The sequence below is a fragment of the Medicago sativa genome, chromosome 6 (genome assembly GCF_051527215.1).
Source record: "Medicago sativa cultivar Bolivia chromosome 6, Bolivia_mono, whole genome shotgun sequence".
Classification (NCBI taxonomy): domain Eukaryota; kingdom Viridiplantae; phylum Streptophyta; class Magnoliopsida; order Fabales; family Fabaceae; genus Medicago; species Medicago sativa.
Window position 1 is genome coordinate 71750533 of NC_140754.1, and position 72089 is coordinate 71822621.

At 35.0% G+C, this 72089-nt stretch overlaps 2 protein-coding genes and 4 long non-coding RNA genes across 8 annotated transcripts; 5 read left to right on the forward strand and 1 right to left on the reverse strand.

The window, feature by feature from the left end:
• The first annotated feature begins 2772 nt into the window (after positions 1 to 2772).
• On the forward strand, positions 2773 to 5619 carry LOC146916664 (uncharacterized). Its single transcript, XR_015015206.1, has 2 exons — positions 2773 to 2907; positions 5312 to 5619. It is a non-coding gene; the product is annotated as an uncharacterized LOC146916664 (long non-coding RNA).
• Positions 5620 to 6588: 969 nt separating this feature from the next.
• Positions 6589 to 7554, forward strand: LOC146916665 (uncharacterized). Its single transcript, XR_015015198.1, has 2 exons — positions 6589 to 6963; positions 7059 to 7554. It is a non-coding gene; the product is annotated as an uncharacterized LOC146916665 (long non-coding RNA).
• Positions 7555 to 8241: 687 nt separating this feature from the next.
• On the forward strand, positions 8242 to 15231 carry LOC146916666 (uncharacterized). 3 transcript variants are annotated; one of them, XR_015015201.1, is made up of 3 exons: positions 8248 to 9327; positions 9405 to 14766; positions 14869 to 15231. It is a non-coding gene; the product is annotated as an uncharacterized LOC146916666 (long non-coding RNA). The 3 variants fall into 3 exon arrangements; XR_015015200.1 differs by having other exon boundaries at positions 8324 to 14099; positions 14181 to 14766; XR_015015199.1 differs by having other exon boundaries at positions 8242 to 14766.
• Positions 15232 to 26337: 11106 nt separating this feature from the next.
• Positions 26338 to 27357, forward strand: LOC146916667 (uncharacterized). The gene has a single exon (XM_085721693.1). It carries the CDS (start codon positions 26338 to 26340, stop codon positions 27355 to 27357), a length of 1020 nt encoding a protein of 339 aa, XP_085577819.1.
• A 4639-nt stretch (positions 27358 to 31996) lies between these two features.
• On the forward strand, positions 31997 to 33597 carry LOC146916668 (uncharacterized). The gene is made up of 2 exons (XR_015015207.1): positions 31997 to 32240; positions 32789 to 33597. It is a non-coding gene; the product is annotated as an uncharacterized LOC146916668 (long non-coding RNA).
• Positions 33598 to 45166: 11569 nt separating this feature from the next.
• Positions 45167 to 47937, reverse strand: LOC146916669 (protein PSK SIMULATOR 1). The gene has a single exon (XM_085718657.1). It carries the CDS (start codon positions 47292 to 47294, stop codon positions 45738 to 45740), a length of 1557 nt encoding a protein of 518 aa, XP_085574783.1. The 5' UTR covers positions 47295 to 47937; the 3' UTR covers positions 45167 to 45737.
• Positions 47938 to 72089: the final 24152 nt, after the last annotated feature.

Here is a 72089-nt window from a genome sequence, read left to right on the forward strand (position 1 = left end):
GAAGTTTGAAGAAGAACATGCCGAGTATTTGAGGATTGTGTTGGGAGTCTTGAAAGAGAAGAAGTTGTTTGCTAAGTTGTCGAAGTGTGAGTTCTGGTTGCGGGAAGTGAGTTTCCTTGGTCATGTGATTTCTAAAGGTGGTATTGTTGTGGATCCGTCGAAGGTTGATGCAGTATTGCAGTGGGAATCACCTAAGTCTGTTTTTTAAGTTAGAAGCTTTCTTGGTTTGGCAGGTTATTATCAGAGGTTCATTGAAGGATTCTCTAAGTTGGCGTTGCCATTAACGCAGTTGACTCGGAAAGGGCAAGCTTATGTTTGAGATGCTAAGTGTGAGAAGAGTTTCCAAGAGTTGAAGAAGAGGTTGACTTCGGCTCCAGTGTTGATTTTGCCAAATCCAAAGGAATCGTTTGTTGTGTATTGTGATGCTTCTAAGATGGGTCTTGGTGGTGTGCTTATGCAGAATCGTCAGGTTGTGGCTTATGCTTCGAGGCAGTTGAAAGTGCATGAGAAGAATTATCCGACTCACGATTTGGAATTAGCGGCTGTTGTGTATGTGTTGAAGATTTGGAGCATTATCTGTATGGTTCTAAGTTTGAGGTGTTCAGTGACCACAAGAGTTTGAAGTACTTGTTTAACCAGAAAGAGCTGAATATGAGGCAGAGGAGATGGTTGGAGTATCTTAAGGATTTCGATTTCCAGTTGAGTTATCATCCTAGAAAGGCGAATGTTGTTGCTGATGCTTTGAGTGGGAAGTCGTTGCATATGTCAGTTTTGATGGTTAAAGAGTTGGAGTTGATTGAGCAGTTTCGAGATTTGAGTTTAGTTAGTGAGTTGACGCCGGATGGTGTGCGGTTAGGGATGTTGAAGTTGACGAGTAATATTTTGGAAGAGATCAAGAATGGTCAGAAGGAAGATTTGGAACTTGTTGATCGTGTGGTGTTGGTTAATCAAGGCAAAGGTGGAGACTTTAGATTGGATGAGAACGGTGTTTTGATGTTTCGTGATCGTGTTTGTGTACCAAGTGTTCTTGAGCTTAAGAGACAGATTTTGGAAGAAGGTCACATAAGTAGTTTAAGTATTCATCCAAGAGCGACTAAGATGTATTAGGATTTGAAGAGGTTGTTTTGGTGGCCTGAAATGAAGAAAGAGATTGCAGAATTTGTGTATGCTTGTTTGGTTTGTCAAAAGTCTAAGATTGAACATCAGAAACCGTCAGGTTTGATGCAACCGTTGTTTGTGCCAGAGTGGAAGTGGGATAGTATCTCTATGGATTTTGTTGGAGCTTTGCCGAAGACTGTTAAGGGTTTTGATTCAATTTGGGTGATTGTTGACTGGTATGTCTGTGGCGAAGTTGGCTGAGATCTACATTGAGCAGATTGTTAGATTGCATGGTATTCCTTCTAGTATTGTGTCAGATCGGGATCCGAGGTTCACTTCTAAGTTTTGGGAGAGTTTGCAAGCAGCGTTGGGAACTAAGTTGAGGTTGAGTTTTGCTTATCATCCCCAGACTGATGGTCAGACGGAGAGGACTATTCAGAGCTTAGAGGATTTGTTGAGAGCTTGTGTTTTGGAGCAAGGTGTCAGTTGGGTCGAATGTTTACCGTTGATTGAGTTTACTTACAACAACAGTTTTCATTCTAGTATCGGAATGGCACCATTTGAGGCTTTGTATGGTCGGAGGTGTAGGACGCCTTTGTGTTGGTTTGAGTCAGGTGAAAGTGCTTTGTTAGGACTAGAAGTTGTGCAAGAGACGACCGAGAAGGTTAAGATGATTCAAGAGAAGATGAGAGCGTCTCAGAGTAGGCAGAAGAGTTATCATGACAAGAGGAGGAAGGACATTGAATTTCAGGTTGGTGATCATGTGTTTTTGAGAGTGAATCATGTAACCGGTGTTGGTCGTGCTTTGAAGTGTCGGAAGTTGACTCCTCGTTTTGTTGGACCATTTGAGATTATTGAGTTACCATTTTTGAGAGTGAATCCTGTAGCGTATCGGATTGCGTTACCACCATCTTTGTCGAATCTTCATGATGTGTTTCATGTGTCTCAGTTGCGGAAGTATGTGTATGATGATTCTCATGTGATTCAAGTGGATGATTTGGAAGTAAGAGATAATTTGACCGTCGAGACTTGGCCAGTTAGGATTGAGGATCGCGAGGTGAAGCGTTTGCGTGGCAAAGAGGTTGTTTTGGTTAAAGTGATTTGCGTTGGACCAATTGGAGAGAGTGCCACTTGGGAATCGGAGAGTAGGATGAGGGTTGCGTATCCAGAGTTGTTTCCTTCAGGTAATTTTCGGGGGCAAAAATTCTTTTTAGTGGGGGAGAGTTGTAACAACCCGATTTTCGTTAGATTTATTTTATTATTTATTATGTATGTTACGTGTGCTCATATGTGATTATTTTCCTCTATGTGTATTTTTGGTTGGGAATTGTAGAATTCGGTGTTAGAAGGGTATTTTAGTCATTTTGGACTTAGGGGTATTTTGGTCATTTTGTGAGCAAGGGTAATTTAGTAAATTTGTTGAGGGTTAATTTCAGTGCTTAGTGAGAGTTGTTATTTTACTAAGTGCTAAGGAGTTGTAGTAATTTATTTTATTTACCGGTAGGTGACCGTTAGTATTACTTTTTACCGATAAGTGAGTAGTAACATTTTGGGGTTGGAATAGAAATGGGTTAGGCCCATTAAGGTGTTGTGGGTTAAGCCCAATTAAATAGGACCTATATATACTCTTGTTAGTAGAGAAAATAGGGTTTTTCACCAACATTTTACAATAGAGAAAGATTGAGATAGAGAGAAGATAAGGGTTGAAGAAGAAGAACAAGAGAAAGGGGTTGTAGGCTAGAGCCAAAAGAGGAATTTATTATCTAGGAGCTAAATTGAAGCTTGGGTTAGAGATTCTTGGAGCTAGAGGTAAGAGGGTTAGGTTTCACTCATAATTTCAAAACTTTTCTCTTTTACCCATTTTTATAAAATTGATGAATTGATTTTAATTGGTGTAAATTCATGCATGATTGTTGTTGTTATGTTTGAGAACATGATTTGTATGATAATTGTGTTGTTGTTGTTGTTGTTGAATTTGTATGTCAAAATGGGTATATATGAATATGATTTGTTTTTGTGTGAAATTGATGAAGAATGAAGTTGTGGTTGTTAAATTGTGGTTGATTTCATGATTAGATATTGTTGTTGTTGTTGTTAGATGTGTTGTTGATGAATTGATGCATTGGGTATCATGAATTGAGAATTATGATGAGAGTTGTTGTTGTTGTTCAAACTTGTGAAGTTGTGTTAAGTTGTTCATGTGAAGGACCAAAATGAAATTTTGATATATGAAGTTGTTGGCTGAGTTTTTGATGTTGATGGATGAATTGAACTTGGTAGAATTTCTGTTTTCATGTTGTGATTTTGTTAGTCGAATCGTTCGGGAGAAAACGGGGTTTTCGTGTGAAAATTCGAGTGTTAACCGTTTTGAAAAATGAGAGTGATGTGAGGTTTTGGAAAATGATTTTGGGATGGTTGAAACTTGAATTTTTCTGTACATTATGATAGAGCTAAGTGTTAGGAGAATGTAGGCGAAAACGGCATCGAAAACGGATTAACGGTTTGATTTTTATGCACGAAAACGTGAAGGTTAAAAATCTGGCGCTGTCTGTCAAACTAAGAACGTGCCATGATGCGGGGCCAACGTGCCACGATGGTGACCAGAAATTTCAGTGTTTTTGACTCTGGAAAAATCGTGCCACGATAGGAGACCCACGTGCCACGATCATGTCTGACAAGAAACCTTAAAAATGCATTTTTCTTCAATCCAATTGCTTCCAAACTTGTTCCAAAGTGTAGGGGCTTTATCCTAACCATCTAGGGGTGTTTTATGAAGGAAATAACTTTGTTTAAAGGGGTCTATTGAGTTCTTATGTTGCTTGGCATTGAAATGAATTAATTAACAGACGAACTTGGTGAATCCTATAATTTCGTTGTGTTTGGCCGATGAAATGCTTTTGTAACCTCTACTACACGTACATGTGACTTATGAGAATACATGGCATAGGCAATTAGGCTTGTTTACTTGGTTTTGACTTAAATGCTCAATTATTTTCAATGTTGTGATTTTTGGAGACGAACTTGGTAGAAAATGATTTTTGAGAGCCAATTGCTTATGAACCCTTTATGAATAGATTAATATGATTATGAGATGAGGTATGAATGATTGTTGAGTGATGAATATGATGTTTGTGATCATATGTTGTATTTGTTCCTTTATTTGGATTGTAAGGTATTATGTGGAAATGTGGCAACTATATGTTGATTTATGTGGAGATGATTGATGATGTATATATATGACAACTATATGTTGATTGAATTGTGGATGTTGTTGGTGATTGTATATATGTCAAGTGGTGGTGAATTGTTATCGATGCATAATTGAATGGTGATGAACATGTTTATGTTATGTTGTTTGTTGAACATGTTAAATGTTGATTGTTGGTGGCGAATTCATACATGCTAATATTGATGGTGATCTTGTTGGTGAATGCATGTATGCAAAATGATGGTGATGGTGAGGTGATTATTGTTTGTGTGAACATATGCATTGAGTCGAGTCATATGTTCATGCATTCATGATTGATGGTGGCGGATTTTATATCCAATTGAGGTGATTACGATGTTTTTGTTGCATCGAAGGTGACGACCTTGAGGTGATCTGGTACCGCATGCATCTAGAAGAGTCTAGAACATTGCATGCATTTGAATAATTGATGAGTTGTGTCATAATTGAATATGTGACTTGGTGAATTTGTGCATTGGTGGATTTTGATGAATGTTGTGATTGTGTGGATTAGTGTATATGTACATTTGTGAATTTTTGTTGACGATTGTGAATAATCGAACTATGCTCTAATTGCATGTTTTACTTGCTTGTGCTTATACACTTGGTGAATCTATTTGATGATAATTACTTTGATAATGATGATTGCTAGCTTATAACTTGAAATGATGGATTGTACTTGTTGAATTAAGCATGCTAGATTAGTAATGAGGTGAGTAATATTTTCATTTGATGGATGTTGATAAATGATGAACTCTTGTCGATGACTTGATTAAAGATTAAATATGTCTGTTGTGCTATGATGATAACGTGATAGCTTGAAGCGCAAGTGATGGGGGATAATCATGTGATGTTAGTATTCTAGGAGGGATAGTTATGTATATGTGATATGTATGAATCCTTGAATGCTATGTTTTCATATGGATTATGATGATGTAATGCTAACCCTCAATGGTTTACCACCTACCTTTCCGTATGGACGGGTAGATGGAGTGCAGGGTGCTTAGATTGTGTGCTTGATGTTGCCAAGGAGCGGAGTTCCTCCTTTTTATATGCAAGTGTCTAGATTAGGGCTCTGATCTAGGGTAGTACTTGCATGTTGGATCTTATTTTGATTATGTAGTTGGAGTTGAGATATTGTTTGTATCTGAGATCATTGAGATGTATATATTGTCATGAGATGTGGAGATGTTACTCATATGGTTTTATATATGTTCCGTTGCTATGTTTATGAGACTTGACAATTTATACATGTATGTTGCTTTTGTTTGATGACGTAGCATCTATTTCTAGAATATATTTGTATATTCGCGCGTTTTACCGCTTATTAGAAATAGGATGTTACATAGTGTAGGGTCCTCTTGTCTACTTTCGACTTTGTAGTGTCGTTCATTCGGAGGCAACCAAATAAGGTTGCACATAGCATAGCTACAACATCCTTATCTCATCCTAGCCCCCATATCTTTTATATCGTACCACATGATGTGTACTCTATAATTATTAATGAAATGTATAATTCTGTTTTGCTCAAAATTATATATATATTAAGGGTGTTAGCATCTTAGCTACACCCTTTATAGTTAAAAAAAAAGCTTCTAAAAAGTGTGAGGTTGGGGATAAAACACGCTGAAAATACTCATGTTGGTTTGGCAGGTCAGTCGTCAATACTTAAAGTTTTTTAGGATGTTACATATTGCTTATTCAATTATGATAATATTTAATTATAGTAGATTTTTGATATGAGTTTATATTAATATTCTTTTTTAAAGATATGAAATTTATATAAATTTCATTTATCATATTTTATTATTATTTACCAACACACATGTTGGCTCAGTTGGTAAGGAACGGGCCACTTCCTTGCAGAAGGTTGTGTGTTCGATTCCCTCTGCCGATGTGAGGGCAGTGTTGGTGGGTGATCTGTAAGTACCTCTATAAGTGCCCTTTGGGCCCGGAGGCTTGCCCTGACCCTGGTGGTGACAGGAGCCGAACCCACCCTGCCGATGTGAGGGCAGTGTTGGTGGGTGATCTGTAAGTACCTCTATAAGTGCCCTTTGGGCCCGGAGGCTTGCCCTGACCCTGGTGGTGACAGGAGCCGAACCCACCTAAACTGATGAACACCCTTTGGGCCCGGAGGCTTGCCCTGACCCTGGTGGTGACAGGAGCCGAACCCACCTAAACTTTTTGTAACCAAAAAATATATTTTATTATTATTTATAAATAAGTCGAATTAGTTTTTGGTAGCAACATTATTTCAAATTTATTTATGTGGATAATTATACCTTTTCTAATTGCGGATAGTCATCTTCATAAATTTATAAATTTAAAAGTTTAATGTCAAATGCATGAAAGATAATATATAGAGTGAGCTGAAGGGTCACACACAACATATTGATCGGAGACATTTAAAATTAATTATTCTTTTTTAAATTGCTTTTTGTTACTTCTAATAGGAAATAACTATTAAATTGTAATTAAAAAAACATTCGAGTTTTAACTATAAAAAGATCAAAATAAATCCCTTTAGTACATTCAAAGGATGAAAAATATGGTTCAATTTTTTATGTTTGTTTATTCTTTGATTATCTTTCTTTCTCTATTTTTTGGAGAAGCGGCGTTCGAGACGACTGAACCAATGCGTATGCATTTTTCACACCATTTTTAAAGTTTTCTAAAAAAATTTACACCCTATTCATCATATTTTAGTAATTTTTTTCTTTATCTGACAATGTAGTTACAACCTATTTAATTCTCTGTGTTTCTGACGCTGATTGTCCAAAGGTGGTTAAACCTAATTATACAATGTGTGCTGGTGGTATTTGTTGGCAATCTGTTCAAGGTTCAAATGAAGGGCCATAATTGCACAATTGAAACCAGGGGACATCACAATATTTCAACTTTTATTCTTTATTTAAAAATATAAATTATGTTTATCTAGCTAGTAAATTTAATTGAATGTGTATACACTGCACTCCTTTTTCCTTCATCAAGTTTTATCCAATTGGGTTTTCTTGTTCAGGTTTTAACGAGGCAGTTTTCTATTGTATTTTTTTCCTTGGGTTTTGGCATAGCCCCCCATTTTTTTTTAAATAATATGTTTCTTTCAGGTCTTGCAGATGATTGCAAGGAGTTAGGGTCCCAACTTAGCTGGAATTTCCTCACGTCTTATCTTATGATGCCTATGTACGTTCATGATATCTAAAAAAATTAAATGCATTTTTCCATAATAATTTATGCACAGTGCAGAAAAGAATTACTGATTTTACATCTATTTTATTAAAAACAAGTGTAAAGTATAAATGCAGTGGAAATTTTGTAAATATATTAAAACATGTGTGGCCATTAACACCTGATTTTAGTAAAATATAAGTGTAAAAAAAAAAAAAAACCATGCAGTGATAAACTTGTAATTATACTTCTATACCCGATTTCTAGAAGAAAAAAAAAGGTGTGAAATAAGTAGCGGTAGCAAAGGTGTAAATATTATTTCATACTTGATTTTAACAAATATGGTGTTATATCTAAATTTTATATTTTAATCACTACTCAAATCCATGACCTCGCATTCTCAAAGCCAGATTTCGCATTCTCCTACCCTCTCATCAGCAATTTAATCCCTCTCAACATAGTCCAATAGGTATCGATCTCAAACGTCTTTCATCCTTAATTTAGATTCTTCCTCAAACTGTCACAAACTCTCGATTCAATTCTTCACCCTGTTCAGATTCTCTCTCGCCTCTATAACCCTCTATTTAGTCATCATCGTTTAGTTTCACATTCACGCTCAATTCGTCGAACCGTATATATACTCTTCATCGCTAATTCACGGACTCAAGCTCTCAGACACAGAAAAATCAACACACACACAAACATATATATATATATATATATATATATATATATATATATATATATATATATATATATATATATATATATTATGGGTGATAGCATCTTAGCAACACCCTCTATAGTTAAAAAAAATAGTTCTAGAAAGTGAGATTGGAGATAAAACACGCTGAAAATACTCATGTTGGTTTGGTAGGTCGGTCGTCAATACTTAAAGTTGTTTAGGATGTTACATATTACTTATTCAATTATGAAAATATTTAATTATCGTAGATGTTTAATATGATTTTATATTAATATTTTTTTAAAGAGATGTAATTTATATAAATTTCATTTATCATTTTTTTATTATTTATACATAAGTCGAATTAGTTTCTGGTAACAACATTATTTCAAAAAATATTGTTTGTTTATGTAGAAATAACAAGGTTGAGGAAAAAAGTTTTCTCTCCTAGGGCTAGGGTTTCACTCTCTTCCCCACTGAGCCGCCGTCCGCTACACTTGTTCTTATCCACTGCATGTCTCCGATCCTATCTCTTGTGAGAACTTTGTGCTCATCTGGTTATCCATATAGCTTAGATGTTTCCAGTCCTCCGTATATATACAGACCCTTATGGGTAGATTCCTCACATATCCAAAAAACCTTATCGATTTCCATCTGAAATTTCCTCATATCCAGTCTTCCATAGTCTTAGCATTTTGACCTCCTTTCAAACTTCACCATGTCTACCTCTGACCTTAACCTTGAAGGCCTCACTCTGTCCGATGAAGGATTGACTCTCAATCTGGATGTCGTTACTGCTGAAACACAAATTCTGGACCACTTCCTGATTGGACGTGTGCTCACTGACAAACAGGTGCGCTTCAATTATTTTAAGGAACGCATGGCCTATATATGGCGTCCAGTGAAGAAGGTTACCATAGCACTGGCTGACACATACCGCTTCTTGTTCCAATTCAATCACTGTCTGGATGCTACGAAGGTTATTAAAGAAGCTAAGGATCGTGGCTTTATGATAACTACAACATGGTGGTTGAACATATTGCACCCAGTGTCGTCCCAGCTAGCGTGAACTTGTACTATATGGACATTTGGGTCCAGGTGCATCAACTACCATTTGGGATGAATTAACCTAGAGTGGGAAACGGAATCGGTAAGTATCTTGGACACTTAATTGAATTTCATGCTCGCAATACTATTCACAGTTCTTATATAAGACTGAAGGTTCAGATTGATGTTATTGCACCCCTGAAACACGAGTGGCAGATACGGGTAAATGATGGTTCTTATGCAACAATTTGTTTTAAGTGTGAGAAGTTGGGGACTTTTTGCTATTTGTGTGGCTGCCTAGGACATACTGATAAGATGTGCTCACGCCGGTTTGATATGGAGGAGGATGATGGGTCACGTGGTTGGGGAGAATGGCTGCGACCGGTAATAAGATGCATGGGTTCAGCTTCAACCAATATATGGCTTCAGGATCCTATTCCTTCACGGGTTCAGCAAGACCAGCAAGTTCCAGCAGCAGGTTTCAATGGCTTGCATATGGGAACTCTGAACTCGACATCGTCCGGTAAGACTTATCTAGAGGGACGTATTAGTGTTGTCCATAATGAGATTAATGATATCAAGTCTCGCCTCACGGCTGTCTAGCTTAGTAAGCTCAAAAAAATTTGGCATCTCTTTGACTGATATTGCCTCTCCAAGTGGGACAAAAGCTTCATCACTTCTTCCACCAATGAATGGAAATAATGTGCAGCAACCTAACCAAGTTGTCCTTGCTTTGCTTGCTGTGTCAGATGAGAATACTGGTGGTAATAATTATTTTGCAGCTGCTGAATTTGATTCCGAGGCACAGGGTGCAGAGCTGAAGAATTGGAAATGTGCACAAACTGTTGAAGACAAAAGAGCCGAAGACAATCCAGAGTCAGTTTTAGAGTCTAATGTAGATGGGGATAAGGGAATGAGTCTCTTAGGTGCTGATGTTTGTACCGGGGGGATGTTGTAATGAATTTAAACAATCCTTGGTATGCTGAAAATGATGTAATAGCAGGACTTAAAGATTAGGTGTGCCGCAGAAAATGAGTCTGTTAAGTTGGAACTGTCGAGGTTTAGGTAGCCTGAGTGCAGTTCCTGATCTGAAGTATCTGGTCCGACACTACAATCCGGAATTCCTCTTCCTAAGTGAGACTTTGGTCCATAATAATAAAATATAGGTTTTGCGTTACGTTCTTGGTTATGATTCTTCTTTTTCTGTTAATAATATTGGACATAGTGGTAGTCTTGCTTTATTCTGGCGTGCATCTTTTAATTGTCAAATTATTAATTATTCAACTAATCATATTACGGTAGAGATACAAGACGCAAATCATGGTAATTGGAGGCTTATAGGTGTGCCGCGTGCGATTTTTTGCAACATTTATCTTCTCAATTTGTAGGACTGTGGTGTATTTTTGGGGATTTTAATGATATTTTGGATGACGGGGAAAAGCATGGTTGAGCAAAACGTCCTAATTGGTTGATTAATGGTTTCAGACAAGTCGTTATTGATTCAGGACTCTCGGATGTTCATTTTGAGGGATATCCTTACACTTGGTTTAAGAGCTTAGGTACACCCCATGCGGTAGAGGAAAGATTAGACTGTGCTTTGGCAAATTAGGCTTGGTTCTAATTATTTCTGGAAGCATCATTAGAAAATTTAGTAGCTCCAGCTTCGGATCACTATCCTATTCTGTTGAACCGTACTCCTGTTGTGCGCCCTCATTTAACAAAGCGCAACTTCCGGTTTGAAAATGCATGGAAACTAGAACCAAGATTTGATTATATGGTAAATGAGTGTTGGCAAACCACTTCAGAAGATGATATCCTCCCTCGTCAACAACGTTGTGCTGAGGAGATGGTGGTGTGGAGTAGAAATCATTGTAATAAGTTGAAAATTGAAACTGAGGAATGTCGTCATGAATTGAATCTTGCACGCAGTAGTCGCACTGGTGATGAGAAAAAACAGTTAGCACTGTTACACAAGCGCATGCACAGGTTGCTGGCTCAGGATGATGCTTATTGGAGACAATGAGCAAAGGCACACTGGTATAAGGATGGTGACCGAAATACAAAGTTTTTTCACGCGGTGGAGTCAACTCGGAGGATGGTAAATTGTATCACATCTCTTGAAGATGATTTCGGCAATAAACATACAGATGATCAAAGTATGCGCTCCATTGCAAAATCTTATTTAATAATTTATTCCAAAAACAACACAACAGTTTGGCCCCTGTCATAGATGTTATTCACACATCAATGTCTCACGAGGATAATATTTCCCTCACTAAGCCTTTCACAAAGGACGAATTTAAAACTGCAATGTTCTCTATGCATCCTGACAAGTGTCCAAGGGCAGATGGTTTTAACCCTGGTTTCTATCAGCATTTTTGGGAATTGTGTGGCAATAATATTTTTTTCTGAATGTTGTCGTTGGTTGGATACGGATCAGTTTCCCGATGACCTATATATGACAAACATCACTCTTATTCCTAAAGGAAATATTCAGACAACAATGAAGGATTGGTGTCCAATTTCTCTGTGTAATGTTTTGTACAAGTTGATTTCAAAGGACCTTGCAAAAAAACTAAAGTTCATTTTGTCACAATGCATCTCTGATACTCAGTCAGCTTTTGTCCCATGTCGAACAATTCTTGATAACGCAACGGTTGTAATCCAGGTTATACACTGTAAGAAAACTAGAAAGAGTAGAAATGATGGATGTGTGGAGTTGAAGTTAGATATCAGCAAAGCATATGATAGAATGGATTGGGACTATCTTAAAGGTGTAATGGTTAAGATGGTTTTCTCTGAGAAATGGATACAATGGATGTCTTTATGCATAGAATCTGTCGATTACTCTATCTTGGTTAATAATGAGAAGACTAGTCCGGTTATCCCAGATAGGGGGCCTTGTCAAGGTGATCCTCTATCCCCTTACCTGTTTATTATTGGTGCAGAAGGTCTATCAGCTCTTATTCGAGATGCGGAGGAGCGCCAAATTATTACAGGTACCTCTATTTGTCGCGGTGCACCTTTTGTTTCTCATCTTCTATTTGCAGATGATTGTTTTCTGTTTTTTAAAGCTGAAGAAAGTCAGGCTCATGCTATGAAAAATATTCTAACGGTTTATGAGGTAGTGTCGGGACAAGCTATTAATCTCCCAAAGTCAGAGATTTACTGTAGTCGTAATGTTTCATCTGAATTGAAAGGTACAATAGCTGACACAATGGGTGTCTAGTCTGTGTTGGGTACAGGTAAATATTTGGGGTTACCATCAATGATCGATAGAGATAAAAATTCAATGTTTGGCTACATTAAGGACCGCGTATGGAATCGCATCAATTCATGGATTAGTAAATGCCTTTCTAAGGCAGGTCAAGAACTGATGATTAAGTTGGTTTTACAGGCAATACCAACGTATCTTATGAGTTTATTTCAACTTCTAACCACACTTAGTACTAATATAGAAAGAATGATGAATGCTTTTTGGTGGGGTCATGGAGGGGAGAATAATTGTGGTATTCATTGGTTGTCTTGGGAGAAGTTGTCTATGCACAAAACTCATGGAGGGATTGGTTTTAAAGACCTATCGGCGTTCAATCTTGCTATGCTCGAAAAAAGGGATGGAAACTACAAACTGATGCATCGTCATTGGTCTCTCGCATATTCAAAGCACGATACTTCCCTTCCAGTACTTATCTTAATGCATGTGTGGGTCACAACCCCAACAATGTTAGCCGTAGTATTCTTTGGGCTCAGTTTATCGTCAGAGGTGGTGCGTGTTGGTTCGTGGGCACATGTGAATCTATTCCAATTCTTAACGAACCATGGCTGCAAGGTGGTAAGTGTATTGATGGTAATTTGCCTGAAAACTATTTTTTACATAACTACACAGTGCGTAGTTTAATGGACACGGGAAACAAACAATGGAATACAGATCTAATTCTTCGTATTTTCAATGTGGATCAGGCTAAAGATATTCCCCAAACTCCATTGGTTCCTCAAGTCCCGGAGGACCGCTTAGTTTGGAAAGGAGAGAAAAATGGTCTCTATTCGGTGAAGAGTGCTTACAGGTTGTGCATGGAGGAATTAGTAGATGTTTCTTATTTGCTGTGTCTGGGCTATTGGGATGGTATCTGGAAACTAAAGGTTCGCCCAAAAATTTAGAATTTTATATGGCGCACTTGTCGTGGTTGTCTACCAACAAGAGTTCGGTTACAAGATAAGGAAGTGCATTGTCCTGTTAATTGTATCAGCTGTAACGACTCCGTAGAGGATGCATTACATGTTTTATTTCAATGCCCTTTTGCAGTTCAAGTATGGCGATTGGATGATCTCTGGAATGAAATTTCTGCCTTTATACAATCACATAGTAATGTAGAAGACATTATATTTCCCCTGTTTCACAATCTGCATATTTCCCTTCAACAACGTGTTGCTACCATTTTATGGAGTATTTGGAAACACCGCAACCTCAAATTATGGCAAAATGAACAACAATTAAGTGTTCATGTGGTTGAGAGAGCAAAGAACATAATGGAGGGATGGTTAGCAGCGCATACTCCCCCCACTGATACAAAACCACATCATGGTCTGGCTATAGGTAACCCCACGTGTCACTAATCAGTTGAATCGATCAAATGGCAGAAGCCCGCACCGGGACGACTGAAATGCAACATTGACGCCTCTTTTTCTTCTCGATGAAATCGCACAGGTATTGGAATCTGTTTACGGGATGAAGAGGGTACCTACGTGCTTGCCAAAACTGTGAATCTCCCTACAAAGTATCCGATTGATGTTGGCGAAGCACTTGGATTACTACATGCTATACAATGGTTGTCAGACATGCAGTTCGATAACGTTGATTTTGTGGTGGACTGAAAGGTAACAATTGATGCTTTTAATTCTCCTCGCTATAATGTTACAGAGTTAGATCACGTCATTACAGCATGTCACAAACTTTAGGGTGGAGTTTACTCGGCGACAAGCAAATGTGGCTGCTCATACTTGCTGAGGAAGCCATTGTATCGGCTAGTCTCATAGTTTATTTTGTTATACCAGAATGTATCAACTCTGTTATTATTAATGAAATGTTATAAGCATCTTTCTTTAAAAAAAAAATTATTTTAAATTTATGTGAATAATTATACATTTTTTAATTGGGGATAATCATCTTCATAAATTTATAAATTTAAAAGCTATTGGGGATAATCATCTTCATAAATTTATAAATTTAAAAGCTTAATGTGAAATGCATGAAAGATAATATATTGAGTGAGCTGAAGGGTCACACACAACATATTAATCGAGTACATTTAAAATTAATTACTCCATTTTAAATTGTTTTTTGCTACCTCCAAGAGCAAATAACTATTGAACTGGATTAAAAATGTGTACAAGCTTTAACTATAAAATGATCAAAATAAATATCTTTAGTACACTTAAAGGATGAAAAATATGGATCAGTTTCTTCTGTTTATTTATTTTTTGATTATCTTTCTTTCTCTATTTCTTGGAGAAGCGGCATTCGAGAGGATTGAAACCACAATGTGTATGCATTTATCACACCATTTTTAAATTTTTCTATTTTTTTTTTGTACACCCTATTTTATCATATTTAAGTAACATATTTTTTCTTTATTTGACAATGTAGTAACAACCTATGCTGTTCCTTGCGTTTCTAACAGTGATTGTCCAAAGGCGGTTGAACCTTATTATACAAAGTGTGTTGATGGTCATTGTTGGTTATATATTCGTAATCTGCATTAATTGCACAACTGAAACTAGGGGACATCATAATATTTCAACTTTTATTCTTTGTTTAAAAATATAAATTATGTTTATCTAGCAGTTAAATTTAATTTTATGTGCATATGCTGCACTCTTTTATTTCTTTGATGTCTTACAGATGATTGTAAAGAGTTGGGGTCCCAATTTATCTGGGATTTCCTCATGTCTTATGATGCCTATGCACGTTCATGATATCTAAAATAATTAAATGCATTTTCCATAATAATTTTTGTTCCTTTGTCTATTATTCACTAGTGCATAAATAACAAAAGAATTACTGATTTTAAAACTATTTTATTAAAAAGAAGTGTAAAGTATAAATGCATGGCAATTTTGTAAATATATTAAAACAAGTGTGACCATTAACACCTGATTTTAGTGAAAAATAAGTGTTAAATATTAAAAAAAAAATGTGGTGGCAAACTTAATTGTAATTATAGTTCTATACCCGATTTCTAGAAAGAAAAAAAAGTGTGGAATAAGTAGCGATAGCAAGGTTGTAAATATTATTTCATACTTGATTTTATGAAAAATGGTGTTCTATCTTAATTTGTATATTTTAAAGGCTACTCAAACCCATGATGTATGTCCTCGTGAGCTTAGCTCAGTTGGTATGGACAATGCATAATATATGCAAGGTACGGGGTTTGAACCCCGTCCACCACAAAAAAAAAAACCCATGATGTATGTTGAGATGTTGAGACGATGGTTTTATGTTGTTTACTTTATGAATCCGCTGCGTTTGTTTTATGATTATGAAAATGAATTATGCATGATTTTGAGTTATTGGTGAAGTAGCACCTTGAATATATATGATTAATTGTTTTAATCGTATTGAATAATGTATGTGAGGTTCAAGGGTGTTATAATGCTAAAGCTGGATGATTTCGCTGATTCTACAGATGACTGTTTCTTCGCTCTGTTGAATGTGTCTGAGCCATCCTCTTTATTCTTCCTGCTCCTTTTAATAGATTTGGTTAGGAGTTCTTGAATGTCTTCATCTTGTTTTGATGAAAATTCTATAGAGTTGTCCTTAGCTGCTTTCTCTAGGACTTTCACTTTGTTTTCGAGTTGATCTAATTGATTCCTCAAAGTCAATTTTTTTTTCCATTACAAGACCATTCAGCTTTTGAAGAGTATTGTTCCTTACCCTGAGTTGTTTATATTGACTTTCCATAGCAATTGTGTTAGTCTCCAGTGAATCAGCTCTCTCCTTCAAGCTTAGATACTATTGAGTTTTGTTAAAGCATTTTAAGCAGAGTTCTTTGATAGTATCAGTTAATTCCTCTTTTGTAAAGAAGAGAAATTCCTTTATGTGCTTTCTTCATTTGATTCGTCAATTTGCACTTTTAAATGCTCCTCACAGGAAAGTTCAAGCTTACTATAGGTAACACGTCCATTATGACTCTTGTCGAACGTTCTGTTTGAAGGACTACTTTTGTTTGAGAGGTTTCTTCTTCTTATTTGGTGTTGAAGACTTTGAATCAACTGAGCCATCTCTTCTTTTCATGAATCATTGTCAGAATCTTTTTGAAAGAGTCTTTCTAGTGACTCAGTGATCTGAAGATGTTTGACACAGTTGTCCTTGGCTTTCCTATTCTGTTGTCTTTCTTCATAATCTGAGCAGAAGGATTTAAAGACGGTATTCGCAGTAGATTTGTCAATGGTCTTCATGTGTTCAAAAGAGGGCAGAGCTTTTACAAAAATTTCACGCACTCTATGCTTCTTTCTATAGAGCTGCTTTTGATTCTCGGTTAAAACCTTTTTGTCGAGAGCTGTACCTTTTATATTGATTTCAAAGTCAATACCATTTTCAACAATGTTCCACATCTCAACATCAATACTCATGATATGGTTGAACATTTCGTTTTTCCATAAAGAGAATTGAGCAGCATTGCCATTGAATATAGAACCTTTCTTAGGATAGCTATTTTTCTTAGCTTCAATCTCAATGTTATCTTCAACAATATCCCATAGATCATCATCCATACTCATACTTTCTTAGAATAATTGTCTCTTTCATCTTTAAAGGTGTTGTAATCATAATAGGCGGTTGCATGATGATTTCTTACTAAAGTGTTGGGTATGTTTTCAGAGGACATGTTTTTCTCATTGGATCTTTTTCTGTGGCACGATTGAATTGTGTAAGCTTTTTGTGGCTTCTTTTTCATTGGTTAAAAACAACCTGATTAGAATCTGAGATACACAAATTCTGATGCAGAGTCTGAGTGCAGCTGATAAGTAAAAAACACAAAGATAAAGAGATAGAAATAGAGAAAGTAGACACACAACAATTTTATACTGGTTCCTCCTACAATCAAGGAGTAGTCTAGTCCCCTTCCACTTCCAAGGGATTTCACTATAATCACAACTGGTTACAAATTACTCAAAGAAATTTCCAAGAGACTTGCCTATGCTTAAGCACAAATGCAAGAGACTTCTATTTGCTGAAGCACAACCGCAAGAGACTTCTATTTGCTCAAGCACAACTGCAAGAGACTTCTATACTCTAAGAATCTCTACCTAAAGACTTCTGCTCTAGGACTCTATCTAACGACTTCCCTTGCTTAAGCACACTGCCTAAGACTTCCCTTTGAATCCTCACTGATTAAGACTCCTATGTTTCAAGGTTTCACCAACAGACTTATATGCTCAAGTACGCAGGCGAGAGACTTTTAAAGTGTTTGCCCCAACTGCAAACAAGTTAACTTTCTCTTACACTTTTTCTATCCAGTAAGTGTAAACTGAACAAATGAACATACTCCCTAGGATTTCAAAGATTTGACTTGAAATAAATCCTAAGTGTTTTTGCGCTATTAAATTTGACAGAGTAATGGCACAGTTGAATAACATAGTCTTGTTACTTTTTCTTCAGGTCTTTAGCATCTTTTATAGGAAGTGATTTGAGAGACGTTGAGAAGCTTCAATCACGAACATTGGCGCATTTCCACACATGGATAATTAATGGTCGAATTAGGCAAGTGTACCCAATCGTTTACTAAGTAATAGAGTGATAAGTAGAGTATTGTATCCACAGGGATTGTCGTTACGTCCAAACAATTTGCGTTACTTATTTTGAGTTGAAGATATAAAATAAAAGAGTTAGGGGTTAGAAATTGCGATTTTTATATGTTTGTAACATAGCAAGTAACTATTTTGCTGGAATTAAATAACATTCATGTCGCGTTTAGTCATCTTAAGTAGACTATACAAGTAATAAGTCTATTGGGACGTTCTAACCAAGTCGGTTGTCAAGATGCACCTGCTGATCGCACGGTGACCCTTATGTGTGGGGTATATACTATCTCAATTGATCTAGGTCTATCGCTTTGATGGCTAGCTAGACCTGCTGTTCGCACGGTGATGCTTACGTGTGGCGTCTTATATAGACTTAAATTAGCGTTCCTATATTTTCGAAGGAAATAAAGGCCAATGTTCCTGAAGGTCTTTCCAACTATGAATCTTAGGACACTCATAACATACTCTCCTTCTCCCCTTGGTAGTTCTACAAACAGGTAGCCGTATCAGCTTCTACCTTAGCAAGAGGTCGAGGAGAATAGTCTTAATAGGATCGATTCACTCCCTTTAGTACTTGTTTCCCTAATTAATAACTAGTTACATCTTAGGTTCAACAGATTTTACTTAGTATTAGTAATGTTATCTCTTAAGTACTTACTACTAGGGTCAACACGCTTTCAGTATCTTTCGTCAAGTTATTAACAACTTACATCCTAGAGAGGTTGATATAATTATCAAGATATAAGCATCAATATTAGGTCTTGTCACAACCTAAGTACCAATTATAGGGTTGCACTTCGCCAGAATAAACTAATCCTAGAAAAGATAGTAATTATGAATACAAAAAGGTAAAAACATATCCTAGAAAAGATAGGAGAAGAGAGAACTCCTCCTTGCCTCCTAAAATCACCTTCCTCTTGAACTTCTCCACTTCTGAACGAGAAATTATGAATGAGGAAGATGGTGTTTTTATGGAAAGTTTCTACCTGATTGGGTTAATTACATGGGCTTCTAGGGACGAAAAAGTCAGAAAATATGTCTCTTTCCGCAAGCAACCAGGAACAGGGTGCCTAAGGCCATGCACTAGGCGCATGTTCCTGGAAGCTCCAGGCGCCTGACACCACCTAGGGTGCGCCTAGCGCATGTGTGTTAGCTATTGGGCGCCCATCGCCCCCTCTGGTGCGCCTGGGTGCTTCAATGCATTTTCGGTGCTGAAATGCCTGTTTCTTCGCCTTTTGAGCTGTTTTCTTTAATGTAGGATGTCTTGGAAATTGGGAACACAATTCCTCCATCTGTAAAGTCTCCTGAGGCATCTTGAATCTTCATTCTTCATCTTCCCAAGGACCACATAAATCTTCAGATGTCTTGCTTTGTCTGTTTTGCTTGATTTCTTCGTGAATTAGATCAAGAACACCCTAAAATTCCTATGTTTCAGGAAGAATAGAATTACATACTCATATATAGAAAACAATACAAATGTCCCAAAATCATAAACAATTGATCTAATACTCCTCTGTTTTGATGGTAAAACCTACTAAAAATGACTGAAAAACATGCTAAGAATAACGTAAGATGACATGTCATCAATAATCCCGTTGGAAAGTACTTTGAATCTCATTTCTGAAAGGGGAATTATTCGCTGCTTTCCTTGTTCTTAATGTCCTTTACACGTAGACGGAAGAAGAGAATATAGTTGCTCTACCAGATGCCGTGATTGAGACAGCTCACAGAATAAGACAAAAGCATACATGGATTTTCGGTCCCTCATAAACATAGCCTAGTTAGATTTTGTCTTTGATGTCGTTCACAAAATTTGTGGATGTCCTCCCCAACTTCTATGAGTCTTCCATTTACTATGATGTTGACTTCTTTTTTTTTGAAGAAGCTAAACTAGCCCACCTAAATTAACACCAGAGGGAATCGAACCTGAAACCTCGAGGAGGAGCACACTCCCAGATCCCAAGCCAATACCACTAGGCCAACCCAAGTGGATTTACTAGGATGTTGACTTATGGTTGACCTTCTAATAGATCTTCCACCATATCTTCTAAGCTTCCCAATCCCTTTCTGATGCTCTTCATATGTTCCTTCTTCATGATAACGAGTTCATGTACACTTGAACATATGTTAGTATTCCAATTGTTCTTCAATACTTTGTCATCATAAAAACCCAAGAGAACTTCTATGAACCATTCTTGTTCTAGCAGCTAACCTTTAGGCAAGTTTGACGTTTACGGCTCCTACCGTTTACAGCCTAACCATTACCTCCCTTCTTTAGGGAGTGGCTTCAACTTAGGGATTTTTGTAGGGACTTTAAGTCTTCATTTTCTTTTACGCTCCATCATCGCCTATACGTTTAAGAATCATGTCGGCATATAATGTTTGATTTTTGTTTGTCTTCGCGGTGAAGACATATGCAGATTGTCGTTGTCTCACCGTGATGAGAAAACGACTTTTGCCACCAGAATAAGTAATTTGAATTATTTAGTCGAAAATATCAACAAACCCCGACAACGACGCCAAAAACTTGATGCGCGGATTAGGCAAGTGTACCAAATCGTTTACCAAGTAATAAAGTGATAAGTAGAGTATTGTATTTTCAGGGATTTTTGTTTCTTCCAAACAATTTGTGTTACTTATTTTTAGTTTGACGATAAAATAAAAGAGTATAAGGTTAGAGGTTTGCAGAAAAGTAAGCAGTGATTAGGATTTTTCGAATTCCACCTATTTATATTGTTGGATATTAAATAACAGTAATGCCTTGTTCATTTATCTTAGGTAGAATATACAAGTGATGAGGCCGTTGGGACGTTACTAACCTAATCGGTCGTCAAGTTGCACCTACTGGTCACACGGTGATCCTTACGTGTGGGTTCTATACTTCTCAGTTGACTAGGTCTATCCCTCCAATGTTTGGTTACACCTGCTGATCAAACGGTGATCCTTACGTGTTGGGTTTTACCACCTAAAAGGTAATTGAAAGCATAGACTTTATATTAGCTTTCCAAGATTTTCCAAGGCAATGAAGGTCAAGGTTCATGTAGGTCTACACATCTATGAATCTTAGGATACTCATAGCACACTCTATCTCTCACACTTAGAAGTTCTACAAACATGCAGCCCTATTAGCGTCTACCTTACCAAGGGTTTTAAAGAGTGGTTCCACTAGGCTACAACTTATTTCCTTCAAGCAAAGACTCGTTTCCTTAATTACTAACTAGTTACCTTCTAGGTTCAACAGATTTTACTCAATATTAGTAATGTCACCTCCTAAGTACTTACTACTAGGGTTAACTCGCTTTCGATATCTTTCGCAAGTTATAACTAATTACTTCCTAGACAGATATATATTAATATCAATATTAATTCTTGTCACAACCTAAGTATCTAATCTAGGGTTGCGCTACTACATAAATAAACTAAATTCCTAATAAAACTTAATAGAGAACAAAAGATAAATAAAATATAAACGACATTAAATTAAATTAAATAAATATCCAACAAAAATAAATAGAGGTTCATCTTAGAACTCTAACCTAAAAAGAATTAGTTACACATGATAACTAAAAACAAATTACTAAAGATAAAAACATACCCTAGAAAGTCAAGGAGAAGATAGAAACTCCTCTGAAGCTCTAGAACTACCTTCCTCTTGAACTGCCACTAATCTGAACGAGAAATTCTGAATGAGGAAGGACGGTATTTATAGTGAGAGTTTCTAATTGGGTTTAGGCTAAAAACGCGAGCTTTACCCACTAAAAGCAGGAAAAGATGCTTGATCCCCGTCCATTTTGGATGCTCTAGGCGCATGCACCATGCTCTAGGCGCATGGGTGTGTAGCCAAACCCATGATATAGGCTTATGGCCATGCACTATGCACATGGAAAGTTTTTTCCATGCTCTAGGTGCATGTCATGTGCTCTAGGCGCATGGTGCAGCTACCCGGGACTAGTTTCTCCGATTTTCCATCGTTTTAGGTCTTCCTCTTCAAATAACTTGCCTCGGAACTCGGGAACAAAATTCCTCCCACTATAAAGTCTCGTGAGATCTCTTGAATCTTCATTCTTGGTCTTCCCAAAGTCTTCACAAATCTTCAGATGTTCTTGATTTGTAGATTTGCATGATTTCTTCGTGAATTACTTCAATTCAAAAAACCCCTAAAATTGCTATGTTTCGGGAAAACTAGAATTATAGACTCAGATATATAAAACATTACAAAAGTCCCGAAATCATAGGCAGTAGTTATAATACTCCTCCTTTTTTCTTCTAAAACCTAATGAAAATGACTGAAAAACATGCTAAGAATAACGTAAGATGACCTGTCATCAGAAGACTATGGTAAAAGATCTGAAGAAAGGTCAACTAGAAGTCAACATTTTGGATCTGAATACCTCATCATGATGAGGTATTCTAGAAGTCAACAGTTTGGGGTATTTTGACTCAGACTTTGGAGATCATCAGACTCAGAATACCCCATCATACTTGGAAGACCCCCAAACTTCAGAAGATCCTCCGGGACCCAGTCTCCACATACTTGAAAGTTGCCACATACCATAACTGCCTCATTCTGCTGCTGATTATGATTTGTTGTTGTTGACAAAAGCATGTCTCATAAGTTATGACTAAACCATATCGAAATCAGGTTTCACGTTAAATTTTAGTTAAACTAATAATTTAGAAATAGGAATCTCATAGGCAACTTTTAAAATCTCATATGCAACATTTATGAAAAAACCATTAATCTCATTTTTTGCATAACTTATTCGCCAAGAACTAGCACTCATGCACATCTATAAAGAATATGAGATGAGTGAGAACTCTAATGGCGGCTAACCTTAGCTAGAACTTTTCCGCTCAATTAAACTAAGCAAATTTCGTACCCTTGGCACTAACATGTGGTTGTCTATTTATAGTACAAGGCCGACCATTACAAGTTGTAACCTTTGTTCATTTCCCCTATGAGGTGTTTTTATCTTACTATTTTATTCCTCTTACTGCAATGGTTGGTGTTAGCTCATAGAACTTATCCCTTAAGCAAGAACAAGCAAGGACCATCCTTTCTAGTATATTTGGGTGGTCGACTTGTTCTCCTAAAGTAGGTAATGTCATTTATTCTAGTCTACTTTCTTTCCTTCTTCAAGGCTCCTACATGTATCATTTCTTCTATAGGATCTTTATCCACTTGTTTTTTTTCTGAGGAATGGGGGGGATACTAGGAAAATTTCTTGGATTGATTGTGATACTATTTGTTTTGATAAGAAGGTTGGAGGTTTGAGGTTTAGGAAAATGAGGGAGTTTAATATTTCTCTTTTAGGGAAGTGGTTTTGGAGGATGTTGGTGGATAAAGGGTGGTTGTGGAATAAGGTTTTAAGGGAGAAATATGGTGAGGAGGCAGGGCGCTTGAAGGAGGGAGGTAGAGATGGTTATTGTTGATGTAAGGAGTTAGTGAAGATCTGTAATGGTACCGGATTTTGGGATGGATGTTGGGCTGAAGATAATTTATGGAGGGTGGTGGATGATGACGTTGATGCTTACTTTTGGTTTGATCCTTGGTTGAGGGGTTTTCTTCTCAAGGAATGGTTTAAGAGGTTGTTTGAGTTGTCAATGAATCAGGGGGCGTCAGTGGCTTATATCTTTTCTTTGGGTGGGATGAGAGAGGATAGACGTGGAATGGGAGGTGTCGATTGCTTGTGTTGGAGGAGGAGTTCATAGGGGAGTGTGGGGCTTTAGACTCTGGTGAACATGAAGCTCATTACAGAAGTTGTGGACTCTGGTGTATCTTTCAGCATCCGAAGAAGCAATCATGCCTTTATAGACAATTTTCCTATTATCTCCACTCTGGAGAACGAGGAAGTAATTAAGAACTTCATCCCGATCATGAAGGAAGATGGCCACAACACTCCTGAAGCCGTTCTAGAAGCTCCAACAAATCTCTACAGAGACCCAAGGAAGAGAAAAGCTCCAACCATTGTTGTCAAAATCCCGACTTAAATCCTAAAATCCAGGATTTTGCAACTTTCTTCACCTTCAACGACTTAAATCCATAGTAAAATCCTAAAATAAGCAAAATCCATGGATTTTGATTGCGATTTTACGATTTCTTATAAACTAAGTCATTTATGACTATATACCATTTATAACATATATTAATTATTATTATTTTTTTGGTAAAATCCATCGATTTTGATTGCGATTTTACAATTTCCTATATCGATTCTACAAAAGTCCTTGAGTAAAATCCTTCGATTTTGATTGCGATTTTACGAGTCCCGATTTTGCTATTCCCTTTCGACCTGAAGTAAAGTCCCGATTTTGACAACCTTGACTCCAACACTAATAGTTCAACAACCGGTGACGAAACCAACCAAGAAGAAAAGACTCAAAACCATAGATGAAGAGATTGAAGAAATGGTGGAGTATGTCACTCTGGAGCCCCCTCAGAAAAGAAGAAAGTTTCTATGGTAGCAACCACTTCTGAGGCATCTGACCATAAGCCAACCAAGAAAAGGAAAATAAAAAAGGTTCAGGCTCCGGCTGTTAATGCGGAAGAAAAGGAGGATGAAGAGGAAGAAGTGCCCCTGAGAGGAAGAGCATGAATCTTTCAGACTTCTCAGAAGATTCCTAAAGAATCTAATGCTCCAGATTCTGTATTGGTAAAGGAAGCATCTCAGCTTCTGGATGCAAGTCCGAAGAACAAGATATCTGAAGGAACTTCAGAGGCTGCAAATCTGTCAAGAAAAGTTGTTAAAGTTTAAAATGTTGCCACTGAGAGACCATGGACGTCAAAGTCTGGTGGAACAGAAGTTGGATATAGCTCTCCACACTTGCAAAAACAAGCCACAACCATACAAGCCATAAAACATCCTAGAGAAGCCATAAAACAAGCATAAACACGTTGTCTTGGCTTTTACAAAATGCTACTCTTTCCATTCCATTCAAGTATTACCTTTATCAATGTTTTGAAAGAAGCATTGATATATTGTTTTATTTTCCGTTCTTGCTTGACAAATAAAAATGTTCAACATTAATATTTTTTTCTTCTTATATGCCACAAAACAGAAAAATAAAATCAAAACATAATATAAAACGAATGAGTACCTTTCAATCTATATTCTCAGTGAAAAAAAAAAAAGAAAGACACATACAAAAAGTAAAGAATAATTAGACGAAAAAATAATATAAACATAAGAAAAATTATACTAAGAGGGGAATAGTCAAAGAATTTAATCTTTTTATTGGAAAAAATCAAAGGAAAATATTATAAAGGAAGAAAAAACCCTAATAAATAAAATGGTTGAAAAGTGTTGGGAAAAAAAGAAACTCTTGTGTGAACCAGGACCAAGAAATTTGGTTTGGTCACACATAGAGTTTTTGCCTTCTCTCTCTCTTCGCAAATAAACAAATACTTTCCATTTTCTCTCTCTTCTCTCTTCTCTCTCTTTTTTCTTTGGTTGTGACCAAAGAAAATTTCTTGATCCTGGACCACCTAAGAATTTCTCTGGGAAAAAAGAAGGCAAGATAAAAGAATAATAATTTTTTTATGGAAGAAATAATAATAAATATTACAGCATGAATAAAACACGTAAAAAAGTGTGAGAATAAGTAAGTGGTAGAGCTATTTGTAACCAGGAGTGGTTTAATGCTTGCTATATGGTCAGTTGTTCTACACTTACAAAGCTCAGATCTGATCACTTTCCAATTCTTTTAGAATTCAAAGATCATGATATTCAGTTTGTATCTTAGTTTAAATTTTTTAAAATGTGGGTGGCCCATGCTGATTGTATCAATTTTGTTAGAAATAACTGCAATACTCCTATTATAGGTTGTCCCACGTATGTTCTTGCTGAAAAACCTAAGCATTTGAATGTAGCCATGAAACAATGGAACTAGGATACATTTTATTGAAGAATAACATGGAAAGTATAGAAACACAGATGATCAAAGATAAGGAAGAGGAACACACTACACAACAGTTACTTGCAGCGCAAGCTAACTGAACCCTAGACTAGTTTTCACAGCTGTAACAAACTGCAAGTTAGTTAGAGCTTAGGGTACAATCATATGTGTGATATACATGCTAGCTTAGTATGGTACTCATATAGTGGAACTATAAATAACTGTAATCATTGTCTTCACAATTCATTCAATAATATTCTCCATTTTCTCCAATATTTCTTTCTTCTTCTCTCTTTTCTGTTACAGTTTTTACTTTCTCAATATGGTATCACGAGCCTCTTGATTCAAGAGAGCTTTCTCTTCCGCTTCGTTCTTCCTCTTCTTCTTCTTCGTTTTTCTCCTCTGTTTTTCTGCTTTCATGGCACCTCGCAACAATAATGGTGCAAGTCCTTCATATGAGGTTGCTCTTGATCAAACTAGCCCGTATTTTGTTCACCCTAGTGATGGCCCATCCTCTGTAACGGTTACGCCATTGTTGAATGGTTCGAACTACCATTCTTGGGCTCGTTCGATGCGTAGAGCTCTTGGGGGGAAAATGAAGTATGAGTTTGTTGATGGCACCATTCCTCCAGTTACAGATCCGTTTGATCCTTCTTTTCGAGCATGGAATCGGTGCAACATGTTGATTCACTCATGGATCTTGAATTCAGTAGATCCTTCAATTTCTCAATCTATTGTTTTCATGGAAAACGCCATGGACGTGTGGAATGATCTCAAGGAACGTTTTGCTCAAGGTGATTTGGTACGAATTTCTGAACTCATGCAAGAAATCTATTCTTTACAACAAGATTCCAAATCAGTTACTACATTTTACTCTGAATTGAAAGTGTTATGGGAAGAACTAGAGATATACTTGCCTATGCCTAGTTGTAGTTGCAGAGTTCAGTGTTCTTGTGAAGCTATGCGCACTGCTAGGAAAAATCACATTTTGTTGTATGCTATGCGCTTTCTTACTGGTCTCAATGACAATTTCAACATGGTTAAGTCTCAGATCCTTCTCATGGATCCTCTTCCTCCAATGAATAGGATATTTTCCATGGTGTTGCAGCATGAAAGGCAGGGTAATTTTGTACAAGTTGTTGAAGATTCTTTACCCTCTATCAATGCTGTGAATTCTGGTAAACCTAAGCATGGTAATTCAGGAAATGTGTACAAGAATACCAATCAAGGTTCTACTTTCAACAAGAATAGGGTTTGTACTTTCTGTGGTAGAAGCAATCATACCATAGAAACATGCTACAAGAAGCATGGATACCCTCCTCATCTTCAAAGGAATTTTAATAATACTTCGTATGCTAATCATGCTGCATCCTCAGAGACTGAAGGTTCCACTCCTGATGAGACTGGGAGAGTTGCTTCTACATCTATTACACCTTAGCAGTATGAGAGGTTAATGAGTTTACTTCAGGTTTCATCTTCTAAACAAGATTCAGTGCCTGCACAAGCTTCTGCGAATCAGGTTTTTTCTATGCCATCTGGTCATACATCAAATGGTAAGCACAGTACTAGTTCCATTTTTTCTTTAACTTGTCATAGTTTTGCTCTAAACTCCTGGATCATTGATTCAGGAGCTAGTGATCATATCTGTGGAAATGTTCAATGGTTTCATTCTTACAATGAAATCACTCCCATGCATATAAAACTGCCTACTGGCCACTATGCAATAGCTAAACATGCTGGAACCATTAAGTTTAGTTCAGATTTTTCCATTAAACATGTGCTATATGTTCCTGAATTTCAGTTTAATTTGTTGTCTGTGTCAAAGATATCTGATTCACTAAATTGCATTGTTATTTTTGATGGTTCCACATGTGTTATTCAGGAAAAGAATACTCAGAAGATGATTGGTTCTGGTGAAAGGAGGGATGAATTATACTACTTGACTCTACCAGATAAGGTTGCTTGCAGTTCAAGTACCATTGATAAACCTTTTCACTACTTTACCTGATAGTGCCCTGTGGCATTTCAGACTAGGTCACCTTTCTTTTTCTAGAATGAATGCTTTACATTCTAAATTTCCTTTTGTAAATGTTGATAGCAAAGCTACTTGTGATGTATGCCACTTTGCTAAGCATAGAAAACTCCCCTTTATTCCCAGTTGTAATAAAGCTAAACAGCCTTTTGAGCTAATACATTTTGATATTTGGGGTCCCATTTCTGTTAAATCCATACATGGTCACTCATATTTTCTTACTGCAGTAGATGATTTTAGTAGATATACCTGGTTAACTTTGATGAAAACAAAAGCTGAAACTAGACAACATGTTATTGATTTTATTACTCTCATTGAAAATCAGTTTTCCTGTCAAGTTAAAATCATAAGAAGTGATAATGGCCCTGAATTTCTCATGCCAAAATTTTACTCCTCTAAAGGCATTTTACATCAAAGAAGTTGTGTGGAGACTCCTCAGCAAAATGCTAGAGTGGAGAGAAAGCATCAACACATTTTAAACATAGTGAGGGCTTTACTTTTTCAATCAAATCTTCCAAAACATTTTTGGTCTTATGCTGCTATTCATGCTGTTTTCATCATGAATAGAGTGACCAGTCCTATAATTGACAATAACACTCCTTATTTTCTTTTACATAAACAGCCACCTGACCTAAATCAATTGAAAGTTTTTGGTTCTTTGGTTTTTTCTTCCACTTTACAAGCAAACAGAAATAAACTTGCTTCTAGAGCAAGAAAATGTGTTTTTTTGGGATATAAACATGGCATGAAAGGAGTAGTTTTACTTGACATTCACAATAAGGAAATTTTTGTTTCCAGAAATATTACACATCATGAAAATATTTTTCCTTATCAACCTGTTTCTTCACCATCTTTATGGAAATACTATCCTAATACTTCTCCTACATCTTCAAATCAAAACCAAAATCTTAATCCTTCTATTCATGATAGTCTTACCTCTTCTGACCAAAATTCTCTCCATACTTCTCCTACACAAACACCACTAAACATAGATGATGATACTCATTCCATCCCTAACCCTACACATGCCCCTTCATCATCATCACCAACAAATACTAGAATTAGGAAGACACCTGCTTATCTGGCAGATTATGTATGTAATTCATCAACTTCTTCTGCACCATCACCAAAATCTTCAGGTATTCTTTACCCTATTGCATCCTTTCACTCTTATGCACATTTATCACCATCACATAAGTCTTTTTCCATGTCTGTCACTCAATGTACTGAGCCAAAAACTTACAAAGAAGCTTGTCAGTCTGAATGTTGGTTAAAAGCTATGGAATCTGAACTAGATGCATTAGCTAAGAATGGAACATGGTCCATTGTTGATCTTCCCAAAAATGTGAAGCCTATTGGTAGCAAGTGGGTTTACAAAGTCAAACACAAAGCAGATGGCAGTGTAGAAAGATACAAAGCCAGATTGGTGGCCAAGGGGTACAATCAAGTTGAAGGTATTGATTTTTTTGATACTTTCTCCCCAGTAGCAAAACTTACCACAGTGAGAATTTTACTTGCCATAGCTTCAATCAAGAACTGGAATTTACATCAATTAGATGTAAACAATGCTTTTCTACATGGAGACTTACAAGAGCACGTTTACATGACCATACCTGAAGGTGTCTCTAGTGAACCAAATAAGGTTTGTAAGCTACATAAGAGTCTCTATGGTTTGAAGCAAGCAAGTAGGAAGTGGTATGAGAAGCTGACCTCTTTGTTGATAGCAGAAGGTTACACACAGTCACCATCAGATTACTCCCTTTTCACTCTTCAGCAGGGTCCTGATTTTACTGCTTTGTTAGTTTATGTAGATGACATCATTCTTGCTGGCTCATCTATCACAGAATTCACTAGAATCAAAACCATACTTGACACTCATTTCAAGATCAAAGATTTGGGAACTCTAAAGTATTTCTTAGGTTTAGAGGTTGCTCACTCCAAAAAGGGAATCTCTATTTCACAAAGGAAATACTGTCTTGATCTGTTGGATTCTTCTGGTCTTCTAGCTTCTAAACCTGCTACCACTCCTTTGGACACCTCAATCAAATTGCACCAAGACAATAGCAAACCTTTTGCTGATGTGTCTTGTTACAGGAGACTCATTGGAAGACTCCTTTACCTCAACACTACCAGACCAGACATCACACTAGCAACCCAACAACTGAGTCAGTTTTTGCATGCTCCCACTATTTCACACTACAAAGCTGCTTGTAGAGTCATCAGATATTTAAAACAAAATCCTGGACTTGGATTATTCTTTCCTAGACAATCTGACCTATAAATCCTTGGTTATGTTGATGCTGACTGGGCTGGGTGTATTGACTCTAGAAGATCAACAACAGGCTTCTGTTTCTTCTTGGGTTCATCCTTGATTTCATGGCGTGCAAAGAAACAGGCAACTGTTTCCAGGTCATCTTCAGAGGCAGAGTATAGAGCACTTTCCACTGGGACATGTGAATTACAGTGGCTTCTCTATCTTTTGAAGGATTTACAAATCACTTGTACCAAACAACCTGTGTTATATTGTGACAGTCAGAGTGCAATCCATATAGCCTCCAATCCTGTGTTTCATGAGAGGACTAAACATTTGGAAATAGACTGCCATCTTGTCAGAGAAAAGGTGCAGAAAGGGATACTCAGGTTGCTTCCTATACCTACTGAAGAACAGCTTGCAGATTTCCTCACCAAACCTTTGCCACCTCCAAAGTTTCACTCTTTTGTTTCCAAGCTTGGCATGATCAATATCTATCATGCTCCAGCTTGTGGGAGGATATTGAAGAATAACATGGAAAGTATAGAAACACAGATGATCAAAGATAAGGAAGAGGAACACACTACACAACAGTTACTTGCAGCGCAAGCTAACTGAACCCTAGACTAGTTTTCACAGCTGTAACAAACTGCAAGTTAGTTAGAGCTTAGGGTACAATCATATGTGTGATATACATGCTAGCTTAGTATGGTACTCATATAGTGGAACTATAAATAACTGTAATCATTGTCTTCACAATTCATTCAATAATATTCTCCATTTTCTCCAATATTTCTTTCTTCTTCTCTCTTTTCTGTTACAGTTTTTACTTTCTCAATACATTTGGTAATGTGCATGACCAAGTCAAAATTGCAAAGGATAGAGTTGATCAGATCCAAAGTGAGATTGATAATTTAGGTCACTCTGATAATCTTATGCTGCAAGAAAAGAATGCTCAAGTCATTTTGGAGCAAAAGCCCAGAATGATGAGGAGCTTTTTCGGAAACAAAAATCTAAAGTCAAATGGCATTGTGATGGTGTCAGAAACACAGCCTATTTCCATAGGATAGGCAAGATAAAAAAATGCATCTAGCCTCATTACCTCCATTAGAAATGGTGACGCTTTGCAGCAGCGACCATTTATGGTGGCTCATGCAATAGAGTTACAGCGGCACTGTCTCTGTTCAGGTTTGAGGACATGAGTTGTGAGGTTGTGTTCAGAAGAAGATGATTAGAAAAGAGTAGAGTGTGGAGATAAAATTCAACATCAAGAGAAACCTTGAACCTTCAAGTCACCAACTCAGTAGCGAGGCCGAGAATGATTTTAATTATGAGAGTATTTCAACGCATAATAAAAAGTGTTCTATAATGAAAGTTATAGTCCCCCATGTAATTTGTCAGATTTACTGAGATCATTTTTATTTATGTTAATCAATTTTTGCATAATCATAGCAAACATACATACCCTGAGTAAAAAATATAAGACTAATGAAAGTTCTCTTTCTCCGATTTTTGAATTTTTTTTTTTTTTTTTTAGCATAACGTTGCTGTATGATGTTGATAATTATCGATATATGCAAGTCTTAAGTGAGGTGAGAAGGTTGGTGGAAAAATACAAGAAAGAAGAAATAAGCATAACTATAACAGGTCACAGTTTAGGTGCTGCAATTGCAACTCTAAATGCATTGGACACTGTTACAAATGGTTATAATAAGCCAAGTGATCCATCTCTTAAAGCATCACCAGTTATAGCCATAGTATTTTGCTGTTCACACATTAGAGAAGGCTGGGACACACATGTAAAATACGTTTTTGCCCCCTCGGCAGTTAACTGCCGAGGAATTAAAAATCCGGCTGCAGTTAACTGCCGAGGAATTCCTCGGTAGCTAACTGCCGAAGTTTTCTGCTACAAGTCTGGCAGAAGCTTTCTCATCTCCATTATTCATCACATCTTCAAATTTTTTGTCTCAAATCTCTCTCACAAATCTCTCTAAATAACCCAACCAAATCCAACCAAATTTATTCAACAAAATCACAAGTAAGTAATTATAATGCTATTAACTTAAATTTTAGTTGTTATAAATGTTTTTATTTTTTAGTTTTTGAGTATATTTATTTTATTTTAGTTTTTGAGTAGATTTACATAGTATAATTAATTTTTAGAGTAAAATGTTTGTATGATGTTTATGTTATAGTTTAAAGTTTATTGGTTATATTTTAATTTGGTGTTTTAAATTAATTTTTTATTTTAGTTTTTAATTAGATTTACATGTGATAAATCATTTTTAGATTAGATGTTAGTTGATTAATTTTGTTAAAATGTTTGCATGATGATTATGTTATAATTTAAAAATTTTAGGATTATTTTTTTATTTGGTGTTTTATATTTTTAATTTTATTTTAGTAAGACTATATGATTTATTTTAAGAGTAAATATAATTTGAATAATTTTGCTATATTTTACGTTAATTTTTTTTTTTAGACAATTACATTTTAGGGTTATTTTTATGATTTTTAGAGTCTATGTATAATTTGCAATGTTTGAATGAGTTTTTCATTGATTCTTTTAAATTTCTATGTGTGTAGATTTGAAACAATGGCCGGATGGATCGACGTTCATGCAACATTCAACGGCGGAGAAACTCATAGGTTGAAGGTTCGGTGCCTTGATGTAGCGTTAAGAGGTCTCAAGGATCAACTGAATGAATTCTACCAAGGAGTCAACCCCAGAGACACAAGGAGGGTGCAAAATATTTTGTATAAACGTCCAAAGCTCGACGAGGGGAGCGTATCATTCACTTGGGTGGAGTTAAAGAACGACGAAAACGTGACGAGCATGTATTGGGAGCACACAAAGTTCCAGTGGATCGATATGCGGGTGACGTTGCTGAGATCAACTGAAGATATCATCAACAACTTGATTCCGCCAGAAGATCGTCTTTAGTTAGGGTAAGGTGCATTCAAACTACAACATTTGTCTCACCTCTGAAATGGGGTAATTCAAACTTGCCAAACAGCGAGGACTCAAGCATTTCGCTCGCTATTCATGTTTTTCCTTTGAAAAGATTAAATTCTTGTTAGGCTGGTTTAGATGAAGGTATTAGGTGTCAAGGAATGGACCTCATTTCGGTGGCACTTGAATACCTTCATCTAAATCAAGCCTGACAAAAATTTATTCTTTTCAAAGGAAAGCATGAATAGCGAGCGAAATGCTTGAGTCCTCGCCGTTTGGCAAGTTTGAATTTACCCCATTTCAGAGGTAAGACAGTTGTTGTAGTTGGAATGCCCCATTTATGTAATGTAACGAAACCTGTATCGCAATATTTATTCGAACGAATTCATGCTATTGTAATATTTATTCGAATTCACGCTATCGCAATATTTATTCGAATTCACTCTATCGCAATATTTTAAATAACATAAAATTCTAAGTAAACAAAATAAATCAAAAAAAAAAATCAAAAAACAAACTTCGGTGGTTTAGTACCGAGGAAAACCTCGGCAGTTTAGTACCGAGGAAAACCTCGGCAGTTAACTACCGCCGGTTTCATCTTTTCCTCGGCAGTTAACTGCCGAGTAATCCTGAAGCCAGAATTTGCAGAACCTGTTGAAGGCAGAACCTGTTACATGTGTTTTTACACATTGTAAACACATTGTTTCGATGCCAAACCATAAAGCTAGTCAAATCAAATTACATACATAACTGAAATTGAAAATATAATACGGAAACGAGCAATTGTCATAAAAAAATGTCATCCAAACAAAGTAACAACAAATGTACTGTACTAACAAAACGGCCAAATGTCATGAAAATACACCAAAGTCCTAAAAATAAATCCTAAAAATACTAGCAGTCCTAATCCTAAAAATCCTACTGCTGGTCCTGGTCATGCTGGTGCTGCTGGTGTCTCCTCCTCGGTCTCTGGGCTCTCCTCCTGGTAATGATCGGCGCGATCTGCTGCCTAACATCCTGCAAGGCCGCATACAACTGCTGAGGGGTCATGCTCATCACCTCCTGACCCAAAAACTCATCAGCATGGGCAACAGCGCCGCTAACCATGTCATAGGTGTCAGGGGAGCTTCTCGCCTCGTACCGCTCCCACTGCTCTGCAACGATCTGCTCCTCGTTTGGAGGCCTCGGAACATCTCCCGGAAGAAGTGGCAAAATCTGAGGGTGAGACATAAGCGTGTACCATCGTACATAGCCCTCTGCCATACGCCATGGCTGCTCTCCTGCCTGCTCACCCCAATCATCCGCCTTAAGCGTGCGAGGGCGGAAGTCCGTGAAGGCCTGCACAATCTCAGCCGGTGTCAGCGCTGGAACATCCGTCGGAGGTCTAGGTACGGACTGGACGTATCCGTACTGCCTCAATACCCTCTCCGGCAGGTGACGGTACACCCTACGGTCGCCGCACATGATCCAGCCAGAATACCAAAATACCTCCTCGAAAGGCTGGAACTCCCTGTGCCCTTCGTACGGCCTCCAGCATACGTCATCAAACGTAATGCGATCAAGCAATGACCGATACGTGGCCCCCTCTCCATGACCCTTCTGAAGAGTCCACCTCGCCGCAACCGGTAAATTTTCAATGTAGTCCGGGTTTGGATCAACAGTGTAAAACTTAGGGAAGTGCGACAAAAACCATGCCTGCATAAACCATACAAATCACATATAAATAAATTAAAGTTAACTAAAAAAATAAAATTTACAATTAACAAAAAAAATATAACAAAATATAACAAAATAATAATAGTTAACAAAAAAAATTAAAGTTAACGAAAAAATATAACAAAATATAACAAAATAATAATAGTTAACAAAAAAAATTAAATTTAAATTTAATTTTTACTTACAGTGAGCAGTGTCACGCTTCCCCCAAGCTGCCTGTCTCCGGGCAAACAAGCCTGAGCTAACTCATCGTACAGGTATGCAAGTGCCATCCCTCCCCATGAATAAGCACGCATCCCCGCGTAGCCGTCCGCCATAGTCGTCAAATAAATCAACTGGATGCGCTTGTTGCTTCTATCCCCAAACAACAGGCATCCAACCAAGTATAGAAGGTAGGACTTCACACAATAAGTCCTAACCCTCTCCAACTCCTCCAGCTCCTCTGGATCCTGTGTATCCGCCAAAAGGTTGGCTCTACCAAGGTGCGTCGTATAAAACTCCCTCAGCTTAGGATAACTAATGTATCCACCATACTCAGTATTGCAGATTTTCTCTGCCTGCGACCTCGACGCACCCAAGTGAGTCATCAGTAGTGCCTCTCCCTCATGTCTCAGCATCTTCTTCCGGTGGCCCAACATCCGCCCTTCAATCAGGACATGCATAAGACATGCGACATCATCCAAAGTCACAGTCATCTCCCCCATAGGCATGTGAAAAGTGCTGGTCTCGGAATGCCACCTCTCGCATAAAGTCATCAGCAAAGCGTGAGGCACAGTGGCGTAGCCCAAGTATACCAAATCATGTAAGCCACTCTGCATAAGCGGATCCCAAAACCATCTCTGATTGGGGTTTGGACGTCCGAGACTCAAAATCTTGGGGCCATGATTAATTGGTTTTACAAAACGCTTCTTGCGGCACTGCAAAAATAGAAAAATAAACATAGTTTAAACAATGTAAACATTTAACTAATAAATATTAAACTTAACAAATGCTAAAATAAAAATAAAGAAAACATATAAAGAAAATCACATATAAAGAAAACATATAAATAAAACATATAAAGAAAACATATAAATAAAACAATTTAAAAGAAAATCACATATAAATAAAACATATAAATAAAACATATTTAAAGAAAGTCACATATAAATAAAACATATAAAGAAAACATATAAATAAAACAATTTAAAGAAAATCACACATAAATAAAACATATAAATAAAACATATCAATAAAACATATAAATAAAACATATAATCTAAACATATAAATAAAACAATTTAAATCAAGAAAGGAAAAATAAAGAAAATAATTAAACATAAAGAAAGGAATTAAAAAAAACATATATAAAAGTTAACATTTAAAAAAGAACATTTAAAAAAAAAAATACTTACGTCATCCTTATTATACCAAAGCGGCAATGCCACATGACTGGCATAAGAGTGAAGCAAAGATATGTCCTGCGGTCCTCCAGGAAAGGGAGCGTCCGTAGGCAACACCTCCGGGGCAGCCGCTGCTGCAATGTCATCCTCGTCTGGCTCCTCTGGCATATGCGGCTGCTCTGGCATATACTGCTCGTCGTACCCACCGTCGGTCACATCATGGTGATCCTGATAATTCAGGTACTCCACCGCCTGGGTCGGGTCAACCACCTGCGACTCTTCAGGCGGTGCCTGAGAAGCCTCAGAAGGCTGAGAACTCCCTGAGCCATCCCCCCCCCCCCTCCGACCTCTTCCCCTCTTTGGGATATGTGCGTTTCTCCTCTCCTTCTCCTTCCGGTAGCTTTGTGTCTGAGCACGCCTACCACCTATCATCTTAGATGGATCAATGGGCTCCTGATCGGCCATATCTACACAAATTTTTAATAAATTAACATCATTTTCCATAACATAATCAAACACATTAAACACACTAGTCATAACTTAATCATTAACATTAACAACAATCAACATCATTTCGATAACCTAAAATCATTCATACAATCATCATTATAATAAAATCAATAACCTAAACTAATCATTTCTATACACTTACAATAAAATCATTCATACAATATAATTTTCATCATAACCTAAATACACTAAAAAATCAATATACATCATAACCATCATAACTTAATCATTTCTATACACTTAATCATTTACATCATAACCTAAATACACTAAAAAATCAATATACACTTAATCAAACTATAATTAACATCACTTCTATCATTTCCATAACCTAAACTAACTAAATAATCAATATAATTATCATTGAGGCATTTGATCAAACACTTTGTGTGCAAGGTATAAAACATATTCAAATTGTGTTCATTTGCCACCATTCAAAGCCACATTATCATTTAAACAGCATAGGCAACATCTACATTCATTTATCAATTCAAAAACTACACATGCAATCATCAAATTGTCAATTTTAATCATCAAATCATCATTAACCTAACCACATGCAAACTACTCTAATTTTTTTAAAAAATAAACCTAAACAAACTAACATTAACATTGCAATGATTAAGGGTACTTACTTGTGATAATGTGGTGATGATTGACTTGCAATTCGTGAAAATGTGCTTTGGAGTGAATTTGGATGTGTTTGAACCAAAAGAATGAAACTGGAAACTGCTTCTGTTCGTTCTGATTATGTTCAGAAAACTTCGGCAGTTAACTACCGAGGAATTCCTCGGCAGTTAACTGCAGCTGGATTTTTAATTCCTCGGCAGTTAACTGCCGAGGGGGCAAAAACGTATTTTACATGTGTGTCCCAGCCTTCTCTAATGTGTGAACAGCAATTTTCTTTGCTAGCCCAAGAATTGGTGACACAAACTTTCAAAAGCTTTTTGCTAGCTACAAAGATTGAACAATTATAGAGAAGATCCTCTACTTAACCTAATCCAAGAGAATTAGCTAGACAGAGAGAAAATAACCATGCTCGCGTTGCTCCTTGATTCTTCCTCCTGTCCTTGCTCGATAGCCCCTTCTTGTGGTTTCTCCAAAACCCTAATGATGTGTTCTTTTATTCTTTTTATTTTATTTGATACTCTTTCAGCTGGGTTTTCGGCACTCCTTGTGCTGAAATTTTGAGGATTTCAGTAATATATTCCATTTTAGCTTCTTCAAAAAAAATGTGTTCTTTTATTCTCTCATCTGATAGATCTTTCTGGTGTTGCTTTCCTCTTATATTTATAGGAGTACCACACTATGAACACAATGAGGAGAGTAGAGTTTTCTCATTTAGTGATCATTAATAGATGATCAAATGTTTTCCATACCATTTTGAAGAACTTGCGCAATTTAAAAAATACGAAAGCATGAGAAGAAACATTTGAAGCCTTTGCATATTAAAGCCATGATTGAAGGAAATCCTAAAAAAAGAGTTCTGATATATGGCGGGGGCTTCGTTCAATCTAATCCGAAGATTTATGTTCAAGAAGATAGGGCAAGTTGATTTAGATTTGTTGCAACATGGTTTGACGAAATTCAATGAAGACAATGGAGATTTCATTTTAGATAGGGAAATCCCAAACAGATGTAATCCTCTCCAAGTCTCCATGCATTACCTACATCCACAAAAAACAGTGAAGGAGTATAAAGCATTCTTAATATAAGGAAAAAGATAGTGCAATTAACGGCTAAAGGAGTGAATTTCAATCCTGATGTGAAAAATGGCTAATTGCAATTATCAGTGATAATGCTCCTAATAATGAGACAAACCTTGAAAATGAATAATGTGATTCATTTGTATTGTTTATTTTGGTGAATTCCACCCTATTTTCTAATACTTGTTTTTAAAAAAAAAATGTAGGATTATCACCCTCATTATTATGACTTTCCTACATTCGCTAATTTGACTCGTTTAGTGCTCAACTATGATTCCATAATTCAGGTGCTCCACCATTGCCCTAAGCTTCAAAATCTTGACCTTTATCAGGTTTGAATGTTAAATTTAACATCATACTCCCTCCGGTCCTATTTATAAAAGAAACTTAGGTCAACAAAAGTTGATGTATCTTTAAAAATTAAGCCCAGATACATTAACTTTTGTTCACATAACTTTTTCTTATAAATAGGACTGGAGGAAGTATTAAATTTTTTGATAAAATTCATCGATTTTGATTGTGATTTTACCATTTCTTTGATTGTACAAAAGTAGTTGAGTAAAATCGTTCAATTTTGGTTGCGATTTTACGATTGTTGATTTTGCTCTTCTCTTTCGACATGAAGCAAAATCCCGATTTTTACAACTTTGATCTCTGAAGCCATCAGAGTCAACACGAAAGCTACTAGACATCAACACGTATCTGGCATCGCAACTGCTGTCGAAACCACCAGGTCCACCACCGAAAGCACTGGATCTGCTCATGATTCATTGACCGCCATCGCTGATCTCTACTCTATCTCCGATGCCGTTCCCGCCACCCAAACCACCTGATCGTCTAATAGCTGCTTCAACCTCACACCTTGGTGACTCCTTGTTTCATTCAATACCACATAATGGTACTGGTGTATCTTTCACGGATGAATCAAGTCTCGTTTGGGATAAACAATTGGTTTTTGATACGAGACTATCGCTGATTCATTCAACTTGGATGAACAAACAGCTTCAATTCAATTCCCAAATTAACTGGATTACAATTTTGTTGCTCAGACATATGAAGAGTGATAAGAATGAACAAAACATGGAATAGAGCCATATTTACGGTCAAGTAATTTTCGATTGTCCCTTCGTGCAATTCACACGTCTTTGTTGCATTTTGGGACTTGTTTACATGTTTGACCATGGTACTAAAACAAAAAGTGATTGTGAGGGAGTTGCAGTTATCTCTTTTAGCCTTTTATTTTTTTTCTTTTGGCAATGAAGCTACTTGAAGTTCACACTTTATATTCTAAGAGTTTCCTCACCAAGTACCATGATTGTTTCACAAGTAGTGGGGTTTGGATTGAGCCTCCTTGTCTAAGTAGTTGGTTTCTGGATATGCTATCACTACTACTGACTTGAACCAGATTGTGAAATGTCACCAAGGTGATTGGCAGTTTGATTGCACCATCGGCAAGGTGTTGACCATTGAGGGACACACATCCATTCATGAGCTTCACGTTTCCAGCATTCATTTTGAACAATGGCATCCCGGTGGTAATTTAGATTTGAATATGTCTACACTAGTTAGGTCCTCCCAGTTCAAGCAGTGGGATCCAGGGAAGTTTAGTAGAGGCCAAATTTTACAACGGACAAGGTTGATCTTTGAAGGGGTCGGTAATAATAGAATTTTGTCTAATATTTTTCATCAGTTCGGTAAGAATCTCTAACTTGGGCATCAAGTATCTTGAACATCAAATATCTTTACCTTGGTCCTCAATTATCTCTAAATAATATCTTAGATTTATACAATGAAAATTTTATATTCTAATAAGTGGGAGAGAAGTTTTAGGGCAAATGTAGAAACCGTAAAAATGAAAAAGTTTTGATGTCCTCTAAATAATATCTTAGATTTTTACAATATTCATTGGTGAGGAAACACTTTATTATCTCTAAATAATATCTTAGATTTTTACAATGAATATCTTTGATTTTTAAGGTGAATATCTTTGATTTTTAAGGTGAAAAATATCTTGAATATATATCTTTAAACACTAATCTCTAATCTCTAAACACTTTATTTTTAATCTCTAAACATTGAACACTTGGTGAGGAAACTTTTAGAATATAAAGTGTTTATTTTTAATCTCTAATTTCTAATCTCTAATCTCTAAACACTTTATTTTTACAATGAATCTCTTTGATTTTTAAGGTGAATAATATCTTGAATATTTTTACACTTTGTATAATAAAGTGTTTATACAATAAATATTTTGATGTCCTCAATTATCTCTAAATAATATCTTAGATTTATACAATCAAATATCTTCTGAAAATGTTTATACAATGAATATTTTAGATTCTAATAATATCTAATAATCTATACAATGCATATTTTATATTCTAATAAGTGGGAGAGAAGTTTTAGGGCAAATGTAGAAACCGTAAAAATGGAAAAGTTTTTCTGATTTTGAGTTATATACAAGGAGTATTCGGAATTCATAATCCAGGATGCTATTGAGATTATAGAATATGAACAAAGGGTATTTTCAGAAAGAAAAAAAAAAAGGGCGCACTAGATGCTTATAGGTGGGAAGAATAGTAATCAGACAAAATATGCAACGGGCCTTCAAAACCCATCTATCTTATTTATTGAATTCTGCTCATTACCCAAATGGTTTCGCTCATTCCCAAAGTAAAAGACATTTTTACCCTTACGCAACTTAACTTGCGCTAGTGCAAAATGGTACGTGACTTAAGACAGGTAGCGTGACTTAAGTCACGCTAGTGCAAAATCTGCAAAAACTCTAACGTTATATAACTCACGTACGACAATTTGTCTTCTCTTCTTTTTTCTTTATGTCTTCTTCTTTGATCCAACCGTCCTTTCTGTTGCTGTTAGACAAGTAGTATTTAATTAATCTTGTAATGTTAATTAGCAATTAGTCTTAGTGTCAATTAGTTTGACAGGTAGCTAGTTAGTTATTGTGACAGCTATATAGCCTTAGTTAACAGCTCATCTTAATTACTAGCTTGTATATACACTATTTTATCTCCTTTCAATGAGAATTAGATTCACCTTTACCATACTAATAGTTGCTGCATGTTGTGCTACGCAAACGAGATCCAGACGTGGCCAAACATAGTGCCTTACCATTCTAATAATCACACTTCTTTGGTCAGTAGCATCTAATCAAATTATATTGGTCTACCATTCCAAAAGTAAATAACGACAACCAATATTATAAGAGAAACATTTTTTTCATGGGGATGAGTATTATTTCCTGTTATTGAGGTTGGAACCGTGATGGAGAATAACCCTAATTCATCCAGAATTGATAGAAAATCCATCAACAGTGATGAAGAATAACCCTAATTCATCCAGAATTGACTGAAAATTCATTGAAAGGAATAGAAGAAATCAAATGGAATAGAAAGAAATCTTTCATTAACGTAAAGAAAGAAGAAAAAAAAGTGAAGAAAAAATGGTAGTGAAAAAACAACGTGAGTTAACTCACGTAGCACTTAAGTCACGCACTCACGCAGGGGTAATATGGACATTTACTTTGAGAACGAGCAAAACTGTTTGGGTAAAGAGCAGAATCCTATTTATTTTATGTACTGGTGAGAGCATATTCCTCTAATCATCCCTAACCTTGAGATCATAGTCACATAATTCGCGGTTCGTTCCGGTACGCGGTACGGGTACGGGTTCGCGGTACGCGACAGGAGAAGAATTCGGTACGTATAGGGGTATACAGCTTCGGTACGCTCCGGTTCGTAGTACTAATAATACCTAAATAAATATAGTGAGCTATAAAAAAAAGTCTTTTTTTTTACTAAAACTTTTAATTACAAAAAATATATTTATGGATTTTCTAAAAAAAAGTAGTTTAGTTAAAAAAGAAAAGAGTTTACTTCTTAAAGAAATCACTAGGTCATACACTTATATTATTATTTTCTGCAGAGTTAGTAATTCAAAATTCTTTGGGCCAATTGCAGCAAAGTCCAATATAAAAAAATGGTCCAACAAGAGAAAAGCTCAATTTCCACAATAACCCAAATTTTATCATCTTCCTCATCTGCTCAAACAACAGCCGCCACCACTGTTCCAGACCTAATTTCTTCTACCAAGTTTCTCACTCTCCACTCTTTGTTCCTGTTCTTCTCACTCAGTCCTCAACTCATGGTGATTCATTTTATAGTTATTTTGTAGTCTAAACCTTTTTTTCAACCAATCAGCGGTAACCATGCTTTGGTACTCTTGGTTCGCTGGTTTGTGCGTACCAATACGCCGAAGTACCCGAATTCGGTACTCACGTACCAATTCGCAATTCTCCCTTGATTACACGAATTATGTGACTATGCTTGAGATATGAACATTATAGCATCTTTGAAAAAACACTATATGAATGAAGGTGGAAGCTTGAAATTGTCATGTGATTTGATTCGGGAAGAATAATGGTATAAGTTATTTGTGACTTTTATTAAGCGTAGTAAAGGAATATAGAAAAGATGTGTCAATGTCAGACAACATGACTCGCATGAATCGATTTGCCTCATCGTATAAGCTACAAATATTGGCTTCATCTAGAATCGATTTTGGGTTGCAAGAATCAATTTCGCTTCAACCACCAAAACATTTTCAGAAGAATAATTATTCATTGACACCCTTTTTTTCCATACCATCAATATACACCCATATGTACAGGGGCAATTTAGTATTTTCACCTTACCACTCCTCTCTCTTTTACTTGATCCTCCACCTTTGATGCCACGTGTCACAGTTTTATGTGGAAGTTGAAAGTGTGTATGCCACATGGGGTGTCTATGTATCATTTCTCTTTTCAGAAAATAAAAACTCGCATTTGACCCTTTTAAACGCACGTTTGCTGGTTTCGACATGTAACCAAAGAAGACAAATAATTGCTCAGCCAATGATGTTAAGTAGGGCCCAGACAGATTATTAAATATGGAAAAAGGGGGTGATATTTATTATACATTTAATTGGACCACTTGTTATCTACATGCCCGTGATCTATCTGTGCTTATTATTTATTTTTTGAAAGAAATCTATGCTTATTATTAATAATCAATAATAACGGAAGATTCACAAAAATAGATTAAAAAAACAAGAAAAGAAAGAAAGTGAAATTAAAATATGGCAATAGATACGAACAAGTTGAAGCCAAAAAAAATTGGATTTTGTCCATTTATATGCTTTTGAATAATTTAATCAAACAGTTAGACTCCAATACCTTCACATTACTATTGTATATGTGCATGATTGATCCATCCTATCCTACCATCATCATACTCTTTTCTTTTGGCTTGATTTGTAGTGATAATAAACAATTAGAAGGCATAGGATAATCAATGCATGAAGATAAATAATACATTTGTCCCACCAAGATAAACACTCCATTACTTAAGTAACAATATCACACCTCAATTAGGAATTTTCTCAATAGGTTCATTGGCAGTATTCATATGCATTGAATTGATATGCACCAACCGACGGTGTAAGAAAATTTACATCGTTAATCAATCATAACTATTGAATCGTTAAAAGTATTTGATTTTAATCATATGTACCTTAAAAGTCATACAAATGATGATTAATGATTGATAGTTTAAAAATATTTTCACTAACGATAGTACTCCTCCAAAATTAAATAAAAACAAATATGATAGTACTCCTTAAAAGTCATACATTGACTTTTCAACTATCATTTTTACTAGTATTTCCTTTTGGATGGGGTACATCAAAATTAATCTCAAGTAACATATTTTTTAGTTTATACACGTTGCTTCAAATATAATGTATTTCACGACCTGTTGCTAAACAAAATTTAGTAAATGAGATGGTTTACTAAATACCTAATTTTAATGAATGTTATATTTTCCTTAAATAAAAATGATATATTTTGGCTTATTTAAACTATTCTTCTTATTAATATATATAATAAAAATCTAATTAATTTCTTACACGGTCCAACAATTTTTTTTAAAGAACGGTCCAACAAGTTTTTTTTTTTTGAGCAACGGTCCAACAAGTTTTTTTTTTTGAAGTAACGGTCCAACAAGTTATATTTGGTGTTGTTGAAGTAGATGTCATTTTATTAATTTTTAATCTAATTAATAGTCAAATTATGAAGTGTTAAAATATTGTTAGATAAGTCTCAATGAACATATCTCGGTTGATAGGAATATTGTATAATATATGTAAGGGACATGGTTCGAACCCTGTACACCATGTTTATTCACCTTAAAAAATGTGAATTTCGAGCCAGAGGCTACTTGACAAAAAAAAATTGTTAAATAATAATAATAATTGACATAAGAGCACTTGTATGAGATGGTAAGAAACTTTTTTAAGCATAACCAGACGTCCTAATTCGAATGTAGCAGTGTTGAACCTCTTGAGAGAGTTTTGCCATCCTTTGCGCTCCCATCTAGCTCTAGAAATTTATCTTTGCAATTGCACGCATAACAACAATCCATAACCAAAACTAAGTTCTAATCATTAAATAATTCTACTAATTGAGTATCATTTTCAATAATATGAGGGACCAATACTCCACTTTGAATAGTTTATTACTCACCTCATGAACCGCACACAGCAGAATCAAGAATTGTTCATGCACCCACATAAAAACCAACAATGATAGTTAACTAAACCCAACTAAATCAAGTATATTGATATTTGATTATGAAACTATACCAAAACAGTAGGATTATATTGATTTTGGAAGACATGGATCATGAAAAATCCCCTACATTTCTTTGTACATTTTCCTCAAAATTCATACACTTTTACATACATCTGCACTTCATATACATCTTTGAAGTAAAATAACCTCAAGAATCTGAATTCAGTTCCATTCTCAAAAACCACTATAAAATTTATAGATACAAAATATTATGGAAACAGATTCCCTACTGCCGATGCCTACTATAATCAAACATATGAGATTTTGATTTTACAATTCATTAAGGACACAATCCAAGTCGTCGATCACAACTCAATGACTTAGATTGACTGCAATGACATGACAGTAGGAAATTCCGGCAAAGAATCAGAGTTCCAGAATTACCACCCAATGGAGAGATGAAAAACGAAACGAAAAAGCAAAACCCTCATCAGCATTTGTTTGGTTCTGCATCCAAATTATAAATATCACGCATCCCATTATCATGTAGACCGATATTTTGCTAAGCTACACATTGAATTTTCAATCTCATAGCATGTCTGCGCTCATATAAATCACCGCACAAACAAACACGCACTTAGCTAGGTTTGTACAAACTCAAAAACCCATTGAAATCGTTGGTACATTGAAACAAAGTTTTAGCAGTCATTTCCCTCTCAAACCTCCAAACATAATTCAAACCAACGAGCAACTCAGTTATAGCAGCTTCTGTCTTCGCCTTATCAGCAAAAACCAAAGTTTGCAAAAGCAAAACATTTGATTTCTTAGGAACCAAACTCTTCTCTTCAACACTTCTTTCACTTTGCCACCTAATCATATTTTGTGCCAATGGTAACAACCAACAAAGTATCCTTCCCAAAGCATTTTTCCATTCATTAGCCAATAAAGGATCACAAGCAGAAAATCCAATTGACCCTTTTAACCTTAACCTCAATGATGATCTTATACTATTTGGTAACATAGAATACAAATCATCTCTTGCATCAACACCAACTAATTGAGGTGATTTTATCATCTTCTCCATAACAATGATCAAATTAGCATAATGTAAAGACAAACCTGAATCACCTAAACTACCTTTTGGTGGTTTCAACACTCCACAATTTGACTCGAAAAACCCATTTTCTAAATACACTTTTTTCTCATCAAGTTTCAAACATTTTCCATTCAGCACAGACTCAGACACCCGACTTTTCAACGGCCCTGATACAAACTTCTGATCTTTTTGGTGATCACAAGGATAAACATCAATTTTCAAACTTTTTCTATGAACCACGGACTCAGACACAGACACCTGACTTTTCAACGGCCCAGATACAAAGCTATGATCTTTCTGATAATCAGAAGGATAAACACTAGCAGAAGCTGATAAACTTCGTGATAAATAAGGTAAACTGTCTCCATTTCCAACACCAAATACAACCTTAATCCTTGCTAACAAAGTAAAAACAAACCTTGCTAACAACAAAACAACATTATCAAAACCTTTATTCCACAAAGATTTTTCTTTCAAATTCTTTACCTCTTGTTTCTGCCACACAATCTTGTGTTCAAGCTCACTGATTTTGTTCTTGTTCTTGTTATTGTTGTTGAGAAGTGCTTTTTTCAAAGTGCTTTCCAAAAGTGAAAGCTCATCAATTTCTCTATGAAGAGATAACGTGAGAGACACGTAACGTTCCATTCTTCTATGTTTGGATTCAATCTCTTTTGGGGTAGTGAGTTTCCACCCAAATGAGTCAAAACCTGATTCAACAAACTCAGCGAAAACTTGGTTGAAGGATTTGAGTGATGGGTCATTGCAATTGAGACTAAATCGAGCTACGGAGTTAGCGACGAGACGAAGTGAGTCGCAAAATTCAGCGACGGCGAGTTTTAACAGAAACGACTTGTCGTTTGAGATTAGCTTCGAAATACCTTCGAGTGTAACGACGTCGTTTTGGAGACGGATTATGTTAGCGTCGGAAAGTGATTGCCAGAGATGAAGAAGCTTCGACATTACTCCGGCGACTTCGAAGGCTAAAACGGCGATGCGTTTTGGATTTGGGTTTGAAGACGGTGTCGTTTTGGGTTGAATTGAGTTGAAAGTGGTTGAAAATGCTGTTTTAAATCTTGTGAGTAAAGTTTCTAAGGCCATTGAAAAAATTGATTTTTTTTGTGGAGATGAAGAGAAGAATGGATTTGATGAAATGGGTTGGTGGATTTTTTTTGTGGGTGTTTGGGTTTTGATGGGTTTGGAATGGTGCTAGATTTTGTGTATCATGTGTTTGTGAAATTGTTTGAATGAGTAAAGTGAGAGAATAATTGAGAGAAAGAAAAGAGTTTGATGCTATGGAATTTGTTTGATCAAAAATTATTTTTGTTTGATCAATGATCCTATAGTGTTGTTAGAGAGGGATAGAAGGGTGTGATCCTATAGAATGAGTATTAGAAAAGGTTAAGAATTAAGTATGGTTAATATGAATTTGAAGTTTAATAGATCTACACATGAAAATTTTTGCTATGGGTGAAAGTGGTTTTTGCTATGGTTGGTTTAGTGTCAAATTGTGGTTAAAAGAAGTGGGTAGAAGTTTCACTCATGATGAAGATGGGACTTTGTTTTATAATGGTGATTATAGGGTGTGGGGAATGTGAGTTGATGGAATTTGGTCTAAATAATTTTTTTGGGTTTGGGAAAGTTTTGTTGTATTATTGATTTTCATTTTATTTGACGAAATAAGTGTTTGGATTCATTGAAACACTTTTTCTTAGATACTGATGTGTTTTTGTGGATAGAGGGCCATGTCATGTTTGGCTTTTTCTTTTTTGAAATTTATAGGTTTGTTGGTATTTATTTATTTGTTTGTTCTTTTTTTTTTTTGGGTCAAGTGTTTGTTTCTTTTAAGGGTCTTGCTAACCGGTGCCTCCGGGGCACTGGTTAAGCATACCATAAAAGGGAATTATTACCATAAAAAGAAACTGTTTTTGACTTTATTATAAATTAATTACACAATTTCAATACATTAACTACTATATAATTTCCTTTTTCATATCCTTAACCAGTGCCCCGGGGGCACCGGTTAGCATTTCCCTTCTTTTAATTATGTGATTAGTTAATGTTTTTAATAGACAAAAAAGTAATGATAGCAAAGCGCTTTTTTCAACACTCTCTTTAAATGGAACCCATATAAAGTGGTGGAAGATATATTGATTTAATCTACTTTCACCGATTCATAATAACTGAGTCATTTGTAAAAAAAAATATTGTCTCAAGAATATTGATTCATTTCACTTTTCAATACAACATTAATTATTTTTTCCAATTATAATTTTAATTAATACTACTTTCGCCACTACCAATTCAATATATTCTACTTTACATTTATGATAAAGAAGAATGCACTAATATTTGACAAAGACACTCAAAATCATTTTTCTCTCTTTCATTTATACACTTTCGTTAGTCGGTGTGAAATGGTCAACTGACTCGGTTAAACTGTGACAGAGGGAGTAATAAATAAGTGAATGTTAGAAAAGGTGTTAAAAAGATAGCATTGCTAGCATTTCTTATAAACGAAATGATAGTAACCATTTAAAACCAACACATAACGAGAGACTCGTTGTTCGAACCGCGATCGCATTATCTGTTGATCAATTTTGTATTTTTTTTCAATTGAGTTATGACTTTTAGATTGTATTATGCTTTAATTAATCATTAGTCTCATTTAATTTTTTTGACCAAATCATTAATGTGATTATTAATTTTATTATAAAAATAAAAGAAAAGAAAAGCTTTTTTTGACTAAAAAAACTTGATTCTAGGAATAAATGGTTAGCACATAGAATACTCTACAAAAATATTTAGCTCTTTCTTAAAAAAAAAAATATATATATATTTAGCTCATAATGCTCAAGTATATTTGTGGCTAAAAGAAATGTTATTCTCTATTGGTTTAAAAGATTCTTCATCAATTCCTAAAAAAAAAAAAAACGATTCTTCATCAATTGTCCATCATTGTATCTTTATCCACAAAGGTTCAAGATCCATTCCTAAATGGTATGAAGATAATCCGTTTGAACAAGAGAATTCACTATTAAACAGTGAAAGATTAATATTTTTTCAAGTAGTTTAGTGGAAACAGTGAAAGATTAATATTTTTTCAAGTAGTTTAGTGGTTGGAGGTCATACATTATAAATGTGGAGAAGTGGGGTGTCAAGGGTTGGAACTACGGCCCTGCATATAATATGCAATATTTCTACCAACTGAACTAAGATTACAGGAATGGTGAGAGATATTTCACACACACACACACACACACACACATATATAATTTTTAAAAATACTACTCAAAATATTAAATTGGTGAAATCTTGCTTTAATTTTCTTATGAAAAATGCTAACAAATGTTTCTTGGTAAAAAATGCTAACAAATGTTCTTAGGGTACCTTAAAAATTTGTGTAATTATGACTTTCCCATGTAGTGACACAAATTTAGATAGAAATTTTATGTTTTTTCTCTTTAAATTTCTCCCGTTAATAATATAAATTCTGGAATATACTTCACTATAACTTTCTTATAAAATTCTCATAATTTCTTGTCCATACCGGCCCAAACGAAAATCTAAAGGTACATGTCGAGAATTTACGATGGTCATTTTAACTTTCGTAAAAATAGAAGAAAAAATATACTCTTTTTAATTCAAATTTTTTACTTTTGAATTCTTTAAGATATAACCTTAAAACATAAGTAAGTATGATCATTTCTTTGTCAAATAGTTTAGTAGTTAAAATTTTACTATTTATGCAATGTCTGCAACTTAGTTATGAGACATCTAATTAGACCTCTATGTTTGGAACATCCTCTATTTTTGGAACACACTCTTTCCGTTTCAAAATACATGTCGCAGTCAACAACCGTACACATGCAAATACACAACTTTGATCATTAATATTTTTAATTATATAGAATAAAAAATTATAAAATTTGATATTTTGAAAATATTCATTGAGACAAATCAAACATCTTACATGCTAACATTTATATTTATATATTAGCTAAAAAATATGATCAAAGTAAGTTATATGAAAATTGTACATCATAAAATTGTAACATGTATTTTGAAATGGAGAAAGTATATTAGAAGTTTCGCATGTTTCACAAAGATTTTTGCATTAACACAACGGTAGTAATACATGTAGATTGCTGCTTGGTCATGGTGGGGTCGACCTTGTCATTTCTAGTTTGCTTATTGTTTAGTTTTTTCAAATGAAAAAATTATTTATTTTTTTAGGGTAAAGGAAAATTACATACAAAGTAAAATAGTAATACCACTCATTGGATTTAATTTAAACTCAGCCTGCCTTCCTTAAAATAATTAAAATGCTAGAATAATGAGTTGATCTGCTTAGAGAAATCGATCAACTTCTTCCTTTGTCTACAACAACATTTATTTTAATTTTTGGTTTTTGTTAGGTTTCTTCTAGATTAATTCTATTTGAGTCGTGTCGAAAAATAAATTTTGATTCTTCACTTTGTGAGAGAGATACTTGTTTACTCATGCTTTAAAGCTATAAAAACTTATAATATTATATTCAAAATAAAATTTTATTATTAATTTTAAAAAGGATCTTTCTAAATTATTGAATTAGGCCCCTTGTTGGGTTGTCTATATCAATGTTAATGATTTGGCGTACGAAGTATAACATCTACTATTAGAATGTTCTGTACTTGAAACACTGTATAAATCAAATATAAGGTGGCAAACATGTGGTGTCAATTGCAAAAAAGCAAAACATGATGTAATTTAGTGTGAAAATACTTAATCAAGTTTGACTTGGAATAGTTACTAGATTGAAGAATGGAAAATAAAAACATATAGATAGTGGTGTACGCCTACAAAGAAGGATACATTTCAAAATAGCATAGACATAGTGCTGATTTTTGGTGGTTGAAATGTAAAGAAAACCCATCCACTAGCTCGCTCATTCATGTCACATGGTTAGTGGGGAAAGTGTGTGAGTTGGCCAGGTTGATTTAGAGAGAGATATGTTATATGAACAACTATTTGTGGGACGACTTATTTGACAACCAAAATATATAAAGAAAAGTAGGTATTGACACAAATATCAAAGCAAAAGAGAGAGAAAGTAAAAACATAATGTGAGTATGAGAGAGAAAGTTGTCACAAAAGTTGTAACAAAATGGTTGTACAAATATCATTTCCCTTATTTATATCATCGATTTTCCCATTAAAAAGAGAGAGAACAATGCATGCAAAAGCTACTATTGAGACATTATTCAAAACAATTATATTCTAAACACTTGAACAAGAGACATTTTCACCCTAATCTCTAAAGGAAAATGATACATTGACACCCTTTATGTACAACTCATGTACACCTCCATGTGGTAGGGGTATTTTAGTCATTTCAAATCACGCCATCACCCACTTTTTGGATGAGTTTTACTATTTTTATCACATGTCACAATTGTGTGTGGATGTCAAAGTGTGTATGCCACCTAAGATGGTCTATCTATACGTGTTCAACAAAAAACCAAAACAAAAAATTCATCATAATAAAAATCCTTCTCCCCGTGCCAAACCATTGGGAGGATGGACCAAGTCTACTTCGCCAAATAAGAGTGACACACAAAATGACTAAATTGTTGAAACAGAAAGTTTAGTTTTTGCTTTGATTCAAATCACAAATTTATGATTTAAATCATCCTTCATCTTGATCATTTGATGATTTGGAACTGCGAAATTTGTGATTCAAATCATTCTTCAAACGATCCCATATTTTTTAACATATGATTCAAATCACTAAATGAGTGAATTGAATCTCATAAGGGGTTTTAACCATTTTTTAGCTTTCTTTTGTTCTAAACCTTCCCAACTATAAATATATATTTTACCACTCTTTTTCTAATTTACTAAAACAGTTATTCTCACACTCTAAAAATTATCACTAGTTTCAAACTCTTGTCTAAACACTTTCACAAGAATCATTGTAGAGAAATGATATAGGTTGATATGATGCAATTAGGATTGGTAATAATTGTGTTTATTCAATTATTTTGATTGTGAAATCAAGGTTCCAAATAAAAAGTAGTCGATCTTTTCTCCTCTAAGCTTGAGGAAAATTGAAAGAAGATTCAAGTCATTGAAAAGTTCTTGGTGAGGAATACTCATGGAATGCTTAAAAACTCAAACATTTGAAGACATTGGAATTCTAATTTCAAGAAGTGCTTGAAGATTGGGTAGCTTAGAGTTTTGCTTTGAGTTAAAGGCTTTAGCTCTAGTGGGGTTTAGTAGCTTAAGGAATAATTGTATAGACTCTGTAAATTTATATCAACATGGTGGAAGACTACGACAAACTTCGGTGGTTTTGTCCAACAAAAAAACATCGATCGCATGACAATGACGATTGGGAGAATCTCTACAAATTCAATAGTGATTATCGTTTCACAAAAATTTTAAAAAAAAAAATCATGTTTCCCTTGAAAAAGTTTTTTTAGGGGATCTATTCAAACCCCCCTTCTAAATCCTAGTTGTATCATCATACAAACCAACCTAGGGGTCATCAAATGCTCTAAATGACTCTAAGGGGATCTATCAAACCTCTTCTAAATAAAGTCAATAGGTACTAAATGACTCGATGTATGTAAAATTGAGTGAAAGCACCAAAGAGGGATAAATAAGGGAGCTTATTTTAAACTTAGATTGCTTGGAGAGGTATATAAAGAAAATATATAAACAACTTAATTAAGCATTTATATATAGGATATTTATATAACAAACTGTAAACTTAAATTGATTTTGCATTGCAAATTATTTTCATAAGCTATCTTGAATAGGGATGGGAATAGACCAGACCGGCCTACAGGGGCCTACGGCCTAGCCTATGACAGGCCAGGCCAGACTTTTTTCTTAAATAGAGAAGGCCTAGACTTTTTTTTTTAAGCTTATTTAGCTTAAAAGGTCAGACTACAGGCCTCTCAAAAAGCCTCTCAAGCCTATTAGGCCGGCCTATTTAAGTAATATGAATAATATTATTTATTATTATATTATATTTTGTACTTTGAATTAAAATATAAATTGTAACCTTTTTCAATAATTTAAGCTTTATTAGTATACATTAATTTTTTACATATATAAATGTATTATTATAAACTAGAATAGAAATATGATATAATATATAGTCGAATTCCCTAAAACCTCGTGTTGATTATCAAAAGAGAGTTTAATCTAACTGAACTATTAGTTCGCTAGTCCATTTAAACTTAGATCACATGGCTTATTTAAAAATGTTCATAATATATAGGCTTTTAAACAGGCTAGCAGGTCGTATCAGACTTTCAGAAGGCCAGACTCAGGCCTAAAAAGTAGGCCTATGACAGGCCGCATGCCAGACTTAGGCTTTAAAAAAATATGGCAGGCCAGACTTAGGCCTTGCAAAGCCTAGCTCGGCTTAGCCTATTCTAATCCCTAGTCTTGAAGATATTTTTGTCAAGTCAATCCCCAAGTTTTTTATTCTTTGTCCAATTACATCGTAGATCCTATTTTAAATGAAATGGATGAGAGTATTTTAGTGAAAGAAAGAAGCGCAACTTTTTTTTAAGGGGAAAGCACAACTTTTTCAATGACTTATGGAAACAAGCTGAAAATACGTACATTGACATATCATAACTTGTTCCACAAGCTCTATCAAATAATCTTATAAGTGTTTGCGGCAGAAGATAAATTCAAATAAACAAATTCAAATAAATTCATTGTTTCAAAAAAATAAATTCAAATAAACAAGTCCTAACTAACTTAAAGTCTTGAGTAAAAAAAAAAAAACTAACTTAAAGTTTAAAAAAAATTATAAAAAATGACACTCATCATCTTACAAATCAATTTTATAATAACCTGTTAGTACAATTCAAAACTTATAAAATTTTGAAAATGATTGAGATGGGTTTTTTTTGGTAGCAGTGTTCGAACCCCAAACTTTACATATATTATGCATTATCTCTACCAACTGAGTTAAGTTCACGATGACTGAGATGTGTATTTTAATTACGCGCTACATTTCTATCAAAATTAATCGTTATTTTTTTTTTTTAAGAAGATAAAATGGAATGTATTACCAAAAGCCTGGAAAATCAACATAAGAAGTGCAAAAAAAAAAACCAGCTGAAAGAGTATCAAGTTACATCAGAATAAGCATAGGTTACAAAACAAAAAGTGGCCAAGTGCCGAGACCCCTATTACAGATAGATGCCCAAACAAGGTAATAAGTTCAACCACCAAAAATGATAAGAGAAAACAAAGCTAGGACGATTCGCTTTTAGCCACCAGAAAGATTGAAGTTTAATTTTGTCGAGTAATTGATCAAAAGTGGCCTTCTTTTGGTTAAAGACCCGAGTGTTTCTTTCGATCCAAATCACCCAAACACAAGAAAGCCATATGAGGTTAAAAGCGGAGTGAATACTTTTGGAAAATCCGCCTAAAGTGCCAAATTGATGTAAATGATCAGACACATATTCTGAATACACCATGTGTAAACTAAGCCAGTTAGAGATACCGTACCAAAGTTTCCCAAATCAATCGTTATTATCAACAGAAAGTACTACTCTAGAACTCAAATAAAAGCAAAAAAGTGTATATTTTCTTAGATTCAAACATAAGAAAATGTCAACTAACCCATTTATATTTAATGTTAGTATTTCAAACATATTCTTAAATTATTATTATTTTTCTTAAAATTGTGATGTATCATTATAAATAGTCGTAGGTTAATAAAAGTGTTTCTTTTTTACATGAAATTTAAAAATTAGATACACTTAATTGTAGTTTTTTTTTCTTTTAAGAGAAAAGAAATGATACTTATTATCGTAAATTTACACATATAAGTAGAGTAGTCATGTTTTAACCTCAATCATTACATTTGATCTAACAATTTCAGCGAGAGTAGTGATATATGTACAACCATTTTGGACAACTTTAATGACAACTTTCATTTTCTCTCTTTTCATTGGTCCAAAACAATGGAGGGAGAAAAAGGAAGAGAGAATGAGAATATAATGTGAATATGAGAGAGAAAGTTGTCAAAAAATTATCAAAAAGTAGATGTACAAATATCATTTCTCTTTCAGCAATTTTTGCCAGTTGAACAAAGGGTTGTAGACACTTAATTATCATTCTTAGTAACGTGAAAGTAAATATTTTTACAAAAGAATATGGAGCTGTTACTTCACATGTATGACACAGAACAACTGGTTTATTCTCAAATGAGATGGTCACTAAAGTTGTATATCTTTTCAAACTCTGTCTTGTCTTTAGCCAACCAATGGAAGAGTAATGAAGCATTTCTATGTTGAATTGTCGGAAAATGAATAGCCATCCATGGAGTCAATGTTACATTGATATTGGTGCCAACTTCATGCATTTTCCCCCTATTTGCATGTTTTATCATATAGTATTAGTAGTGAATAAGTTTTATCTTCTGATTCAAGAAAGACAGTCTGCTACTTATATTTTTGTATATACATTCACACACCCTATCTGCACATGGGACAAAAAATTTCACTATAAATAATATTTACATTATTGGAATAGCCGCAAATTTAAATATTTGTCCATTTGTACAATTGGTTTGATCTAGCATTACATTTATTTTTCTCACATCTATTGTGTTTGAGATTTCCCTCAATTTAATGTGCATATGTTAAATTTGCACTCAATTTAATGTGTATGGTACATTATTTTCTTATGTATTTTAGGGTTTCTAGGCAGCCTCTAGCGGAAGCAGAAATATTTGCCATGAAAGGAGCATAGAGAAATAGATCTATTCAATAAAATTTTGGAAAAATAAGCCACCCAAATCTTCTTGCTCTATTAAGTAAAAGCTTAAATGTAACACATGTCATGCAAAGCATGGCTAGCTAATTTAATTTTGACCAAAAACCTTCTTTGTAATCCAAAATTGATTTTGTTATGACCAAGATATATAAAATTAATTTTATTAGTTCATGAGTATTCATTGACACCAACAAAAATTAATTAATGTTTGTTAGACAATGTTTGAGAGAATTAGAAGACGGGTTTAAACTTGTATTGTATGCTTGTTCCTCTCAACAACAACAAAAATCTTGTATCTATATGTTTGTGCAATGAACCGCAGCACTCCATTTGCAAAATCTATGAAGATATAAGATTCTCTACCGACTTAACTAGCCAAGTACCAAAGTACATCTTCATCATGATAACCAATGAAAGAAAATAAATCTATACGAATAATATAATCTTGAGTGGTGATACGCGTACCACCCTACGTGACGTATCACTCTATACACCTTCCACATGTAAAATAAAATATATAAAATAATCTTTTTAGAGTGTCTTTATTTTATTTTTTATTTATTTTATTTATCAATTAAAAACAACACAGTCCAACCACCGGCCACCGAGCACCGTCGGCCGCCGACCACCGGCCGCCGCCGATTTGCTTATCTCTCCACTTCTCACTGAACTCACAAGCCGTCGACGGTGACGGCGCCGAAATACAAAAAAAGCCAGATTTGTGTCACCATTGTCCTCTCATCTCACCGTCACTATTATCATCGCCGTCGCAGCCACCACGCCGTCTCACAACGACCACACACATTCAGATCTCGCCATCCACTTTAACCACCACCACCACGCCGTCGTCTACCACCATTCAGATCTCAAGTTAGATCTGGAAACTCAGAGCAAGAAAAGCCATAAAGAGAATGCAGAGATGAGAGAAAGTGAGAGAGAGAGAGAGAGAGAGAGAGAGAGAGAGATTTCAGAGAGAATAAAAGGAGACAGCTCTGCAGAGAGAGAAGGGAACGTTTGAGTGAGGTGTGGTGGAGGTTGAATAGTTTAAGTGGAGATAAAGTGAGATGAAATTACAAAAATACCCATGCCACATGGAGTGGTACAAAGGTGGTACATACAAAGGGGTGTCTATGTATCATTATTCTATAATCTTTTAGAATTTAAGAATTTAAAAAAAAGAAAAAAATCTCACGCTCCTTGTTAGATTGCAGATACGTCCAGCATCTTTTGTACGCTGCTTTGGTAGGCCATACAATTGTAAATGGATCTGCATGGGACAACCAAGAATAACAACTTAACGTTGCCCTTGTTGTCGCCTTCACCAAAAGAGAATTTGAGTACCACATACCCCAAGGGCAGGTTATGGTTCAAATGAAGCCTTGGAGGTCGGCGACTGTGAATGACATTAAGTCTTCTTTCTTCAATCCCAATTTTTCGAAGGTTTCGATGTACATTATGTGCATGAACTTTCCTTGTCGACTAAACATATTGCAACCTCGTGATCACGCCTGGCGACCACCACGACTAGTGGGAAGATTTCATTTGTTTTGAAAAAATGGTGGGTCTTGTTAGGGGGGACAGAAAACTGTTGTCCGACCCAAACCACCCGGACCGAAAGGCCCGATAGTGTGCGGGTCGGTTTAAATGGGCAGGACGGGTTGGATGGGTCAATATACCCGGTTACATGTGGGCAGGTACAGTCGGTGGTGGGTTGGGGATCCAAACCCAGCGGTGACCACCACCCGACCGAATTACATATACATTAGTTTAATTTTTAATTAAGAGTCCTGCTCTTTACCCAAACAGTTTTGCTCACTCCCAAAGTAAAAGTCCATACTGCCCCTACGCATGTTAACTCACGTAGCGTGAGTTAACTTACCCCAGTTATAAGATGAACGTGACTTTAGTCACGCTACGTGACTTAAGTCACGCTAGTTATAAGTTGGCCGTAATTTTATAAGTTGGATGTTATAACTTACGCAAGTTAACTCACGCCCAGGATTTACACTAGCGTGAGTTAACTCACGCTAGTTAGGCCAGTGGTCACAACTCAAGAACACGTTTTTTGGACTTTGATAGGTTATTCAACCATGATTTTATTGTGTTTTACACGTTTTTTTTACTGTTTTTGACTGAATTTAGTGCATATAAAACCTATGCACTAAATAATTTTCAATTATGCCTTGGTTTTTTTTTGTTACATTTAAGGCCTATATTCTAAATTAATTTATTATTCTAAATTGTTTTGTTTACGTTAATCTAAATTATTTTCTTAACTTTATACTAAATTATTTTATTAACATTATTCTGAAATATTTTCTTAACATTATTCTAAATTAGTTTGTGCACATTAATCTAAATTAATTTATTAACTTTATTCTAAATTATTTTGTTTACATTACTCTAAATTATTTTCTTAACTTTATTCTAAATTATTTTATTAACATTATTCCGAAATTATTTTGTTAACATTATTCTAAATTATTGATAAAAGCAAATGGACTAAATATAAATAAAAGTAAATGGACTAAATTAATAAAAATAAAAGCAAATGGACTAAATATAAATAAAAGTAAATGGATTAAATATAAATAAAAGTAAATATAACAATATCTTATTTTATTAATAATTCTCACATTACAACAATTGTCATACAATAATGTTGAAGTTATTCACTAAATCTACTTATTTTCTCCTTTTTGGGCTAAAAAGTGAACAATCTTCGTGGGGTAAAATAGTGAGCAGCCTTCTTGGGGAAAATACATCATCAACCCTTGGGCTAAATTTAAATCTGTTTTTTTTACCACAAGAAGTTCTTTTTACCCACGGTAAAAAGTTTCTGCGGTTAAAAAAACAGGTTTAAAATTATCCCAAGGGTCGATCACTTCCCCAAGTCGGCTACTCACTATTTTACCCCGACGAAAATTGATCACCTTTTACCCCAAAAGAGAATATTGAAAAAAAGAAAAGAAAGAAGAGAAATAGAGGGAGAGAGTGAGGAGGGGGAGAAAGTGATATGGTGTGAGGAATTAGGTTAGTATGGAGGGGTATTTATAGGTAGAAATGTGAACCTAGGTTGTAACTACCATAAATATGGTCATAAAAAAACGTGTGAAGTGGTAAAAAACGTGTACATTGAATGTTGAAAAGCTGACCAAAGTTGGAAAAACGTTTGTTCTTCACCGGCCAACTAGCGCAAGTTAACTTGCGCTAGTGCTGTAGTTTGGCGTGACTTAAGTCACGTTCATATAACACTTACGCATGTTGAGTCACATAACGTGACTTAACATACGTAACAAATGCACTAGCGCAAGTTAAGTTGCGTAGGGGCATTTTCGACTTTTACTTTGGGAATGAGCGAAACTGTTTGGGTAAAGAGCAGGATTCTTTAATTAATAATCCTACATGTTATAGGTTTTCTAAGGCCCATGTTTCTTTTAAGCCCAAAACTATATCCGGTCCAATTTGTAAGTGGTATACACTCAAACCCTAACCTTATTTCCTTTCCTCTTTCTCATTCAGCTGCCGTTTTGCTTCTCTTTCTCAGTCTCAGTCATGTTCTTCTCTCTTCCATCTATCTCCATGCATGTCTAATTATTTTTCCCATCTCTGTTTGAATGTTTTCATGAAGTTTTAGAATGAAAAATTAAATGGTGAATTCATGGTATGAATTAATGGTAACCAAAAATCCAAGCTAACTAAAAAACCCGTCTTTCTTCTCTGTTTTCATTACTGTATTTTTTTCTTTCTTAAACATTTCTTATGGGATGAATCCGAACTAAACTGCCCGTATAAACCGTTATCCGAACAGACCGACACTAAAGATAACCGAAGGTCTAAATGGACGGAAATGGGTGGGATATTCTCATCCGTGGTTTACGTCGGATTGGGGTTTTTCAACCGAAATCCGACCATAACCGCCTGATGTCCACCCCTAGGTCTTGTCTTGGTGATGCTACTTGGTGGCCTAGATGGCTTGGTGACGTCGACAACCAACATTTGAGCAATTTTCCTCTTCATTGTTCCTTTGGACGCGTTCTTGGGTGGAGAGAAGCCTCTCACATGACAGCGATAAGGAAAACACGTTTTTCTTTCTTCTTACCTTCACCATCACTTTCCTGCTCTTTTTCAACCCCACCAACGACACTAATAACCTTTTTTGTAGCGTATTTTCTCGAGCAGGATAGTGTCTCCTCTTTGAGGATTTAATGTGGCATGATGCCTTTCATGGATAATCTTTGTGCTTCTTCTTATAACCTTTGTGACAATCATCTTTGACGAAGCGTTTGAGATTGTTTCACTTCCTTTATGAGGTTGTTTCTTGATAGTTTTGGCTGCTGATGACAAAGCATCATATGACATTTTGGCTATGTTTTTTTTAGTTATTTTTGTTGCATTTGAAGACAAATGAGATGAGAGATATAAGAGTTGTTAATGGTTTCAGGAACATATTGTATTTTTTTCACTCGAATCGTTGTAATTCAGTTTTTATCTTAGATTATGCAACTCCACAGTGTTTTGAGTGTTTTGTAGTGAGGAATCATTTAAATTGACAAATCAAGACATCACGTAAAGGATCAAGTACATGAAATGAAAGATCAAGGATTCTATGGAGGTTGTCAAAGACAATATAATGTGAAGAAAATTTATTTCAAGTTCCTAGGAGTTTTAGATGAAAAAAATCGAAAACGGGACGAAAACACAAGAAATCGCACCTGAGGGGCTGCCTCTAGTGACCATGTGCCTAGGAAAACATTCCTTGCTACATCAGGCGCCCAAGCGCCCAGCAACGGGATAAATGCTGATTTTTCTTGTTTTTCAAGATGGATCGATGCAAAAGCCCAGTTTTATTCTCTTAAACCCTAAGTAACCTTATGCTATAAATAGAGACCCTTGTACACATTATTATTCATTTAGAAACATTGACGGTGAAAGTAAGGGTCAAGCATCATAGTTCCAAGGCAGGATACTTGCTTCTTTCATTCTCTCCAGGGTATGTTTTACTATTATTTTCTTATGATGTCGGTTAACATGAGCAACTAAACCTCTTGATTAGGGTTCCACGATGAACCCCTTCTTATTTGTTGGAATTTATTAATAAATTTTTTCATTTAGTTTATGCTTTGATTGTGCTCGATTTAAATTAGATTATGCACGTCCATTAATGCTTCGTCAATTGGTTACCTATGTATGTAACCTTAGTGATTGAACCGTAGGATAAAATTAGGCCCTGAAAACCTAAAATGATATCATTTCCATTGGCTTTTCTAATTACCACTTCTTATAGAGGTTAAGATGTTTAAGGTTTGAATTCCTTCTGTCATTACTCTTTTCTTTAGACAACGTAGTTCATGACCTAGTTCTAGGCTGGTCCTGCAATAGTTATTTCAAGAAATTTCGTATGAGTTTAACTGTTAGATTAATTAAAAGATAATTCCAATAAGTTGTTTGTTTCTTAAAAGATAATTCCAATAAAGACGAATGTGGGATTCAAGGATTCGCTAATCGTCGTTAATCATCTGAATCACAAAACCTAATCTTACATTGGGCAGGGCAATGTAACCCTGCAATTCTATTCACTTTTATTTTCTTTCATCTTTTGAAATAAGTTTTACTAATTACTAAGTTGAAAGACAATCCTTGTGGAGAACGATAAACGTACTACTTTTATTACCTGTTACAATTTGGTGCACTTGTCAGTTTCATCCATCCACTGCCAAACACTTCTTCTCATAGTTGATGTAAGGATGTGTGCAAACCATAATTTTGCTCATACTTCTAGGCTCATTAAGCCCAATTCCTCTTTAAACTTACATCCTTTAATAAACCATAGGTATTTTGAGTCTTTTTTAGTGAGAAATCATGTAAATCGACAAAACAAGTCATCACATGAAGGATTAAGGACATGAAGATTAAAGAATCAATGGTTCTTAGAAGGTATTTGAATACAATACAAGTTGAAGAAAATTCATTTAAAGTTTCAAGGCATTAAGATGAAAGAACACTAAAAAATGGACAAAGACTGCAAAATTCACACAGGAGGCACTGCCTCATGCGCCCTTGCGCCTCATACTATGCCTTGCGCATGCACTGCGGGCAGGAGGGGTTCTTTGCTAATTTTCCAAGCTAATTTAGTGAAAAACACCCTAAATTTCTTCTCTTAAACCCTAAGTAATGATGTACTATACAGAGAGACCCTTGCACACTATTTTATTCATTTAAAAAGCTAGCGATATAAGGAAAGGGTCAAACATCAGAGCTTTAAGACAGATGTTTGTCCTATTTTTTTGTAATGATGTTCTCCCTCCTCATCTTGTTCTCTCTAGGGTATGTTATTCCTATTGTTTTGTAATGATGTTTGTCGTCGTGTGCAACTAAACCTCTTCCAATTAAGGTTTTAAGATGAACCTCGTCTTATTTGTTTGATTCAATTAATGAAGTTTTTGATTCATTATGATTTGAGCTATATTTTCTTTTCATATGTTCCGCTGTTTAAATATTTTGCAAACTAGGTTAGGGTTCATAAAGAAGTTCTTGAGCTTTAAATGAATCGTTAGATATGATTTTTTCTCAAGATTCTTTAATTTATTAGGAACCCTTAGGGTACATGGGTTAGACATCTCCATGTATCGTAATTTGTTTAGATGACAATTTAGAAGGCACACGATGGAACAACTCGTTTTTCGTTAGGATTATTTTATTTATGTATTATATGTGTTTAATTGCTTGTTTGTGTGTTTGAGTTGGGATTGGTGGATTTTTAGGCAAGAAGGGTATTTTAGTCATTTTTATGACTAAGGATATTTTTGTCATTTGAGGAGCGAGGGTAAATTAATAATTTTAGAATGTAGAGTATTTTAGTGTGTTTACTGTGAGTAGTTATATTTACTAAGTTAGTAGTAACCTGAGGTAATTATTCTGAGATGGTAATTATGAGATGATTTAATGAGTCAAGTGAGTAGTAACTTTTTAATTAAGTGGTAGGAGTCACTAGACCCATTATGAATTGAGGTAACCTAGCCCATTGATTGGAGTATATAAGGATAACTTATGAGAAGAATTAGGGTTCAACTCGCATTTCACACAAAAAGGGTGGCTATAGAAAAATAGATAGAATTAAGAGAGAAGTGAAGATAAAAGCAAGAGGAAGAGGACCCAAGTGAAGAAAAGAGAAGAGGAAAGCTAGGATTCAAGAGGGGAGTGAAGATTTTGGTGAATTAGCTTAAGCTTAAGGAGAAATAAGGTAAGGGGATAGGTTTGTTCTACCTAATAATCTATAATCATGTTTTTAGCTTATGGGTCATAATTGTTTTGATTGATTTGTGAAAATTGATGATTATATGTGTAATTTTCGTGCTTGAAATTGAGTGGTTAATTTGGGTATGTGAAAGTTGTTGAAAACTTGTTGATGCATAAATTTCATTGTTGATATATGCGAAGTTGTTAGCTTAAATTGGAGAAAATGATGATGTTGTTGTTGATGTTGAATTCATGATTTAAGTGCTATTAATGTTATTGAGTATATGTTTGTGTTGAGAATTAATCAATTTGGTTGTGATAAATGTGATGCTTTGTTGAGTTGTTGTGTTTTGGTGATTTTTGTGAAAATGAGTCAAAAGAGGAGAAGTATGATTTTGAATGGATTGATGGAGTTGTTATGTTGAGTTGGACTGATTAGAATTTCTGTTTTGAATTGTTATGCTTGAGTGAGGAATTGTTTGGGTGAAAATTGGGTTTTTGAGTAAAAAGCCGTTTTAAGCACTTTTGAGAAATAAGTCATTTTAGGTGAATTAAATTAAGTTGTTTAGGGTTAGAAAACTATATTTTTTTGGTGAGAATTAACTGTTTAAGTGTTTGAAATGAATTCGGTGAAAGCGGGATCAAAAACGGATCGAAAATCAGACTTTTCCTCGCGCGTGAAAACATGAAAACGTGTTGTTTTGCTGACAGAGCAAAACACACGGTCTGCCTACAGGGACTGCACGGACCGTGCAGAAGTCCCTGTACCGTGAGTTTTGCATAGCAAAATGTGCACGGACCGTGCACACGTTGTATGGTTCGGAACCGAACTTTTATACTTTTAAGGTTTCAAATGCATCCCTATGAGTTCCAAATTCCTAAACCTACTTGATTAGAGGGTAATTGAGCTTATATGATTGATTTAACATAGCTTATTTTGAGAAAAGAAATTGATTTTGAAACATGACGAAAATGAGACGAACTTTGGAAATTTTGAGAAATGAATGAACTTTGCGAAACGAAGATGCTATGATTGAATTACTAAGGTGTTAGATGATATGTAGGAATATTTTGTTGATATCTAAGAGCATAGTATCCTACTTTTGTTGAGTAAATATAAAATAGACAATTTTTGCAAAAATAGACAAACATTGTCAAAATGAAGATTTATAATCGAATAACTTGCAAATGGTTTTGTATTCATGATAATATGATGAAATAAGAATGAATCAATGATTGATGGGTATATAATATGTTGGTTATCATGATGTGGTTGATTGTTCGTCTATTATGCAAATTGTGCTTTATGAAGCGATGTTGTTTCCTTGTGGTGACAATTGTTGATGATGATTATGGTGATGACTCTTTTGTTGATTATGACTTGTTGATTGTATGGATGTAAATGCTTGATAATGCAATGGTGAGTTTTGGTGAAGATATTATATGATGGTGTAAATTGTATAATATAGAGTTATGATTTGTGCATTGTCGAGTCTTTACTTGAAAGTCCATATATTCATAGTCATGTTGAGTCTTTGGTGAAGAACGAAATCTGTAAGGGTTTACATTAGTTGGTGAAGAATGAAATCCGTAAGGGTTTATGTTAGTTTGTGAAGAACATAATTGGTGTGGATTACGTTAGTGGATTACTCGGTAATAGTTATCTTCGAATCCAAAAAAAAATGTTTGTACCACATGCATGTAGAAGTGTCTAGAACAATGCATGCACATGAGATTTATGAAACGTGACATACTTGACTATGTGACTTGGTGATTACATGCATTGGTGAATTTTAGTGAATGTCGTGACTATGTGGATTTGTGAACTTGTATATGTTGCTTGGTTATGCTAGTATACTCGAGTTAATAATGTTGATGTGATGACTCATTGTTGAATGATTTGATTAAGGGAATATTTACTTGACCTTGAAAATGAATCGACTTGATATGATATGTTGGAAGTAAAATAATATTCATGCGATGTTAGTATTCTAGAAATGATAAGTATGTATATGTTTTATACTTGAAATCCTTGAATGCTATTTACTTGATTATATTTTATTATGTGGAATATTATCTAACCCTCAGTGGTCGTTTGGTTGACCGCCTACCCATTTGCATGAATGGTGTAGACGGCATGCATGATTTAGTTCTTATTGCTAGTGCTTGAGGATTAGCATGGAGCTACCTCTTTATCTTTTGCTTAGAGTCTAGTTAGGCTTTGATTTAGGAGTGTCGGGACTTTTGCATTTATGCTTCTTATCAGTTGTTGAATTTATTTGATGAGACTGTTGTTATGTATATGAGACCTGGTCCTTCAAAAAAAAAATGTATATGAGACCTGGGACATGGTGTTGGATTATACTATTCATGTACTTGAGGATTATTACATGTTGCTGAGATATTATGTATGATGATTTTCCGCTGTGAGTTTTATGAAAACCATATTTATTCATGTTTTGAGGAAATGATGACGGGACATCTTAAACTCTGTTGAATAATTGATTTATTTGCATGATTTATTACATTCGGGGTTTAAGGGTGTTACACACGAGATGTTGACGTCAAAGGATATGTCCATGACTTTCATAATTGAGTTATGGAGGTTATGGAGCAATCCGACATCTGTAATGATATTCTTCCTATGAATAAACCATTGTTTATATAATCCTTAAGTCTTAATTAATAGGTACTTTGTGTTAACCCAACAAAATAGAAATAGAGGGTCAAAGGACACCTTAATTGCCGTTACGCATCTAAATCAAACCAATCTAATATTGCATTGGGCAGAACAGTTAAAACCCTACAAACCAGTTCATCTCTTTTAATTCTTTTATTTCTAATAAATTCCGCCAATTACCAAATTGAATGACGATACTTGTAGAGACGATAACTTACTACTTTATTACTTGTGTACAATTTAATACACTTGTCAATTTCGTCATCAATTACTATCCAAGATTGGCTTTACTTGATTTTTTTATAAAATTTGTTACTCACATTATCTATATATCCATGAACATGTGATTGAACATGTGGTTGAAAAAGACAACTTGAAAGAGCATGAGAAAAATAGAAGAAAAAGTAAACTAATTAGTTATATTGATAATTAATTAGCACATTATAAATGTATTTACTATATGATCGGATGATTGTGTCCCGTTGTGAAACATGGTTAGAAAGTCCGTTACGCAAAACGGTGTTATTAGTTATCCTCGTGCACTATCCTCTGTTTTTTGTTTTGGGTGCTTTGCAAATCGTTGCCCATATTTTGTTTGAGACCTGCTGTTTTCACATTTATTGTTTTCTTAAAACACACGGAAATGACCAAAAAACCTAACAGTAGTTAACTACTGTCGATTTTCTAGTTATAAGGCAGTGGTAAGTAACCATCGCTGGAGTGTTTTTGGTCATTTCTATGTATTTCTAGGAAACAATGGATGTGAGAAAAGCAATTGTCATTTTGTTTTCTTGTCTAAAAATTAAAAAAGCATGGGCTTTGTTATTTTGTTGGATGGGGCAATACATGATGAAGGTATTCAACACTTTCTCTTCTTTGATGAGTTGCTAAAATAGAAGATATAAAACAAAACATTATTTTTCAAGGGAATATATAAGAAATTTGAAAGATGGTGGAAGAGGTAAAATTTGTTTTATTGCTTTGGTCCTTGAGGAAAAAAGGGAGAACATTCGGTCATTTTTCTTTGATTGATGTTGTAATCTGTTAGTGTGCTTACAAAGCATATAATTTACTGTGATTGTATATTTCCAATGAGTGGGGGTAGTCATGGTACTCTATTAATATCATTTGCTTAAAGAAAATGTGCTTGTAAAAAAAATGTTTCTCTATAAAATAAATTAAGAAATGGAAAGTGCATGTTCACTTTGATTATGGGTCAAATTGAAATTTGAAACCTCGCTACCAATTATATGAAGTGATGAATGATTTCTGCTCTTCACCCAGTACATAATACTCGCGTCCAGTTGAAATTACCAATTTACCCCTGCGCTACTTAAGTAACGCAGCGTGAGTTAACTCACGCAAGTGTTAATTTCCAGCGTGAGTTAACTCACGCAAGTGTTAATTCCAGCGTGAGTTAATTTGTGCAGCGCATGCAGGGCCATCTCCGACAATTTGGAGGCCCTGTTGTAATCTTGACGATTTTAATATAAAAAGTATTGAAAAAAAATTCAGCACCACTTAGAGTGATACACATGACTTTTACCTACAGACAAATAAACATTTACCTACGGACAATGTATAATTGATAGTAAAATAGTTGAATTCTAGGCTTTTACCTACGGAAAAATGACAATTAGTGACGGATTTTGTCCGTAAGTACAAGTTTTTTTTTCCTTTTTTTTCAAATTTTTTGGCCCCTTCAAGTTTGAGGCCCTATGCCAAAGGCCTTGATGCTCTTGCATAGGGCCGGCCCTGAGCGCATGTTCAGATGCGTTGATTTTAACACTTGCGTTACTTAACTAACGCAGGGGTATTTTCGGCATTTCAGCTGGACGCGAATGTTTTGTGATGGGGGAAGAGAAAAATCGTGATGAAATTGGTCCACTGGTTGCAATGGATTTAGAATAGACCCTTTTGATAAAAGCATTTCGAAGGTGTTTTGAAGAAATGAATGGCTCTCTTTTAGTTTAATGTAGTCAAAGCAAAGACTCATTCTCACCACTTGTCTCCACATATATGCGTGCATGCATGATTTGGATTTGATCTAAGTGTCTCTTGGTTGATATCCCCAGTGTTCTATTTGGTCTTGAATATAAGAGAAGATTCTTTTTTTTTTTAAAAAAAAAAATATTGAGTAAATGATATATCTAGTTTTTATTATCGATCAGATACATCATTCAATCAATGAATATGAAAAGAAAAAAAAAACTTCAGTTATACTTTAAGACTGGAGAGAGTATATATCATGCTTTACAAATGTAGATTGAAAAATAACCATGTATATGTACTCCTTTAAAAAATATATATTTATATTATAGTATAAGTTATTTTACAATACCAATGTATCGTCAATGATTTTTTTTTTCTCCATGATGCATTTCACCATTTATTACTATCTTTTCTTTATATTCCTTTAATATCCTTTTATCATGTCTTTAATAAAGAATAATTTTGTAAAATCATTCACAATTTCTCTTTCAATACAAAATTAACTACAATTTTTAATATATGTAAAAATATCAAAACGATTTATAATAAAATACAAATGAAGTATTTATTTTTTATTTTTTAAATTATACACCAAATCATCAATTTTTTTACACACTCACAAGTTTCATCCTCAAGATGCAACTTATTAGCTATCATTTATTTAGGTTTTTTCTAAATGATAGAAGGTCGAAAATATTGTCCGGTTCTACTCAGTTAATTATGATATGTAATCAATATTTAATAATTATCATTAATTTTTGAAAATATTTTTATTCAAATTTAAAATTTTCAAGTTTAAAAGTCGCATCCTTAGGATTCGACCTCAATATTTTAGTATATGACTTTTTTTTTTTTGTGGTGACCGGGGTTTGAACCTCATACCTTTGCATACATTATGCATTGTTCCTACCAACTAAGTTAAACTCACGAGGACATTTTAGTGTATGACTTGATAAGTGGTATGTGATTTGAAAAAATTCATAATTCTCTCATGATACATATTTAAAGAATTTAAAGAAAAATAATTTAAAGAAAACCGAGATTACTTTATATAATCTCTTTGGGGATATGCATATATTGAGAGGCCAGGGAAACACTTATTTATGAATCATGGACCCTCACAATCATCAGAATTGAAGGAGTTCTGTTTCACTTTAGGGAGACATTCCTTTGAGAAAATGGCCCCAAATGAGCTATATGTGTGATTCTCATCCTATTCCATCTCTTTTCTTTTTATGTTTCTTAAGTCTTCTTTCCCACTTATGAACTATATTGTGTTGTGCACGAGTATGGTCATGATTGGATATATGTGGTAGACCAAATTATTCAAAGAAACTCACGTGCATGAACAACGGCACATGCGGGACAATGGTGATTGGATACATTATCTATGGGTAGTCCCTTTGAAGATCTTTTGTTTATCTAAATTCAATTCAATAGATATGGTTGATTAGGGCAATGTGATTGTTTGGCATAAAATTTAAATGATCTTTGGCTGATTTAAACTTAATAAAGTAGGTTTAATTATGGCTATGTTATTGTCTGGTTTAAAAGTCGTTACAATGTTTATTGAGATGGTTTTTATAACAACAAATTTGTTTGTGTGTGGAGTATTTGTCGACTTTACGATAATTTGTTATCTCAAGAAACACTTAGTACGTGTTAGCTACTACTCTGGTCTCTATTACAAAAGAAATTTACTTTTTATTTTTATTTAATGGGTCATGTTAACTTGTGCCCTAAGGGCACAAGTTAAGGAGATTAAAATAGAAATTAAAAATAAATTTTACATTGAAAGTATAACTTTTGCAACTTTTAAGACATTGAATACACAAGTTTCAAGAAAAACTTTCTATATTTGTCTTCTTAACTTATGCCCCAAGGGCACAAGTTAACATTTCCCTTATTTAATAAGTTGTGTATTAACTTTTTGTGTGTGAATATATGTAGTCTATATTGAAAATTAGATACGTCATTTATTGAATGAACTTAAAAAATGAATTTTTGTTTGTCTGGTTAAAGACTAGTTAATTTTTTCTGATTTACTCCCTACAAAAGAAAACCATGAGAAATTGATATATGGTGAGATTAAAGAGTAGCTAATTTCAAACATTCCCAAAATAATTCAAACATGATAAGTGATTAAATATCAAATGAGTTCACAAAAATATTCCAAGAAAATTAGGTTTAACAATTTCAACCACTTAACATATATATCTACTGCGAGGTCTTCCACTATTTTTTATGAAGAAGCTAAATTAGCCCACCCAAATTGGCACCAGAGAGAATTGAACCTGAGACCTTGAGGAGGAGCACACTCCCAAATCTCAAGCCAATATCACTAGGCCAACCCAAGTGGGTTAGGTCTTCCACTATTATGTTGTTGAAGCACATAGTCAATTACAAAGGATCTTTCAATTTTTGGAATCAAGATCTTTCAAAAAAAAAATGTTTAATCAAAGAGTTTGTAGAAAGAGAGATTGAAAAGATTTGAGAGAGTGATTGTAAAATTGATTTTGTAAATGAATATGATAGTGATTCCTTACCAGCTCATTTGCATGTTTGGTTATCCTTTTGTACTGGACATAATCCTTATAGCTAATGAGGTAGTGTACGTTACCAGGAAGCTAAAAAATGAGTTGTTATTCAAAGTTGATTTTGAGAAAGCTTTTGACTTAGTTGATTGGAAATATATAAAAATAGTGATGGTAAAAATGATTTTTCCTACCCTTTGGCGGAAGTGGATCATAGAATGTGTTACTACAGCTTCATCTTCTCTTCTGGTTAATAGGAGTCCAACTAATGAGTTCAATTTTCAAATAACTCTTCAACAAGGTGACCCTTTGTCACCTTTTCTTTTCTTGACAATAGCTGAAGAAATTAATGTTTTGGTGAAAGAAACAATGGATGGTGGTCTTTTTACAGGGTACTATCTCAGCCGTTTAGACAACATCTCAGTCTCACACTTACAATTTGCCGATGACACTTTATTTTTAGGAGTCAAAAGTTGGGTTAATGTTCGATCCCTAAATGCAGTACTTATTCTTTTTAAGGCAATCTCAAGACTTAAAGTTAATTCTGATAAAAGTATGTTGGTGGGTGTTAATGTGGATAAGTCTTGGTTGGCTGAGGCTACCTTTGTTTTGAATTGTAAAATGGGGCACATACCTTTCCTTTATCTGAGGCTTCCTATTGGTAGTGACTCCCTAAAACCGAATTTCTGTCAACCGCTCTTTGACCGTATTAAATCAAGATTATCGAGTTGGAAGTGTAGAAACCTATGTTTAGATGGCCAGTTGATTCTTCTAAAGTCTGTCTTGTCCTCTCTACCGGTCTACTTTCTTTCATTCTTCAAGGCTCCCGCATGTATCATTTTCTCTATCAAAACTACTTTTTAATTGTTTTTTCTAGGGAGAAGTGAGGATGTTAGGAAAATCTCTTGGATAAAATGGTATACTGTTTGTTGTAATAAGGAGAAAGAAGGGTTGGGGGTTAGGCAGTTAAGTGAATTTAATATGGCTTTGTTAGGAAAATGGTGGTGAAGGTTGAAGGAGAAGTGTGGTAGTTTTTGGTTAAGAGTGTTGTCAGCAAGGTTAGGTCAGGATGACTCTATTTAACATGTAGCGGGGGAGGGGGGGTTTTGTGTGGCTGAGCAAGGTCAACATTAGTCTTGGTGTTGGTACTATTGTAGGGAGTTGGATTGATGATAATTCTGTGTGCGGCTTAGGGGATGACAATTCTTTATTACTTTTATGGAATTCTTGATTGGAAGGTGTAACTTATAGGTTCAGTCGCCTTTTTGAGCTTTGTGATAACAAAATGGCTACGGTGGCTGAGATGAAGCAATTAGGGTGAAGAGGCTTGGAAGTTGCGTAGGGGGTTATGGGCTTGGGAGGAGGAGCAGCTAAGGGAATGTAGTGTTATGTTGAACACAATTATTTCGCAGGTTGACCTTAATGACAAGTTGCTCTGCAATTTCAAGTCTTCAAAAAATACACAATCAGTAGTGCGTATGATTTTCTTCAATAATCATCAACTCAAAATGTCATTGTAGATGACAACCTTATATTTTGGGATAAAGATGTTTCTTCAAAAGTCAATCTTTTTGTGTAGCGTTTCCTTCTCATCCGCCTTCCAAAGAAAGACCATTTGTTCAAGCGAGGGGTGATTGCAACTACTTCTGAATCTTATGT

Excerpts from the sequence above, each read along its gene's own strand:
- LOC146916669 (XM_085718657.1), bottom strand. The coding sequence starts at position 47,294 with ATGGCCTTAGAAACTTTACTCACAAGATTTAAAACAGCATTTTCAACC.
- LOC146916667 (XM_085721693.1), top strand. The coding sequence starts at position 26,338 with ATGGCACCTCGCAACAATAATGGTGCAAGTCCTTCATATGAGGTTGCT.